Raw genomic sequence first — 72,089 nt, forward strand, 5'->3', positions numbered from 1 at the left:
TTAACAAGGAAATTCAATTAACCCCCATTTTGGCCGTTTTTAAAAATTCTAAAATAAACCATGGATGTCGTAGATATGCTTGATAGATTTCCTAGGAACTATTACATGCTGCGATTCAATAAGGATAGGCCACTTTATGACCTTTTTAGTGAATTAAAAAAGGTCAAAAACGAGTAAAATCCGTAAATTAACAAGGAAATTCACTTAACACTCATTTTGTCCATTTTTGAAAATGATAAAATCAACCTTGGAATTCGAATATATTCTTGTTAGATTTCATAGGAACTATTACATGCTTCGATTCGATAAGGCTAGGCCACTTTATGACCTTTTTAGTGAAAGAAAAAGGTCAAAAACGAGTAAAATCCATAAATTAACAAGGAAATTCACTTAACCCCCATTTTGGCCTTTTTAAAAAATTCTGAAATAAACCATGGATGTCGTAGATATGCTTGTTAGATTTCCTAAGAACTATTACATGCTTCGATTCGATAAGGCTAGGCCACTTTATGACCTTTTTAGTGAAAGAAAAAGGTCAAAAACGAGTAAAATCCATAAATTAACAAGGAAATTCACTTAATCCCCATTTTGGCCTTTTTAAAAAATTCTAAAATAAACCATGGATGTCGTAGATATGCTTGTTAGATTTCCTAGGAACTATTACATGCTTCGATTCGATAAGGCTAGGCCACTTTATGACCTTTTTAGTGAAAGAAAAAGGGTCAAAAACGAGTAAAATCCGTAAATTAACAAGGAAATTCACTTAACCCTCATTTTGTCCATTTTCGAAAATGATAAAATCAACCTTGGAATTCGAATATATGCTTGTTAGATTTCACAGGAACTATTACATGCTTCGATTCGATAAGGCTAGGCCACTTTATGACCTTTTTAGTGAAAGAAAAAGGTCAAAAACTAGTAAAATCCATAAATTAACAAGGAAATTCACTTAACCCCCATTTTGGCCTTTTTAAAAATTCTGAAATAAACCATGGATGTCGTAGATATGCTTGTTAGATTTCCTAAGAACTATTACATGCTTCGATTCGATAAGGCTAGGCCACTTTATGACCTTTTTAGTGAAAGAAAAAGGTCAAAAACGAGTAAAATCCATAAATTAACAAGGAAATTCACTTAACCCCCATTTTGGCCTTTTTAAAAAATTCTTAAATAAACCATGGATGTCGTAGATATGCTTGATAGATTTCCTAGGAACTATTACATGCTTCGATTCGATAAGGCTAGGCCACTTTATGACCTTTTTAGTGAAAGAAAAAGGTCAAAAACGAGTAAAATCCATAAATTAACAAGGAAATTCACTTAACCCCCATTTTGGCCTTTTTAAAAAATTCTAAAATAAACCATGGATGTCGTAGATATGCTTGTTAGCTTTCCTAAGAACTATTACATGCTTCGATTCGATAAGGCTAGGCCACTTTATGACCTTTTTAGTGAAAGAAAAAGGGTCAAAAACGAGTAAAATCCGTAAATTAACAAGGAAATTCACTTAACCCTTATTTTGTCCATTTTCGAAAATGATAAAATCAACCTTGGAATTCGAATATATGCTTGTTAGATTTCATAGGAACTATTACATGCTTCGATTCGATAAGGCTAAGCCACTTTATGACCTATTTAGTGAAAGAAAAAGGGTCAAAAACGAGTAAAATCCGTAAATTAACAAGGAAATTCAATTAACCCCCATTTTGGCCGTTTTTAAAAATTCTAAAATAAACCATGGATGTCGTAGATATGCTTGATAGATTTCCTAGGAACTATTACATGCTTCGATTCGATGAGGCTAGGCCACTTTATGACCTTTTTAGTGAATTAAAAAAGGTCAAAAACGAGTAAAATCCGTAAATTAACAAGGAAATTCACTTAACACTCATTTTGTCCATTTTTGAAAATGATAAAATCAACCTTGGAATTCGAATATATGCTTGTTAGATTTCATAGGAACTATTACATGCTTCGATTCGATAAGGCTAGGCCACTTTATGACCTTTTTAGTGAAAGAAAAAGGTTAAAAACGAGTAAAATCCATAAATTAACAAGGAAATTCACTTAACCCCCATTTTGGCCTTTTTAAAAAATTCTGAAATAAACCATGGATGTCGTAGATATGCTTGTTAGATTTCCTAAGAACTATTACATGCTTCGATTCGATAAGGCTAGGCCACTTTATGACCTTTTTAGTGAAAGAAAAAGGTCAAAAACGAGTAAAATCCATAAATTAACAAGGAAATTCACTTAACCCCCATTTTGGCCTTTTTAAAAAATGCTAAAATAAACCATGGATGTCGTAGATATGCTTGTTAGATTTCCTAGGAACTATTACATGCTTCGATTCGATAAGGCTAGACCACTTTATGACCTTTTTAGTGAAAGAAAAAGGGTCAAAAACGAGTAAAATCCGTAAATTAACAAGGAAATTCACTTAACCCTCATTTTGTCCATTTTCGAAAATGATAAAATCAACCATGGAATTCGAATATATGCTTGTTAGATTTCACAGGAACTATTACATGCTTCGATTCGATAAGGCTAGGCCACTTTATGACCTTTTTAGTGAAAGAAAAAGGTCAAAAACTAGTAAAATCCATAAATTAACAAGGAAATTCACTTAACCCCCATTTTGGCCTTTTTAAAAAATTCTGAAATAAACCATGGATGTCGTAGATATGCTTGTTAGATTTCCTAAGAACTATTACATGCTTCGATTCGATAAGGCTAGGCCACTTTTTGACCTTTTTAGTGAAAGAAAAAGGACAAAAACGAGTAAAATCCATAAATTAACAAGGAAATTCACTTAACCCCCATTTTGGCCTTTGTAAAAAATTCTAAAATAAATCATGGATGTCGTAGATATGCTTGTTAGATTTCCTAGGAACTATTACATGCTTCGATTTGATAAGGCTAGGCCACTTTATGACCTTTTTAGTGAAAGAAAAAGGGTCAAAAACGAGTAATATCCGTAAATTAACAAGGAAATTCACTTAACCCTTATTTTGTCCATTTTCGAAAATGATAAAATCAACCTTGGAATTCGAATATATGCTTGTTAGATTTCATAGGAACTATTACATGCTTCGATTCGATAAGGCTAGGCCACTTTATGATCTTTTTAGTGAAACAAAAAAGGTCAAAAATGAGTAAAATCCGTAAATTAACAAGAAAATTCACTTAACCCCCATTTTGGCCGTTTTTAAAAATTCTAAAATAAACCATGGATGTCGTAGATATGCTTTCTAGATTTCCTAGGAACTATTACATGCTTCGATTCGATAAGGCTAGGCCACTTTATGACCTTTTTAGTGAAAGAAAAAGGGTCAAAAACGAGTAAAATCCGTAAATTAACAAGGAAATTCACTTAACCCTCATTTTATCCATTTTCAAAAATGATAAAATCAACCTTGGAATTCGAATATATGCTTGTTAGATTTCATAGGAACTATTACATGCTTCGATTCGATAAGGCTAGGCCACTTTATGACCTTTTTAGTGAAAGAAAAAGGGTCAAAAATGAGTAAAATCCTTATATTAACAAGGAAATTCACTTAACCCGCATTTTGGCCTTTTTAAAAAATTCTAAAATAAACCATGGATGTCGTAGATATGTTTGTTAGATTTCCTAGGAACTATTACAAGTTTCGATTCGATAAGGCTAGGCCACTTTATGACCTTTTCAGTGAATGAAAAAGGGTCAAAAACGAGTAAAATCCGTAAATTAACAAGAAAATTCACTTAACCCCCATTTTGGCCGTTTTAAAAAATTCTAAAATAAACCATGGATGTCGTAGATATGCTTGTTAGATTTCCTAGGAACTATTACATGCTTCGATTCGATATGGCTAGGCCATTTTATGACCTTTTCAGTGAAAGAAAAAGGGTCAAAAACGAGTAAAATCCGTAAATTAACAAGGAAATTCACTTAACCCCCATTTTGGCCGTTTTTAAAAATTCTAAAATAAACCATGGATGTCGTAGATATGCTTGCTAGATTTCCTAGGAACTATTACATGCTTCGATTCGATAAGGCTAGGCCACTTTATGACCTTTTTAGTGAAAGAAAAAGGGTCAAAAACGAGTAAAATCCGTAAATTAACAAGGAAATTCACTTAACCCTCATTTTGTCCATTTTTGAAAATGATAAAATCAACCTTGGAATTCGAATATATGCTTGTTAGATTTCACAGGAACTATTACATGCTTCGATTCGATAAGGCTAGGCCACATTATGACCTTTTTAGTGAAAGAAAAAGGTCAAAAACTAGTAAAATCCATAAATTAACAAGGAAATTCACTTAACCCCCATTTTGGCCTTTTTAAAAAATTCTGAAATAAACCATGGATGTCGTAGATATGCTTGTTAGATTTCCTAAGAACTATTACATGCTTCGATTCGATAAGGCTAGGCCACTTTTTGACCTTTTTAGTGAAAGAAAAAGGTCAAAAACGAGTAAAATCCATAAATTAACAAGGAAATTCACTTAACCCCCATTTTGGCCTTTTTTAAAAATTCTAAAATAAATCATGGATGTCGTAGATATGCTTCTAAGATTTCCTAGGAACTATTACATGCTTCGATTTGATAAGGCTAGGCCACTTTATGACCTTTTTAGTGAAAGAAAAAGGGTCAAAAACGAGTAATATCCGTAAATTAACAAGGAAATTCACTTAACCCTTATTTTGTCCATTTTCGAAAATGATAAAATCAACCTTGGAATTCGAATATATGCTTGTTAGATTTCATAGGAACTATTACATGCTTCGATTCGATAAGGCTAGGCCACTTTATGATCTTTTTAGTGAAAGAAAAAAGGTCAAAAATGAGTAAAATCCGTAAATTAACAAGAAAATTCACTTAACCCCCATTTTGGCCGTTTTTAAAAATTCTAAAATAAACCATGGATGTCGTAGATATGCTTTCTAGATTTCCTAGGAACTATTACATGCTTCGATTCGATAAGGCTAGGCCACTTTATGACCTTTTTAGTGAAAGAAAAAGGGTCAAAAACGAGTAAAATCTGTAAATTAACAAGGAAATTCACTTAACCCTCATTTTATCCATTTTCAAAAATGATAAAATCAACCTTGGAATTCGAATATATGCTTGTTAGATTTCATAGGAACTATTACATGCTTCGATTCGATAAGGCTAGGCAACTTTATGACCTTTTTAGTGAAAGAAAAAGGGTCAAAAATGAGTAAAATCCTTATATTAACAAGGAAATTCACTTAACCCGCATTTTGGCCTTTTTAAAAAATTCTAAAATAAACCATGGATGTCGTAGATATGCTTGTTAGATTTCCTAGGAACTATTACAAGTTTCGATTCGATAAGGCTAGGCCACTTTATGACCTTTTCAGTGAATGAAAAAGGGTCAAAAACGAGTAAAATCCGTAAATTAACAAGAAAATTCACTTAACCCCCATTTTGGCCGTTTTAAAAAATTCTAAAATAAACCATGGATGTCGTAGATATGCTTGTTTGATTTCCTAGGAACTATTACATGCTTCGATTCGATAAGGCTAGGCCACTTTATGACCTTTTTAGTGAAAGAAAAAGGTCAAAAACTAGTAAAATCCATAAATTAACAAGGAAATTCACTTAACCCCCATCTTGGCCTTTTTAAAAAATTCTGAAATAAACCATGGATGTCGTAGATATGCTTGTTAGATTTCCTAAGAACTATTACATGCTTCGATTCGATAAGGCTAGGCCACTTTTTGACCTTTTTAGTGAAAGAAAAAGGTCAAAAACGAGTAAAATCCATAAATTAACAAGGAAATTCACTTAACCCCCATTTTGGCCTTTTTTAAAAATTCTAAAATAAATCATGGATGTCGTAGATATGCTTCTAAGATTTCCTAGGAACTATTACATGCTTCGATTTGATAAGGCTAGGCCACTTTATGACCTTTTTAGTGAAAGAAAAAGGGTCAAAAACGAGTAATATCCGTAAATTAACAAGGAAATTCACTTAACCCTTATTTTGTCCATTTTCGAAAATGATAAAATCAACCTTGGAATTCGAATATATGCTTGTTAGATTTCATAGGAACTATTACATGCTTCGATTCGATAAGGCTAGGCCACTTTATGATCTTTTTAGTGAAAGAAAAAAGGTCAAAAATGAGTAAAATCCGTAAATTAACAAGAAAATTCACTTAACCCCCATTTTGGCCGTTTTTAAAAATTCTAAAATAAACCATGGATGTCGTAGATATGCTTTCTAGATTTCCTAGGAACTATTACATGCTTCGATTCGATAAGGCTAGGCCACTTTATGACCTTTTTAGTGAAAGAAAAAGGGTCAAAAACGAGTAAAATCCGTAAATTAACAAGGAAATTCACTTAACCCTCATTTTATCCATTTTCAAAAATGATAAAATCAACCTTGGAATTCGAATATATGCTTGTTAGATTTCATAGGAACTATTACATGCTTCGATTCGATAAGGCTAGGCCACTTTATGACCTTTTTAGTGAAAGAAAAAGGGTCAAAAATGAGTAAAATCCTTATATTAACAAGGAAATTCACTTAACCCGCATTTTGGCCTTTTTAAAAAATTCTAAAATAAACCATGGATGTCGTAGATATGTTTGTTAGATTTCCTAGGAACTATTACAAGTTTCGATTCGATAAGGCTAGGCCACTTTATGACCTTTTCAGTGAATGAAAAAGGGTCAAAAACGAGTAAAATCCGTAAATTAACAAGAAAATTCACTTAACCCCCATTTTGGCCGTTTTAAAAAATTCTAAAATAAACCATGGATGTCGTAGATATGCTTGTTAGATTTCCTAGGAACTATTACATGCTTCGATTCGATATGGCTAGGCCATTTTATGACCTTTTCAGTGAAAGAAAAAGGGTCAAAAACGAGTAAAATCCGTAAATTAACAAGGAAATTCACTTAACCCCCATTTTGGCCGTTTTTAAAAATTCTAAAATAAACCATGGATGTCGTAGATATGCTTGCTAGATTTCCTAGGAACTATTACATGCTTCGATTCGATAAGGCTAGGCCACTTTATGACCTTTTTAGTGAAAGAAAAAGGGTCAAAAACGAGTAAAATCCGTAAATTAACAAGGAAATTCACTTAACCCTCATTTTGTCCATTTTTGAAAATGATAAAATCAACCTTGGAATTCGAATATATGCTTGTTAGATTTCACAGGAACTATTACATGCTTCGATTCGATAAGGCTAGGCCACATTATGACCTTTTTAGTGAAAGAAAAAGGTCAAAAACTAGTAAAATCCATAAATTAACAAGGAAATTCACTTAACCCCCATTTTGGCCTTTTTAAAAAATTCTGAAATAAACCATGGATGTCGTAGATATGCTTGTTAGATTTCCTAAGAACTATTACATGCTTCGATTCGATAAGGCTAGGCCACTTTTTGACCTTTTTAGTGAAAGAAAAAGGTCAAAAACGAGTAAAATCCATAAATTAACAAGGAAATTCACTTAACCCCCATTTTGGCCTTTTTTAAAAATTCTAAAATAAATCATGGATGTCGTAGATATGCTTCTAAGATTTCCTAGGAACTATTACATGCTTCGATTTGATAAGGCTAGGCCACTTTATGACCTTTTTAGTGAAAGAAAAAGGGTCAAAAACGAGTAATATCCGTAAATTAACAAGGAAATTCACTTAACCCTTATTTTGTCCATTTTCGAAAATGATAAAATCAACCTTGGAATTCGAATATATGCTTGTTAGATTTCATAGGAACTATTACATGCTTCGATTCGATAAGGCTAGGCCACTTTATGATCTTTTTAGTGAAAGAAAAAAGGTCAAAAATGAGTAAAATCCGTAAATTAACAAGAAAATTCACTTAACCCCCATTTTGGCCGTTTTTAAAAATTCTAAAATAAACCATGGATGTCGTAGATATGCTTTCTAGATTTCCTAGGAACTATTACATGCTTCGATTCGATAAGGCTAGGCCACTTTATGACCTTTTTAGTGAAAGAAAAAGGGTCAAAAACGAGTAAAATCTGTAAATTAACAAGGAAATTCACTTAACCCTCATTTTATCCATTTTCAAAAATGATAAAATCAACCTTGGAATTCGAATATATGCTTGTTAGATTTCATAGGAACTATTACATGCTTCGATTCGATAAGGCTAGGCAACTTTATGACCTTTTTAGTGAAAGAAAAAGGGTCAAAAATGAGTAAAATCCTTATATTAACAAGGAAATTCACTTAACCCGCATTTTGGCCTTTTTAAAAAATTCTAAAATAAACCATGGATGTCGTAGATATGCTTGTTAGATTTCCTAGGAACTATTACAAGTTTCGATTCGATAAGGCTAGGCCACTTTATGACCTTTTCAGTGAATGAAAAAGGGTCAAAAACGAGTAAAATCCGTAAATTAACAAGAAAATTCACTTAACCCCCATTTTGGCCGTTTTAAAAAATTCTAAAATAAACCATGGATGTCGTAGATATGCTTGTTTGATTTCCTAGGAACTATTACATGCTTCGATTCGATAAGGCTAGGCCACTTTATGACCTTTTTAGTGAAAGAAAAAGGTCAAAAACTAGTAAAATCCATAAATTAACAAGGAAATTCACTTAACCCCCATTTTGGCCTTTTTAAAAAATTCTGAAATAAACCATGGATGTCGTAGATATGCTTGTTAGATTTCCTAAGAACTATTACATGCTTCGATTCGATAAGGCTAGGCCACTTTTTGACCTTTTTAGTGAAAGAAAAAGGTCAAAAACGAGTAAAATCCATAAATTAACAAGGAAATTCACTTAACCCCCATTTTGGCCTTTTTTAAAAATTCTAAAATAAATCATGGATGTCGTAGATATGCTTCTAAGATTTCCTAGGAACTATTACATGCTTCGATTTGATAAGGCTAGGCCACTTTATGACCTTTTTAGTGAAAGAAAAAGGGTCAAAAACGAGTAATATCCGTAAATTAACAAGGAAATTCACTTAACCCTTATTTTGTCCATTTTCGAAAATGATAAAATCAACCTTGGAATTCGAATATATGCTTGTTAGATTTCATAGGAACTATTACATGCTTCGATTCGATAAGGCTAGGCCACTTTATGATCTTTTTAGTGAAAGAAAAAAGGTCAAAAATGAGTAAAATCCGTAAATTAACAAGAAAATTCACTTAACCCCCATTTTGGCCGTTTTTAAAAATTCTAAAATAAACCATGGATGTCGTAGATATGCTTTCTAGATTTCCTAGGAACTATTACATGCTTCGATTCGATAAGGCTAGGCCACTTTATGACCTTTTTAGTGAAAGAAAAAGGGTCAAAAACGAGTAAAATCCGTAAATTAACAAGGAAATTCACTTAACCCTCATTTTATCCATTTTCAAAAATGATAAAATCAACCTTGGAATTCGAATATATGCTTGTTAGATTTCATAGGAACTATTACATGCTTCGATTCGATAAGGCTAGGCCACTTTATGACCTTTTTAGTGAAAGAAAAAGGGTCAAAAATGAGTAAAATCCTTATATTAACAAGGAAATTCACTTAACCCGCATTTTGGCCTTTTTAAAAAATTCTAAAATAAACCATGGATGTCGTAGATATGTTTGTTAGATTTCCTAGGAACTATTACAAGTTTCGATTCGATAAGGCTAGGCCACTTTATGACCTTTTCAGTGAATGAAAAAGGGTCAAAAACGAGTAAAATCCGTAAATTAACAAGAAAATTCACTTAACCCCCATTTTGGCCGTTTTAAAAAATTCTAAAATAAACCATGGATGTCGTAGATATGCTTGTTAGATTTCCTAGGAACTATTACATGCTTCGATTCGATATGGCTAGGCCATTTTATGACCTTTTCAGTGAAAGAAAAAGGGTCAAAAACGAGTAAAATCCGTAAATTAACAAGGAAATTCACTTAACCCCCATTTTGGCCGTTTTTAAAAATTCTAAAATAAACCATGGATGTCGTAGATATGCTTGCTAGATTTCCTAGGAACTATTACATGCTTCGATTCGATAAGGCTAGGCCACTTTATGACCTTTTTAGTGAAAGAAAAAGGGTCAAAAACGAGTAAAATCCGTAAATTAACAAGGAAATTCACTTAACCCTCATTTTGTCCATTTTTGAAAATGATAAAATCAACCTTGGAATTCGAATATATGCTTGTTAGATTTCACAGGAACTATTACATGCTTCGATTCGATAAGGCTAGGCCACATTATGACCTTTTTAGTGAAAGAAAAAGGTCAAAAACTAGTAAAATCCATAAATTAACAAGGAAATTCACTTAACCCCCATTTTGGCCTTTTTAAAAAATTCTGAAATAAACCATGGATGTCGTAGATATGCTTGTTAGATTTCCTGAGAACTATTACATGCTTCGATTCGATAAGGCTAGGCCACTTTTTGACCTTTTTAGTGAAAGAAAAAGGTCAAAAACGAGTAAAATCCATAAATTAACAAGGAAATTCACTTAACCCCCATTTTGGCCTTTTTTAAAAATTCTAAAATAAATCATGGATGTCGTAGATATGCTTCTAAGATTTCCTAGGAACTATTACATGCTTCGATTTGATAAGGCTAGGCCACTTTATGACCTTTTTAGTGAAAGAAAAAGGGTCAAAAACGAGTAATATCCGTAAATTAACAAGGAAATTCACTTAACCCTTATTTTGTCCATTTTCGAAAATGATAAAATCAACCTTGGAATTCGAATATATGCTTGTTAGATTTCATAGGAACTATTACATGCTTCGATTCGATAAGGCTAGGCCACTTTATGATCTTTTTAGTGAAAGAAAAAAGGTCAAAAATGAGTAAAATCCGTAAATTAACAAGAAAATTCACTTAACCCCCATTTTGGCCGTTTTTAAAAATTCTAAAATAAACCATGGATGTCGTAGATATGCTTTCTAGATTTCCTAGGAACTATTACATGCTTCGATTCGATAAGGCTAGGCCACTTTATGACCTTTTTAGTGAAAGAAAAAGGGTCAAAAACGAGTAAAATCTGTAAATTAACAAGGAAATTCACTTAACCCTCATTTTATCCATTTTCAAAAATGATAAAATCAACCTTGGAATTCGAATATATGCTTGTTAGATTTCATAGGAACTATTACATGCTTCGATTCGATAAGGCTAGGCAACTTTATGACATTTTTAGTGAAAGAAAAAGGGTCAAAAATGAGTAAAATCCTTATATTAACAAGGAAATTCACTTAACCCGCATTTTGGCCTTTTTAAAAAATTCTAAAATAAACCATGGATGTCGTAGATATGCTTGTTAGATTTCCTAGGAACTATTACAAGTTTCGATTCGATAAGGCTAGGCCACTTTATGACCTTTTCAGTGAATGAAAAAGGGTCAAAAACGAGTAAAATCCGTAAATTAACAAGAAAATTCACTTAACCCCCATTTTGGCCGTTTTAAAAAATTCTAAAATAAACCATGGATGTCGTAGATATGCTTGTTTGATTTCCTAGGAACTATTACATGCTTCGATTCGATAAGGCTAGGCCACTTTATGACCTTTTTAGTGAAAGAAAAAGGTCAAAAACTAGTAAAATCCATAAATTAACAAGGAAATTCACTTAACCCCCATTTTGGCCTTTTTAAAAAATTCTGAAATAAACCATGGATGTCGTAGATATGCTTGTTAGATTTCCTAAGAACTATTACATGCTTCGATTCGATAAGGCTAGGCCACTTTTTGACCTTTTTAGTGAAAGAAAAAGGTCAAAAACGAGTAAAATCCATAAATTAACAAGGAAATTCACTTAACCCCCATTTTGGCCTTTTTTAAAAATTCTAAAATAAATCATGGATGTCGTAGATATGCTTCTAAGATTTCCTAGGAACTATTACATGCTTCGATTTGATAAGGCTAGGCCACTTTATGACCTTTTTAGTGAAAGAAAAAGGGTCAAAAACGAGTAATATCCGTAAATTAACAAGGAAATTCACTTAACCCTTATTTTGTCCATTTTCGAAAATGATAAAATCAACCTTGGAATTCGAATATATGCTTGTTAGATTTCATAGGAACTATTACATGCTTCGATTCGATAAGGCTAGGCCACTTTATGATCTTTTTAGTGAAAGAAAAAAGGTCAAAAATGAGTAAAATCCGTAAATTAACAAGAAAATTCACTTAACCCCCATTTTGGCCGTTTTTAAAAATTCTAAAATAAACCATGGATGTCGTAGATATGCTTTCTAGATTTCCTAGGAACTATTACATGCTTCGATTCGATAAGGCTAGGCCACTTTATGACCTTTTTAGTGAAAGAAAAAGGGTCAAAAACGAGTAAAATCCGTAAATTAACAAGGAAATTCACTTAACCCTCATTTTATCCATTTTCAAAAATGATAAAATCAACCTTGGAATTCGAATATATGCTTGTTAGATTTCATAGGAACTATTACATGCTTCGATTCGATAAGGCTAGGCAACTTTATGACCTTTTTAGTGAAAGAAAAAGGGTCAAAAATGAGTAAAATCCTTATATTAACAAGGAAATTCACTTAACCCGCATTTTGGCCTTTTTAAAAAATTCTAAAATAAACCATGGATGTCGTAGATATGCTTGTTAGATTTCCTAGGAACTATTACAAGTTTCGATTCGATAAGGCTAGGCCACTTTATGACCTTTTCAATGAATGAAAAAGGGTCAAAAACGAGTAAAATCCGTAAATTAACAAGAAAATTCATTTAACCCCCATTTTGGCCGTTTTAAAAAATTCTAAAATAAACCATGGATGTCGTAGATATGCTTGTTTGATTTCCTAGGAACTATTACATGCTTCGATTCGATAAGGCTAGGCCACTTTATGACCTTTTTAGTGAAAGAAAAAGGTCAAAAACTAGTAAAATCCATAAATTAACAAGGAAATTCACTTAACCCCCATTTTGGCCTTTTTAAAAAATTCTGAAATAAACCATGGATGTCGTAGATATGCTTGTTAGATTTCCTAAGAACTATTACATGCTTCGATTCGATAAGGCTAGGCCACTTTTTGACCTTTTTAGTGAAAGAAAAAGGTCAAAAACGAGTAAAATCCATAAATTAACAAGGAAATTCACTTAACCCCCATTTTGGCCTTTTTAAAAATTTCTAAAATAAATCATGGATGTCGTAGATATGCTTGTTAGATTTCCTAGGAACTATTACATGCTTCGATTTGATAAGGCAAGGCCACTTTATGACCTTTTTAGTGAAAGAAAAAGGGTCAAAAACGAGTAATATCCGTAAATTAACAAGGAAATTCACTTAACCCTTATTTTGTCCATTTTCGAAAATGATAAAATCAACCTTGGAATTCGAATATATGCTTGTTAGATTTCAAAGGAACTATTACATGCTTCGATTCGATAAGGCTAGGCCACTTTATGATCTTTTTAGTGAAAGAAAAAAGGTCAAAAATGAGTAAAATCCGTAAATTAACAAGAAAATTCACTTAACCCCCATTTTGGCCGTTTTTAAAAATTCTAAAATAAACCATGGATGTCGTAGATATGCTTTCTAGATTTCCTAGGAACTATTACATGCTTCGATTCGATAAGGCTAGGCCACTTTATGACCTTTTTAGTGAAAGAAAAAGGGTCAAAAACGAGTAAAATCCGTAAATTAACAAGGAAATTCACTTAACCCTCATTTTATCCATTTTCAAAAATGATAAAATCAACCTTGGAATTCGAATATATGCTTGTTAGATTTCATAGGAACTATTACATGCTTCGATTCGATAAGGCTAGGCCACTTTATGACCTTTTTAGTGAAAGAAAAAGGGTCAAAAATGAGTAAAATCCTTATATTAACAAGGAAATTCACTTAACCCGCATTTTGGCCTTTTTAAAAAATTCTAAAATAAACCATGGATGTCGTAGATATGCTTGTTAGATTTCCTAGGAACTATTACAAGTTTCGATTCGATAAGGCTAGGCCACTTTATGACCTTTTCAGTGAATGAAAAAGGGTCAAAAACGAGTAAAATCCGTAAATTAACAAGAAAATTCACTTAACCCCCATTTTGGCCGTTTTAAAAAATTCTAAAATAAACCATGGATGTCGTAGATATGCTTGTTTGATTTCCTAGGAACTATTACATGCTTCGATTCGATAAGGCTAGGCCACTTTATGACCTTTTCAGTGAAAGAAAAAGGGTCAAAAACGAGTAAAATCCGTAAATTAACAAGAAAATTCACTTAACCCCCATTTTGGCTGTTTTTAAAAATTCTAAAATAAACCATGGATGTCGTAGATATGCTTGTTAGATTTCCTAGGAACTATTACATGCTTCGATTCGATATGGCTAGGCCATTTTATGACCTTTTCAGTGAAAGAAAAAGGGTCAAAAACGAGTAAAATCCGTAAATTAACAAGGAAATTCACTTAACCCCCATTTTGGCCGTTTTTAAAAATTCTAAAATAAACCATGGATGTCGTAGATATGCTTGCTAGATTTCCTAGGAACTATTACATGCTTCGATTCGATAAGGCTAGGCCACTTTATGACCTTTTTAGTGAAAGAAAAAGGGTCAAAAACGAGTAAAATCCGTAAATTAACAAGAAAATTCACTTAACCCTCATTTTATCCATTTTCAAAAATGATAAAATCAACCTTGGAATTCGAATATATGCTTGTTAGATTTCATAGGAACTATTACATGCTTCGATTCGATAAGGCTAGGCCACTTTATGACCTTTTTAGTGAAAGAAAAAGGGTCAAAAATGAGTAAAATCCTTATATTAACAAGGAAATTCACTTAACCCGCATTTTGGCCTTTTTAAAAAATTCTAAAATAAACCATGGATGTCGTAGATATGCTTGTTAGATTTCCTAGGAACTATTATATGTTTCGATTCGATAAGGCTAGGCCACTTTATGACCTTTTCAGTGAATGAAAAAGGGTCAAAAACGAGTAAAATCCGTAAATTAACAAGAAAATTCACTTAACCCCCATTTTGGCCGTTTTAAAAAATTCTAAAATAAACCATGGATGTCGTAGATATGCTTGTTTGATTTCCTAGGAACTATTACATGCTTCGATTCGATAAGGCTAGGCCACTTTATGACCTTTTCAGTGAAAGAAAAAGGGTCAAAAACGAGTAAAATCCGTAAATTAACAAGGAAATTCACTTAACCCTCATTTTGTCCATTTTTGAAAATGATAAAATCAACCTTGGAATTCGAATATATGCTTGTTAGATTTCATAGGAACTATTACATGCTTCGATTCGATAAGGCTAGGCCACTTTATGACCCTTTTAGTGAATTAAAAAAGGTCAAAAACGAGTAAAATCCGTAAATTAACAAGGAAATTCACTTAACCCTCATTTTGTCCATTTTCGAAAATGATAAAATCAACCTTGGAATTCGAATATATGCTTGTTAGATTTCATAGGAACTATTACATGCTTCGATTTGATAAGGCTAGGCCACTTTATGACCTTTTTAGTGAAAGAAAAAGGGTCAAAAATGAGTAAAATATGTATATTAACAAGGAAATTCACTTAACCCCCATTTTGGCCTTTTTAAAAAATTCTAAAATAAACCATGGATGTCGTAGATATGCTTGTTAGATTTCCTAGGAACTATTACATGCTTCGATTCGATAAGGCTAGGCCACTTTATGACCTTTTCAGTGAAAGAAAAAGGGTCAAAAACGAGTAAAATCCGTAAATTAACAAGAAAATTCACTTAACCCCCATTTTGGCCGTTTTTAAAAATTCTAAAATAAACCATGGATGTCGTAGATATGCTTGTTAGATTTCCTAGGAACTATTACATGATTCGATTCGATATGGCTAGGCCATTTTATGACCTTTTCAGTGAAAGAAAAAGGGTCAAAAACGAGTAAAATCCGTAAATTAACAAGGAAATTCACTTAACCCTCATTTTGTCCATTTTCGAAAATGATAAAATCAACCTTGGAATTCGAATATATGCTTGTTAGATTTCATAGGAATTATTACATGCTTCGATTCGATATGGCTATGCCACTTTATGACCTTATAGTGAAAGAAAAAGGGTCAAAAATGAGTAAAATCCGTATATTAACAAGGAAATTCACTTAACCCCCATTTTGGCCTTTTTAAAAAATTCTAAAATAAACCATGGATGTCGTAGATATGCTTGTTAGATTTCCTAGGAACTATTACATGCTTCGATTCGATAAGGCTAGGCCACTTTATGACCCTTTTAGTGAATTAAAAAAGGTCAAAAACGAGTAAAATCCGTAAATTAACAAGGAAATTCACTTAACCCTCATTTTGTCCATTTTCGAAAATGATAAAATCAACCTTGGAATTCGAATATATGCTTGTTAGATTTCATAGGAACTATTACATGCTTCGATTTGATAAGGCTAGGCCACTTTATGACCTTTTTAGTGAAAGAAAAAGGGTCAAAAATGAGTAAAATCTGTATATTAACAAGGAAATTCACTTAACCCCCATTTTGGCCTTTTTAAAAAATTCTAAAATAAACCATGGATGTCGTAGATATGCTTGTTAGATTTCCTAGGAACTATTACATGCTTCGATTCGATAAGGCTAGGCCACTTTATGACCTTTTCAGTGAAAGAAAAAGGGTCAAAAACGAGTAAAATCCGTAAATTAACAAGAAAATTCACTTAACCCCCATTTTGGCCGTTTTTAAAAATTCTAAAATAAACCATGGATGTCGTAGATATGCTTGTTAGATTTCCTAGGAACTATTACATGATTCGATTCGATATGGCTAGGCCATTTTATGACCTTTTCAGTGAAAGAAAAAGGGTCAAAAACGAGTAAAATCCGTAAATTAACAAGGAAATTCACTTAACCCTCATTTTGTCCATTTTCGAAAATGATAAAATCAACCTTGGAATTCGAATATATGCTTGTTAGATTTCATAGGAATTATTACATGCTTCGATTCGATATGGCTATGCCACTTTATGACCTTATAGTGAAAGAAAAAGGGTCAAAAATGAGTAAAATCCGTATATTAACAAGGAAATTCACTTAACCCCCATTTTGGCCTTTTTAAAAAATTCTAAAATAAACCATGGATGTCGTAGATATGCTTGTTAGATTTCCTAGGAACTATTACATGCTTCGATTCGATAAGGCTAGGCCACTTTATGACCTTTTCAGTGAAAGAAAAAGGGTCAAAAACGAGTAAAATCCGTAAATTAACAAGAAAATTCACTTAACCCCCATTTTGGCCGTTTTAAAAAATTCTAAAATAAACCATGGATGTCGTAGATATGCTTGTTTGATTTCCTAGGAACTATTACATGCTTCGATTCGATAAGGCTAGGCCACTTTATGACCTTTTTAGTGAAAGAAAAAGGGTCAAAAATGAGTAAAATCCTTATATTAACAAGGAAATTCACTTAACCCGCATTTTGGCCTTTTTAAAAAATTCTAAAATAAACCATGGATGTCGTAGATATGCTTGTTAGATTTCCTAGGAACTATTATATGTTTCGATTCGATAAGGCTAGGCCACTTTATGACCTTTTCAGTGAATGAAAAAGGATCAAAAACGAGTAAAATCCGTAAATTAACAAGAAAATTCACTTAACCCCCATTTTGGCCGTTTTAAAAAATTCTAAAATAAACCATGGATGTCGTAGATATGCTTGTTTGATTTCCTAGGAACTATTACATGCTTCGATTCGATAAGGCTAGGCCACTTTATGACCTTTTCAGTGAAAGAAAAAGGGTCAAAAACGAGTAAAATCCGTAAATTAACAAGGAAATTCACTTAACCCTCATTTTGTCCATTTTTGAAAATGATAAAATCAACCTTGGAATTCAAATATATGCTTGTTAGATTTCATAGGAACTATTACATGCTTCGATTCGATAAGGCTAGGCCACTTTATGACCTTTTTAGTGAATTAAAAAAGGTCAAAAACGAGTAAAATCCGTAAATTAACAAGGAAATTCACTTAACCCTCATTTTGTCCATTTTCGAAAATGATAAAATCAACCTTGGAATTCGAATATATGCTTGTTAGATTTCATAGGAACTATTACATGCTTCGATTCGATAAGGCTAGGCCACTTTATGACCTTTTTAGTGAAAGAAAAAGGGTCAAAAATGAGTAAAATCTGTATATTAACAAGGAAATTCACTTAACCCCCATTTTGGCCTTTTTAAAAAATTCTAAAATAAACCATGGATGTCGTAGATATGCTTGTTAGATTTCCTAGGAACTATTACATGCTTCGATTCGATAAGGCTAGGCCACTTTATGACCTTTTCAGTGAAAGAAAAAGGGTCAAAAACGAGTAAAATCCGTAAATTAACAAGAAAATTCACTTAACCCCCATTTTGGCCGTTTTTAAAAATTCTAAAATAAACCATGGATGTCGTAGATATGCTTGTTAGATTTCCTAGGAACTATTACATGCTTCGATTCGATATGGCTAGGCCATTTTATGACCTTTTCAGTGAAAGAAAAAGGGTCAAAAACGAGTAAAATCCGTAAATTAACAAGGAAATTCACTTAACCCTCATTTTGTCCATTTTCGAAAATGATAAAATCAACCTTGGAATTCGAATATATGCTTGTTAGATTTCATAGGAACTATTACATGCTTCGATTCGATAAGGCTAGGCCACTTTATGACCTTTTTAGTGAAAGAAAAAGGGTCAAAAATGAGTAAAATCTGTATATTAACAAGGAAATTCACTTAACCCCCATTTTGGCCTTTTTAAAAAATTCTAAAATAAACCATGGATGTCGTAGATATGCTTGTTAGATTTCCTAGGAACTATTACATGCTTCGATTCGATAAGGCTAGGCCACTTTATGACCTTTTCAGTGAAAGAAAAAGGGTCAAAAACGAGTAAAATCCGTAAATTAACAAGAAAATTCACTTAACCCCCATTTTGGCCGTTTTAAAAAATTCTAAAATAAACCATGGATGTCGTAGATATGCTTGTTTGATTTCCTAGGAACTATTACATGCTTCGATTCGATAAGGCTAGGCCACTTTATGACCTTTTTAGTGAAAGAAAAAGGGTCAAAAATGAGTAAAATCCTTATATTAACAAGGAAATTCACTTAACCCGCATTTTGGCCTTTTTAAAAAATTCTAAAATAAACCATGGATGTCGTAGATATGCTTGTTAGATTTCCTAGGAACTATTATATGTTTCGATTCGATAAGGCTAGGCCACTTTATGACCTTTTCAGTGAATGAAAAAGGATCAAAAACGAGTAAAATCCGTAAATTAACAAGAAAATTCACTTAACCCCCATTTTGGCCGTTTTAAAAAATTCTAAAATAAACCATGGATGTCGTAGATATGCTTGTTTGATTTCCTAGGAACTATTACATGCTTCGATTCGATAAGGCTAGGCCACTTTATGACCTTTTCAGTGAAAGAAAAAGGGTCAAAAACGAGTAAAATCCGTAAATTAACAAGGAAATTCACTTAACCCTCATTTTGTCCATTTTTGAAAATGATAAAATCAACCTTGGAATTCAAATATATGCTTGTTAGATTTCATAGGAACTATTACATGCTTCGATTCGATAAGGCTAGGCCACTTTATGACCTTTTTAGTGAATTAAAAAAGGTCAAAAACGAGTAAAATCCGTAAATTAACAAGGAAATTCACTTAACCCTCATTTTGTCCATTTTCGAAAATGATAAAATCAACCTTGGAATTCGAATATATGCTTGTTAGATTTCATAGGAACTATTACATGCTTCGATTCGATAAGGCTAGGCCACTTTATGACCTTTTTAGTGAAAGAAAAAGGGTCAAAAATGAGTAAAATCTGTATATTAACAAGGAAATTCACTTAACCCCCATTTTGGCCTTTTTAAAAAATTCTAAAATAAACCATGGATGTCGTAGATATGCTTGTTAGATTTCCTAGGAACTATTACATGCTTCGATTCGATAAGGCTAGGCCACTTTATGACCTTTTCAGTGAAAGAAAAAGGGTCAAAAACGAGTAAAATCCGTAAATTAACAAGAAAATTCACTTAACCCCCATTTTGGCCGTTTTTAAAAATTCTAAAATAAATCATGGATGTCGTAGATATGCTTGTTAGATTTCCTAGGAACTATTACATGCTTCGATTCGATATGGCTAGGCCATTTTATGACCTTTTCAGTGAAAGAAAAAGGGTCAAAAACGAGTAAAATCCGTAAATTAACAAGGAAATTCACTTAACCCTCATTTTGTCCATTTTCGAAAATGATAAAATCAACCTTGGAATTCGAATATATGCTTGTTAGATTTCATAGGAACTATTACATGCTTCGATTCGATAAGGCTATGCCACTTTATGACCTTTTTAGTGAAAGAAAAAGGGTCAAAAAGGAGTAAAATCCGTATATTAACAAGGAAATTCACTTAACCCCCATTTTGGCCTTTTTAAAAAATTCTAAAATAAACCATGGATGTCGTAGATATGCTTGTTAGATTTCCTAGGAACTATTACATGCTTCGATTCGATAAGGCTAGGCCACTTTATGACCTTTTCAGTGAAAGAAAAAGGGTCAAAAACGAGTAAAATCCGTAAATTAACAAGAAAATTCACTTAACCCCCATTTTGGCCGTTTTAAAAAATTCTAAAATAAACCATGGATGTCGTAGATATGCTTGTTTGATTTCCTAGGAACTATTACATGCTTCGATTCGATAAGGCTAGGCCACTTTATGACCTTTTTAGTGAAAGAAAAAGGGTCAAAAATGAGTAAAATCCTTATATTAACAAGGAAATTCACTTAACCCGCATTTTGGCCTTTTTAAAAAATTCTAAAATAAACCATGGATGTCGTAGATATGCTTGTTAGATTTCCTAGGAACTATTATATGTTTCGATTAGATAAGGCTAGGCCACTTTATGACCTTTTCAGTGAATGAAAAAGGGTCAAAAACGAGTAAAATCCGTAAATTAACAAGAAAATTCACTTAACCCCCATTTTGGCCGTTTTAAAAAATTCTAAAATAAACCATGGATGTCGTAGATATGCTTGTTTGATTTCCTAGGAACTATTACATGCTTCGATTCGATATGGCTAGGCCATTTTATGACCTTTTCAGTGAAAGAAAAAGGGTCAAAAACGAGTAAAATCCGTAAATTAACAAGGAAATTCACTTAACCCTCATTTTGTCCATTTTCGAAAATGATAAAATCAACCTTGGAATTCGAATATATGCTTGTTAGATTTCATAGGAACTATTACATGCTTCGATTCGATAAGGCTATGCCACTTTATGACCTTTTTAGTGAAAGAAAAAGGGTCAAAAATGAGTAAAATCCGTATATTAACAAGGAAATTCACTTAACCCCCATTTTGGCCTTTTTAAAAAATTCTAAAATAAACCATGGATGTCGTAGATATGCTTGTTTGATTTCCTAGGAACTATTACATGCTTCGATTCGATAAGGCTAGGCCACTTTATGACCTTTTTAGTGAAAGAAAAAGGGTCAAAAATGAGTAAAATCCTTATATTAACAAGGAAATTCACTTAACCCGCATTTTGGCCTTTTTAAAAAATTCTAAAATAAACCATGGATGTCGTAGATATGCTTGTTAGATTTCCTAGGAACTATTATATGTTTCGATTCGATAAGGCTAGGCCACTTTATGACCTTTTCAGTGAATGAAAAAGGATCAAAAACGAGTAAAATCCGTAAATTAACAAGAAAATTCACTTAACCCCCATTTTGGCCGTTTTAAAAAATTCTAAAATAAACCATGGATGTCGTAGATATGCTTGTTTGATTTCCTAGGAACTATTACATGCTTCGATTCGATAAGGCTAGGCCACTTTATGACCTTTTCAGTGAAAGAAAAAGGGTCAAAAACGAGTAAAATCCGTAAATTAACAAGGAAATTCACTTAACCCTCATTTTGTCCATTTTTGAAAATGATAAAATCAACCTTGGAATTCAAATATATGCTTGTTAGATTTCATAGGAACTATTACATGCTTCGATTCGATAAGGCTAGGCCACTTTATGACCTTTTTAGTGAATTAAAAAAGGTCAAAAACGAGTAAAATCCGTAAATTAACAAGGAAATTCACTTAACCCTCATTTTGTCCATTTTCGAAAATGATAAAATCAACCTTGGAATTCGAATATATGCTTGTTAGATTTCATAGGAACTATTACATGCTTCGATTCGATAAGGCTAGGCCACTTTATGACCTTTTTAGTGAAAGAAAAAGGGTCAAAAATGAGTAAAATCTGTATATTAACAAGGAAATTCACTTAACCCCCATTTTGGCCTTTTTAAAAAATTCTAAAATAAACCATGGATGTCGTAGATATGCTTGTTAGATTTCCTAGGAACTATTACATGCTTCGATTCGATAAGGCTAGGCCACTTTATGACCTTTTCAGTGAAAGAAAAAGGGTCAAAAACGAGTAAAATCCGTAAATTAACAAGAAAATTCACTTAACCCCCATTTTGGCCGTTTTTAAAAATTCTAAAATAAACCATGGATGTCGTAGATATGCTTGTTAGATTTCCTAGGAACTATTACATGCTTCGATTCGATATGGCTAGGCCATTTTATGACCTTTTCAGTGAAAGAAAAAGGGTCAAAAACGAGTAAAATCCGTAAATTAACAAGGAAATTCACTTAACCCTCATTTTGTCCATTTTCGAAAATGATAAAATCAACCTTGGAATTCGAATATATGCTTGTTAGATTTCATAGGAACTATTACATGCTTCGATTCGATAAGGCTATGCCACTTTATGACCTTTTTAGTGAAAGAAAAAGGGTCAAAAAGGAGTAAAATCCGTATATTAACAAGGAAATTCACTTAACCCCCATTTTGGCCTTTTTAAAAAATTCTAAAATAAACCATGGATGTCGTAGATATGCTTGTTAGATTTCCTAGGAACTATTACATGCTTCGATTCGATAAGGCTAGGCCACTTTATGACCTTTTCAGTGAAAGAAAAAGGGTCAAAAACGAGTAAAATCCGTAAATTAACAAGAAAATTCACTTAACCCCCATTTTGGCCGTTTTAAAAAATTCTAAAATAAACCATGGATGTCGTAGATATGCTTGTTTGATTTCCTAGGAACTATTACATGCTTCGATTCGATAAGGCTAGGCCACTTTATGACCTTTTTAGTGAAAGAAAAAGGGTCAAAAATGAGTAAAATCCTTATATTAACAAGGAAATTCACTTAACCCGCATTTTGGCCTTTTTAAAAAATTCTAAAATAAACCATGGATGTCGTAGATATGCTTGTTAGATTTCCTAGGAACTATTATATGTTTCGATTCGATAAGGCTAGGCCACTTTATGACCTTTTCAGTGAATGAAAAAGGGTCAAAAACGAGTAAAATCCGTAAATTAACAAGAAAATTCACTTAACCCCCATTTTGGCCGTTTTAAAAAATTCTAAAATAAACCATGGATGTCGTAGATATGCTTGTTTGATTTCCTAGGAACTATTACATGCTTCGATTCGATATGGCTAGGCCATTTTATGACCTTTTCAGTGAAAGAAAAAGGGTCAAAAACGAGTAAAATCCGTAAATTAACAAGGAAATTCACTTAACCCTCATTTTGTCCATTTTCGAAAATGATAAAATCAACCTTGGAATTCGAATATATGCTTGTTAGATTTCATAGGAACTATTACATGCTTCGATTCGATAAGGCTATGCCACTTTATGACCTTTTTAGTGAAAGAAAAAGGGTCAAAAATGAGTAAAATCCGTATATTAACAAGGAAATTCACTTAACCCCCATTTTGGCCTTTTTAAAAAATTCTAAAATAAACCATGGATGTCGTAGATATGCTTGTTAGATTTCCTAGGAACTATTACATGCTTCGATTCGATAAGGCTAGGCCACTTTATGACCTTTTCAGTGAAAGAAAAAGGGTCAAAAACGAGTAAAATCCGTAAATTAACAAGAAAATTCACTTAACCCCCATTTTGGCCGTTTTAAAAAATTCTAAAATAAACCATGGATGTCGTAGATATGCTTGTTTGATTTCCTAGGAACTATTACATGCTTCGATTCGATAAGGCTAGGCCACTTTATGACCTTTTTAGTGAAAGAAAAAGGGTCAAAAATGAGTAAAATCCTTATATTAACAAGGAAATTCACTTAACCCGCATTTTGGCCTTTTTAAAAAATTCTAAAATAAACCATGGATGTCGTAGATATGCTTGTTAGATTTCCTAGGAACTATTATATGTTTCGATTCGATAAGGCTAGGCCACTTTATGACCTTTTCAGTGAATGAAAAAGGGTCAAAAACGAGTAAAATCCGTAAATTAACAAGAAAATTCACTTAACCCCCATTTTGGCCGTTTTAAAAAATTCTAAAATAAACCATGGATGTCGTAGATATGCTTGTTTGATTTCCTAGGAACTATTACATGCTTCGATTCGATATGGCTAGGCCATTTTATGACCTTTTCAGTGAAAGAAAAAGGGTCAAAAACGAGTAAAATCCGTAAATTAACAAGGAAATTCACTTAACCCTCATTTTGTCCATTTTCGAAAATGATAAAATCAACCTTGGAATTCGAATATATGCTTGTTAGATTTCATAGGAACTATTACATGCTTCGATTCGATAAGGCTATGCCACTTTATGACCTTTTTAGTGAAAGAAAAAGGGTCAAAAATGAGTAAAATCCGTATATTAACAAGGAAATTCACTTAACCCCCATTTTGGCCTTTTTAAAAAATTCTAAAATAAACCATGGATGTCGTAGATATGCTTGTTAGATTTCCTAGGAACTATTACATGCTTCGATTCGATAAGGCTAGGCCACTTTATGACCTTTTCAGTGAAAGAAAAAGGGTCAAAAACGAGTAAAATCCGTAAATTAACAAGAAAATTCACTTAACCCCCATTTTGGCCGTTTTAAAAAATTCTAAAATAAACCATGGATGTCGTAGATATGCTTGTTTGATTTCCTAGGAACTATTACATGCTTCGATTCGATAAGGCTAGGCCACTTTATGACCTTTTTAGTGAAAGAAAAAGGGTCAAAAATGAGTAAAATCCTTATATTAACAAGGAAATTCACTTAACCCGCATTTTGGCCTTTTTAAAAAATTCTAAAATAAACCATGGATGTCGTAGATATGCTTGTTAGATTTCCTAGGAACTATTATATGTTTCGATTCGATAAGGCTAGGCCACTTTATGACCTTTTCAGTGAATGAAAAAGGATCAAAAACGAGTAAAATCCGTAAATTAACAAGAAAATTCACTTAACCCCCATTTTGGCCGTTTTAAAAAATTCTAAAATAAACCATGGATGTCGTAGATATGCTTGTTTGATTTCCTAGGAACTATTACATGCTTCGATTCGATAAGGCTAGGCCACTTTATGACCTTTTCAGTGAAAGAAAAAGGGTCAAAAACGAGTAAAATCCGTAAATTAACAAGGAAATTCACTTAACCCTCATTTTGTCCATTTTTGAAAATGATAAAATCAACCTTGGAATTCAAATATATGCTTGTTAGATTTCATAGGAACTATTACATGCTTCGATTCGATAAGGCTAGGCCACTTTATGACCTTTTTAGTGAATTAAAAAAGGTCAAAAACGAGTAAAATCCGTAAATTAACAAGGAAATTCACTTAACCCTCATTTTGTCCATTTTCGAAAATGATAAAATCAACCTTGGAATTCGAATATATGCTTGTTAGATTTCATAGGAACTATTACATGCTTCGATTCGATAAGGCTAGGCCACTTTATGACCTTTTTAGTGAAAGAAAAAGGGTCAAAAATGAGTAAAATCTGTATATTAACAAGGAAATTCACTTAACCCCCATTTTGGCCTTTTTAAAAAATTCTAAAATAAACCATGGATGTCGTAGATATGCTTGTTAGATTTCCTAGGAACTATTACATGCTTCGATTCGATAAGGCTAGGCCACTTTATGACCTTTTCAGTGAAAGAAAAAGGGTCAAAAACGAGTAAAATCCGTAAATTAACAAGAAAATTCACTTAACCCCCATTTTGGCCGTTTTTAAAAATTCTAAAATAAACCATGGATGTCGTAGATATGCTTGTTAGATTTCCTAGGAACTATTACATGCTTCGATTCGATATGGCTAGGCCATTTTATGACCTTTTCAGTGAAAGAAAAAGGGTCAAAAACGAGTAAAATCCGTAAATTAACAAGGAAATTCACTTAACCCTCATTTTGTCCATTTTCGAAAATGATAAAATCAACCTTGGAATTCGAATATATGCTTGTTAGATTTCATAGGAACTATTACATGCTTCGATTCGATAAGGCTATGCCACTTTATGACCTTTTTAGTGAAAGAAAAAGGGTCAAAAAGGAGTAAAATCCGTATATTAACAAGGAAATTCACTTAACCCCCATTTTGGCCTTTTTAAAAAATTCTAAAATAAACCATGGATGTCGTAGATATGCTTGTTAGATTTCCTAGGAACTATTACATGCTTCGATTCGATAAGGCTAGGCCACTTTATGACCTTTTCAGTGAAAGAAAAAGGGTCAAAAACGAGTAAAATCCGTAAATTAACAAGAAAATTCACTTAACCCCCATTTTGGCCGTTTTAAAAAATTCTAAAATAAACCATGGATGTCGTAGATATGCTTGTTTGATTTCCTAGGAACTATTACATGCTTCGATTCGATAAGGCTAGGCCACTTTATGACCTTTTTAGTGAAAGAAAAAGGGTCAAAAATGAGTAAAATCCTTATATTAACAAGGAAATTTACTTAACCCGCATTTTGGCCTTTTTAAAAAATTCTAAAATAAACCATGGATGTCGTAGATATGCTTGTTAGATTTCCTAGGAACTATTATATGTTTCGATTCGATAAGGCTAGGCCACTTTATGACCTTTTCAGTGAATGAAAAAGGGTCAAAAACGAGTAAAATCCGTAAATTAACAAGAAAATTCACTTAACCCCCATTTTGGCCGTTTTAAAAAATTCTAAAATAAACCATGGATGTCGTAGATATGCTTGTTTGATTTCCTAGGAACTATTACATGCTTCGATTCGATATGGCTAGGCCATTTTATGACCTTTTCAGTGAAAGAAAAAGGGTCAAAAACGAGTAAAATCCGTAAATTAACAAGGAAATTCACTTAACCCTCATTTTGTCCATTTTCGAAAATGATAAAATCAACCTTGGAATTCGAATATATGCTTGTTAGATTTCATAGGAACTATTACATGCTTCGATTCGATAAGGCTATGCCACTTTATGACCTTTTTAGTGAAAGAAAAAGGGTCAAAAATGAGTAAAATCCGTATATTAACAAGGAAATTCACTTAACCCCCATTTTGGCCTTTTTAAAAAATTCTAAAATAAACCATGGATGTCGTAGATATGCTTGTTAGATTTCCTAGGAACTATTACATGCTTCGATTCGATAAGGCTAGGCCACTTTATGACCTTTTCAGTGAAAGAAAAAGGGTCAAAAACGAGTAAAATCCGTAAATTAACAAGAAAATTCACTTAACCCCCATTTTGGCCGTTTTAAAAAATTCTAAAATAAACCATGGATGTCGTAGATATGCTTGTTTGATTTCCTAGGAACTATTACATGCTTCGATTCGATAAGGCTAGGCCACTTTATGACCTTTTTAGTGAAAGAAAAAGGGTCAAAAATGAGTAAAATCCTTATATTAACAAGGAAATTCACTTAACCCGCATTTTGGCCTTTTTAAAAAATTCTAAAATAAACCATGGATGTCGTAGATATGCTTGTTAGATTTCCTAGGAACTATTATATGTTTCGATTCGATAAGGCTAGGCCACTTTATGACCTTTTCAGTGAATGAAAAAGGATCAAAAACGAGTAAAATCCGTAAATTAACAAGAAAATTCACTTAACCCCCATTTTGGCCGTTTTAAAAAATTCTAAAATAAACCATGGATGTCGTAGATATGCTTGTTTGATTTCCTAGGAACTATTACATGCTTCGATTCGATAAGGCTAGGCCACTTTATGACCTTTTCAGTGAAAGAAAAAGGGTCAAAAACGAGTAAAATCCGTAAATTAACAAGGAAATTCACTTAACCCTCATTTTGTCCATTTTTGAAAATGATAAAATCAACCTTGGAATTCAAATATATGCTTGTTAGATTTCATAGGAACTATTACATGCTTCGATTCGATAAGGCTAGGCCACTTTATGACCTTTTTAGTGAATTAAAAAAGGTCAAAAACGAGTAAAATCCGTAAATTAACAAGGAAATTCACTTAACCCTCATTTTGTCCATTTTCGAAAATGATAAAATCAACCTTGGAATTCGAATATATGCTTGTTAGATTTCATAGGAACTATTACATGCTTCGATTCGATAAGGCTAGGCCACTTTATGACCTTTTTAGTGAAAGAAAAAGGGTCAAAAATGAGTAAAATCTGTATATTAACAAGGAAATTCACTTAACCCCCATTTTGGCCTTTTTAAAAAATTTTAAAATAAACCATGGATGTCGTAGATATGCTTGTTAGATTTCCTAGGAACTATTACATGCTTCGATTCGATAAGGCTAGGCCACTTTATGACCTTTTCAGTGAAAGAAAAAGGGTCAAAAACGAGTAAAATCCGTAAATTAACAAGAAAATTCACTTAACCCCCATTTTGGCCGTTTTTAAAAATTCTAAAATAAACCATGGATGTCGTAGATATGCTTGTTAGATTTCCTAGGAACTATTACATGCTTCGATTCGATATGGCTAGGCCATTTTATGACCTTTCCAGTGAAAGAAAAAGGGTCAAAAACGAGTAAAATCCGTAAATTAACAAGGAAATTCACTTAACCCTCATTTTGTCCATTTTCGAAAATGATAAAATCAACCTTGGAATTCGAATATATGCTTGTTAGATTTCATAGGAACTATTACATGCTTCGATTCGATAAGGCTATGCCACTTTATGACCTTTTTAGTGAAAGAAAAAGGGTCAAAAAGGAGTAAAATCCGTATATTAACAAGGAAATTCACTTAACCCCCATTTTGGCCTTTTTAAAAAATTCTAAAATAAACCATGGATGTCGTAGATATGCTTGTTAGATTTCCTAGGAACTATTACATGCTTCGATTCGATAAGGCTAGGCCACTTTATGACCTTTTCAGTGAAAGAAAAAGGGTCAAAAACGAGTAAAATCCGTAAATTAACAAGAAAATTCACTTAACCCCCATTTTGGCCGTTTTAAAAAATTCTAAAATAAACCATGGATGTCGTAGATATGCTTGTTTGATTTCCTAGGAACTATTACATGCTTCGATTCGATATGGCTAGGCCATTTTATGACCTTTTCAGTGAAAGAAAAAGGGTCAAAAACGAGTAAAATCCGTAAATTAACAAGGAAATTCACTTAACCCTCATTTTGTCCATTTTCGAAAATGATAAAATCAACCTTGGAATTCGAATATATGCTTGTTAGATTTCATAGGAACTATTACATGCTTCGATTCGATAAGGCTATGCCACTTTATGACCTTTTTAGTGAAAGAAAAAGGGTCAAAAATGAGTAAAATCCGTATATTAACAAGGAAATTCACTTAACCCCCATTTTGGCCTTTTTAAAAAATTCTAAAATAAACCATGGATGTCGTAGATATGCTTGTTAGATTTCCTAGGAACTATTACATGCTTCGATTCGATAAGGCTAGGCCACTTTATGACCTTTTCAGTGAAAGAAAAAGGGTCAAAAACGAGTAAAATCCGTAAATTAACAAGAAAATTCACTTAACCCCCATTTTGGCCGTTTTAAAAAATTCTAAAATAAACCATGGATGTCGTAGATATGCTTGTTTGATTTCCTAGGAACTATTACATGCTTCGATTCGATAAGGCTAGGCCACTTTATGACCTTTTTAGTGAAAGAAAAAGGGTCAAAAATGAGTAAAATCCTTATATTAACAAGGAAATTCACTTAACCCGCATTTTGGCCTTTTTAAAAAATTCTAAAATAAACCATGGATGTCGTAGATATGCTTGTTAGATTTCCTAGGAACTATTATATGTTTCGATTCGATAAGGCTAGGCCACTTTATGACCTTTTCAGTGAATGAAAAAGGGTCAAAAACGAGTAAAATCCGTAAATTAACAAGAAAATTCACTTAACCCCCATTTTGGCCGTTTTAAAAAATTCTAAAATAAACCATGGATGTCGTAGATATGCTTGTTTGATTTCCTAGGAACTATTACATGCTTCGATTCGATAAGGCTAGGCCACTTTATGACCTTTTCAGTGAAAGAAAAAGGGTCAAAAACGAGTAAAATCCGTAAATTAACAAGGAAATTCACTTAACCCTCATTTTGTCCATTTTTGAAAATGATAAAATCAACCTTGGAATTCAAATATATGCTTGTTAGATTTCATAGGAACTATTACATGCTTCGATTCGATAAGGCTAGGCCACTTTATGACCTTTTTAGTGAATTAAAAAAGGTCAAAAACGAGTAAAATCCGTAAATTAACAAGGAAATTCACTTAACCCTCATTTTGTCCATTTTCGAAAATGATAAAATCAACCTTGGAATTCGAATATATGCTTGTTAGATTTCATAGGAACTATTACATGCTTCGATTCGATAAGGCTAGGCCACTTTATGACCTTTTTAGTGAAAGAAAAAGGGTCAAAAATGAGTAAAATCTGTATATTAACAAGGAAATTCACTTAACCCCCATTTTGGCCTTTTTAAAAAATTCTAAAATAAACCATGGATGTCGTAGATATGCTTGTTAGATTTCCTAGGAACTATTACATGCTTCGATTCGATAAGGCTAGGCCACTTTATGACCTTTTCAGTGAAAGAAAAAGGGTCAAAAACGAGTAAAATCTGTAAATTAACAAGAAAATTCACTTAACCCCCATTTTGGCCGTTTTTAAAAATTCTAAAATAAACCATGGATGTCGTAGATATGCTTGTTAGATTTCCTAGGAACTATTACATGCTTCGATTCGATATGGCTAGGCCATTTTATGACCTTTTCAGTGAAAGAAAAAGGGTCAAAAACGAGTAAAATCTGTAAATTAACAAGGAAATTCACTTAACCCTCATTTTGTCCATTTTCGAAAATGATAAAATCAACCTTGGAATTCGAATATATGCTTGTTAGATTTCATAGGAACTATTACATGCTTCGATTCGATAAGGCTATGCCACTTTATGACCTTTTTAGTGAAAGAAAAAGGGTCAAAAATGAGTAAAATCCGTATATTAACAAGGAAATTCACTTAACCCCCATTTTGGCCTTTTTAAAAAATTCTAAAATAAACCATGGATGTCGTAGATATGCTTGTTAGATTTCCTAGGAACTATTACATGCTTCGATTCGATAAGGCTAGGCCACTTTATGACCTTTTCAGTGAAAGAAAAAGGGTCAAAAACGAGTAAAATCCGTAAATTAACAAGAAAATTCACTTAACCCCCATTTTGGCCGTTTTAAAAAATTCTAAAATAAACCATGGATGTCGTAGATATGCTTGTTAGATTTCCTAGGAACTATTATATGTTTCGATTCGATAAGGCTAGGCCACTTTATGACCTTTTCAGTGAATGAAAAAGGGTCAAAAACGAGTAAAATCCGTAAATTAACAAGAAAATTCACTTAACCCCCATTTTGGCCGTTTTAAAAAATTCTAAAATAAACCATGGATGTCGTAGATATGCTTGTTTGATTTCCTAGGAACTATTACATGCTTCGATTCGATAAGGCTAGGCCACTTTATGACCTTTTCAGTGAAAGAAAAAGGGTCAAAAACGAGTAAAATCCGTAAATTAACAAGGAAATTCACTTAACCCTCATTTTGTCCATTTTTGAAAATGATAAAATCAACCTTGGAATTCAAATATATGCTTGTTAGATTTCATAGGAACTATTACATGCTTCGATTCGATAAGGCTAGGCCACTTTATGACCTTTTTAGTGAATTAAAAAAGGTCAAAAACGAGTAAAATCCGTAAATTAACAAGGAAATTCACTTAACCATCATTTTGTCCATTTTCGAAAATGATAAAATCAACCTTGGAATTCGAATATATGCTTGTTAGATTTCATAGGAACTATTACATGCTTCGATTCGATAAGGCTAGGCCACTTTATGACCTTTTTAGTGAAAGAAAAAGGGTCAAAAATGAGTAAAATCTGTATATTAACAAGAAAATTCACTTAACCCCCATTTTGGCCTTTTTAAAAAATTCTAAAATAAACCATGGATGTCGTAGATATGCTTGTTAGATTTCCTAGGAACTATTACATGCTTCGATTCGATATGGCTAGGCCATTTTATGACCTTTTCAGTGAAAGAAAAAGGGTCAAAAACGAGTAAAATCCGTAAATTAACAAGGAAATTCACTTAACCCTCATTTTGTCCATTTTCGAAAATGATAAAATCAACCTTGGAATTCGAATATATGCTTGTTAGATTTCATAGGAACTATTACATGCTTCGATTCGATAAGGCTAGGCCACTTTATGACCTTTTTAGTGAAAGAAAAAGGGTCAAAAATGAGTAAAATCCGTATATTAACAAGGAAATTCACTTAACCCCCATTTTGGCCTTTTTAAAAAATTCTAAAATAAACCATGGATGTCGTAGATATGCTTGTTAGATTTCCTAGGAACTATTACATGCTTCGATTCGATAAGGCTAGGCCACTTTATGACTTTTTCAGTGAAAGAAAAAGGGTCAAAAACGAGTAAAATCCGTAAATTAACAAGAAAATTCACTTAACCCCCATTTTGGCCGTTTTTAAAAATTCTAAAATAAACCATGGATGTCGTAGATATGCTTGTTAGATTTCCTAGGAACTATTACATGCTTCGATTCGATAAGGCTAGGCCACTTTATGACCTTTTTAGTGAAAGAAAAAGGGTCAAAAACGAGTAAAATCCGTAAATTAACAAGAAAATTCACTTAACCCCCATTTTGGCCGTTTTTAAAAATTCTAAAATAAACCATGGATGTCGTAGATATGCTTGTTAGATTTCCTAGGAACTATTACATGCTTCGATTCGATAAGGCTAGGCCACTTTATGACCTTTTTAGTGAAAGAAAAAGGGTCAAAAACGAGTAAAATCCGTAAATTAACAAGAAAATTCACTTAACCCCCATTTTGGCCGTTTTTAAAAATTCTAAAATAAACCATGGATGTCGTAGATATGCTTGTTAGATTTCCTAGGAACTATTACATGCTTCGATTCGATAAGGCTAGGCCACTTTATGACCTTTTCAGTGAAAGAAAAAGGGTCAAAAACGAGTAAAATCCGTAAATTAACAAGGAAATTCACTTAACCCTCATTTTGTCCATTTTTGAAAATGATAAAATCAACCTTGGAATTCTAATATATGCTTGTTAGATTTCATAGGAACTATTACATGCTTCGATTCGATAAGGCTAGGCCACTTTATGACCTTTTTAGTGAATTAAAAAAGGTCAAAAACGAGTAAAATCCGTAAATTAACAAGGAAATTCACTTAACCCTCATTTTGTCCATTTTCGAAAATGATAAAATCAACCTTGGAATTCGAATATATGCTTGTTAGATTTCATAGGAACTATTACATGCTTCGATTCGATAAGGCTAGGCCACTTTATGACCTTTTTAGTGAAAGAAAAAGGGTCAAAAATGAGTAAAATCTGTATATTAACAAGGAAATTCACTTAACCCCCATTTTGGCCTTTTTAAAAAATTCTAAAATAAACCATGGATGTCGTAGATATGCTTGTTAGATTTCCTAGGAACTATTACATGCTTCGATTCGATAAGGCTAGGCCACTTTATGACCTTTTCAGTGAAAGAAAAACGGTCAAAAACGAGTAAAATCCGTAAATTAACAAGAAAATTCACTTAACCCCCATTTTGGCCGTTTTTAAAAATTCTAAAATAAACCATGGATGTCGTAGATATGCTTGTTAGATTTCCTAGGAACTATTACATGCTTCGATTCGATATGGCTAGGCCATTTTATGACCTTTTCAGTGAAAGAAAAAGGGTCAAAAACGTGTAAAATCCGTAAATTAACAAGGAAATTCACTTAACCCTCATTTTGTCCATTTTCGAAAATGATAAAATCAACCTTGGAATTCGAATATATGCTTGTTAGATTTCATAGGAACTATTACATGCTTCGATTCGATAAGGCTATGCCACTTTATGACCTTTTTAGTGAAAGAAAAAGGGTCAAAAATGAGTAAAATCCGTATATTAACAAGGAAATTCACTTAACCCCCATTTTGGCCTTTTTAAAAAATTCTAAAATAAACCATGGATGTCGTAGATATACTTGTTAGATTTCCTAGGAACTATTACATGCTTCGATTCGATAAGGCTAGGCCACTTTATGACCTTTTCAGTGAAAGAAAAAGGGTCAAAAACGAGTAAAATCCGTAAATTAACAAGAAAATTCACTTAACCCCCATTTTGGCCGTTTTAAAAAATTCTAAAATAAACCATGGATGTCGTAGATATGCTTGTTTGATTTCCTAGGAACTATTACATGCTTCGATTCGATAAGGCTAGGTCACTTTATGACCTTTTTAGTGAAAGAAAAAGGGTCAAAAATGAGTAAAATCCTTATATTAACAAGGAAATTCACTTAACCCGCATTTTGGCCTTTTTAAAAAATTCTAAAATAAACCATGGATGTCGTAGATATGCTTGTTAGATTTCCTAGGAACTATTATATGTTACGATTCGATAAGGCTAGGCCACTTTATGACCTTTTCAGTGAATGAAAAAGGGTCAAAAACGAGTAAAATCCGTAAATTAACAAGAAAATTCACTTAACCCCCATTTTGGCCGTTTTAAAAAATTCTAAAATAAACCATGGATGTCGTAGATATGCTTGTTTGATTTCCTAGGAACTATTACATGCTTCGATTCGATAAGGCTAGGCCACTTTATGACCTTTTCAGTGAAAGAAAAAGGGTCAAAAACGAGTAAAATCCGTAAATTAACAAGGAAATTCACTTAACCCTCATTTTGTCCATTTTTGAAAATGATAAAATCAACCTTGGAATTCAAATATATGCTTGTTAGATTTCATAGGAACTATTACATGCTTCGATTCGATAAGGCTAGGCCACTTTATGACCTTTTTAGTGAATTAAAAAAGGTCAAAAACGAGTAAAATCCGTAAATTAACAAGGAAATTCACTTAACCCTCATTTTGTCCATTTTCGAAAATGATAAAATCAACCTTGGAATTCGAATATATGCTTGTTAGATTTCATAGGAACTATTACATGCTTCGATTCGATAAGGCTAGGCCACTTTATGACCTTTTTAGTGAAAGAAAAAGGGTCAAAAATGAGTAAAATCTGTATATTAACAAGGAAATTCACTTAACCCCCATTTTGGCCTTTTTAAAAAATTCTAAAATAAACCATGGATGTCGTAGATATGCTTGTTAGATTTCCTAGGAACTATTACATGCTTCGATTCGATAAGGCTAGGCCACTTTATGACCTTTTCAGTGAAAGAAAAAGGGTCAAAAACGAGTAAAATCTGTAAATTAACAAGAAAATTCACTTAACCCCCATTTTGGCCGTTTTTAAAAATTCTAAAATAAACCATGGATGTCGTAGATATGCTTGTTAGATTTCCTAGGAACTATTACATGCTTCGATTCGATATGGCTAGGCCATTTTATGACCTTTTCAGTGAAAGAAAAAGGGTCAAAAACGAGTAAAATCCGTAAATTAACAAGGAAATTCACTTAACCCTCATTTTGTCCATTTTCGAAAATGATAAAATCAACCTTGGAATTCGAATATATGCTTGTTAGATTTCATAGGAACTATTACATGCTTCGATTCGATAAGGCTAGGCCACTTTATGACCTTTTTAGTGAAAGAAAAAGGGTCAAAAATGAGTAAAATCCGTATATTAACAAGGAAATTCACTTAACCCCCATTTTGGCCTTTTTAAAAAATTCTAAAATAAACCATGGATGTCGTAGATATGCTTGTTAGATTTCCTAGGAACTATTACATGCTTCGATTCGATAAGGCTAGGCCACTTTATGACCTTTTCAGTGAAAGAAAAAGGGTCAAAAACGAGTAAAATCCGTAAATTAACAAGAAAATTCACTTAACCCCCATTTTGGCCGTTTTAAAAAATTCTAAAATAAACCATGGATGTCGTAGATATGCTTGTTTGATTTCCTAGGAACTATTACATGCTTCGATTCGATAAGGCTAGGCCACTTTATGACCTTTTCAGTGAATGAAAAAGGGTCAAAAACGAGTAAAATCCGTAAATTAACAAGAAAATTCACTTAACCCCCATTTTGGCCGTTTTAAAAAATTCTAAAATAAACCATGGATGTCGTAGATATGCTTGTTTGATTTCCTAGGAACTATTACATGCTTCGATTCGATAAGGCTAGGCCACTTTATGACCTTTTCAGTGAAAGAAAAAGGGTCAAAAACGAGTAAAATCCGTAAATTAACAAGGAAATTCACTTAACCCTCATTTTGTCCATTTTTGAAAATGATAAAATCAACCTTGGAATTCAAATATATGCTTGTTAGATTTCATAGGAACTATTACATGCTTCGATTCGATAAGGCTAGGCCACTTTATGACCTTTTTAGTGAATTAAAAAAGGTCAAAAACGAGTAAAATCCGTAAATTAACAAGGAAATTCACTTAACCCTCATTTTGTCCATTTTCGAAAATGATAAAATCAACCTTGGAATTCGAATATATGCTTGTTAGATTTCATAGGAACTATTACATGCTTCGATTCGATAAGGCTAGGCCACTTTATGACCTTTTTAGTGAAAGAAAAAGGGTCAAAAATGAGTAAAATCTGTATATTAACAAGGAAATTCACTTAACCCCCATTTTGACCTTTTTAAAAAATTCTAAAATAAACCATGGATGTCGTAGATATGCTTGTTAGATTTCCTAGGAACTATTACATGCTTCGATTCGATAAGGCTAGGCCACTTTATGACCTTTTCAGTGAAAGAAAAAGGGTCAAAAACGAGTAAAATCCGTAAATTAACAAGAAAATTCACTTAACCCCCATTTTGGCCGTTTTTAAAAATTCTAAAATAAACCATGGATGTCGTAGATATGCTTGTTAGATTTCCTAGGAACTATTACATGCTTCGATTCGATAAGGCTAGGCCACTTTATGACCTTTTCAGTGAAAGAAAAAGGGTCAAAAACGAGTAAAATCCGTAAATTAACAAGGAAATTCACTTAACCCTCATTTTGTCCATTTTTGAAAATGATAAAATCAACCTTGGAATTCTAATATATGCTTGTTAGATTTCATAGGAACTATTACATGCTTCGATTCGATAAGGCTAGGCCACTTTATGACCTTTTTAGTGAATTAAAAAAGGTCAAAAACGAGTAAAATCCGTAAATTAACAAGGAAATTCACTTAACCCTCATTTTGTCCATTTTCGAAAATGATAAAATCAACCTTGGAATTCGAATATATGCTTGTTAGATTTCATAGGAACTATTACATGCTTCGATTCGATAAGGCTAGGCCACTTTATGACCTTTTTAGTGAAAGAAAAAGGGTCAAAAATGAGTAAAATCTGTATATTAACAAGGAAATTCACTTAACCCCCATTTTGGCCTTTTTAAAAAATTCTAAAATAAACCATGGATGTCGTAGATATGCTTGTTAGATTTCCTAGGAACTATTACATGCTTCGATTCGATAAGGCTAGGCCACTTTATGACCTTTTCAGTGAAAGAAAAAGGGTCAAAAACGAGTAAAATCCGTAAATTAACAAGAAAATTCACTTAACCCCCATTTTGGCCGTTTTTAAAAATTCTAAAATAAACCATGGATGTCGTAGATATGCTTGTTAGATTTCCTAGGAACTATTACATGCTTCGATTCGATATGGCTAGGCCATTTTATGACCTTTTCAGTGAAAGAAAAAGGGTCAAAAACGAGTAAAATCCGTAAATTAACAAGGAAATTCACTTAACCCTCATTTTGTCCATTTTCGAAAATGATAAAATCAACCTTGGAATTCGAATATATGCTTGTTAGATTTCATAGGAACTATTACATGCTTCGATTCGATAAGGCTATGCCACTTTATGACCTTTTTAGTGAAAGAAAAAGGGTCAAAAATGAGTAAAATCCGTATATTAACAAGGAAATTCACTTAACCCCCATTTTGGCCTTTTTAAAAAATTCTAAAATAAACCATGGATGTCGTAGATATGCTTGTTAGATTTCCTAGGAACTATTACATGCTTCGATTCGATAAGGCTAGGCCACTTTATGACCTTTTCAGTGAAAGAAAAAGGGTCAAAAACGAGTAAAATCCGTAAATTAACAAGAAAATTCACTTAACCCCCATTTTGGCCGTTTTAAAAAATTCTAAAATAAACCATGGATGTCGTAGATATGCTTGTTTGATTTCCTAGGAACTATTACATGCTTCGATTCGATAAGGCTAGGCCACTTTATGACCTTTTTAGTGAAAGAAAAAGGGTCAAAAATGAGTAAAATCCTTATATTAACAAGGAAATTCACTTAACCCGCATTTTGGCCTTTTTAAAAAATTCTAAAATAAACCATGGATGTCGTAGATATGCTTGTTAGATTTCCTAGGAACTATTATATGTTTCGATTCGATAAGGCTAGGCCACTTTATGACCTTTTCAGTGAATGAAAAAGGGTCAAAAACGAGTAAAATCCGTAAATTAACAAGAAAATTCACTTAACCCCCATTTTGGCCGTTTTAAAAAATTCTAAAATAAACCATGGATGTCGTAGATATGCTTGTTTGATTTCCTAGGAACTATTACATGCTTCGATTCGATAAGGCTAGGCCACTTTATGACCTTTTCAGTGAAAGAAAAAGGGTCAAAAACGAGTAAAATCCGTAAATTAACAAGGAAATTCACTTAACCCTCATTTTGTCCATTTTCGAAAATGATAAAATCAACCTTGGAATTCGAATATATGCTTGTTAGATTTCATAGGAACTATTACATGCTTCGATTCGATAAGGCTAGGCCACTTTATGACCTTTTTAGTGAAAGAAAAAGGGTCAAAAATGAGTAAAATCCGTATATTAACAAGGAAATTCACTTAACCCCCATTTTGGCCTTTTTAAAAAATTCTAAAATAAACCATGGATGTCGTAGATATGCTTGTTAGATTTCCTAGGAACTATTACATGCTTCGATTCGATAAGGCTAGGCCACTTTATGACCTTTTTAGTGAAAGAAAAAGGGTCAAAAATGAGTAAAATCCGTATATTAACAAGGAAATTCACTTAACCCCCATTTTGGCCTTTTTAAAAAATTCTAAAATAAACCATGGATGTCGTAGATATGCTTGTTAGATTTCCTAGGAACTATTACATGCTTCGATTCGATAAGGCTAGGCCACTTTATGACCTTTTCAGTGAAAGAAAAAGGGTCAAAAACGAGTAAAATCCGTAAATTAACAAGAAAATTCACTTAACCCCCATTTTGGCCGTTTTAAAAAATTCTAAAATAAACCATGGATGTCGTAGATATGCTTGTTTGATTTCCTAGGAACTATTACATGCTTCGATTCGATAAGGCTAGGCCACTTTATGACCTTTTTAGTGAAAGAAAAAGGGTCAAAAATGAGTAAAATCCTTATATTAACAAGGAAATTCACTTAACCCGCATTTTGGCCTTTTTAAAAAATTCTAAAATAAACCATGGATGTCGTAGATATGCTTGTTAGATTTCCTAGGAACTATTATATGTTTCGATTCGATAAGGCTAGGCCACTTTATGACCTTTTCAGTGAATGAAAAAGGGTCAAAAACGAGTAAAATCCGTAAATTAACAAGAAAATTCACTTAACCCCCATTTTGGCCGTTTTAAAAAATTCTAAAATAAACCATGGATGTCGTAGATATGCTTGTTTGATTTCCTAGGAACTATTACATGCTTCGATTCGATAAGGCTAGGCCACTTTATGACCTTTTCAGTGAAAGAAAAAGGGTCAAAAACGAGTAAAATCCGTAAATTAACAAGGAAATTCACTTAACCCTCATTTTGTCCATTTTTGAAAATGATAAAATCAACCTTGGAATTCAAATATATGCTTGTTAGATTTCATAGGAACTATTACATGCTTCGATTCGATAAGGCTAGGCCACTTTATGACCTTTTTAGTGAATTAAAAAAGGTCAAAAACGAGTAAAATCCGTAAATTAACAAGGAAATTCACTTAACCCTCATTTTGTCCATTTTCGAAAATGATAAAATCAACCTTGGAATTCGAATATATGCTTGTTAGATTTCATAGGAACTATTACATGCTTCGATTCGATAAGGCTAGGCCACTTTATGACCTTTTTAGTGAAAGAAAAAGGGTCAAAAATGAGTAAACTCTGTATATTAACAAGGAAATTCACTTAACCCCCATTTTGGCCTTTTTAAAAAATTCTAAAATAAACCATGGATGTCGTAGATATGCTTGTTAGATTTCCTAGGAACTATTACATGCTTCGATTCGATAAGGCTAGGCCACTTTATGACCTTTTCAGTGAAAGAAAAAGGGTCAAAAACGAGTAAAATCCGTAAATTAACAAGAAAATTCACTTAACCCCCATTTTGGCCGTTTTTAAAAATTCTAAAATAAACCATGGATGTCGTAGATATGCTTGTTAGATTTCCTAGGAACTATTACATGCTTCGATTCGATAAGGCTAGGCCACTTTATGACCTTTTCAGTGAAAGAAAAAGGGTCAAAAACGAGTAAAATCCGTAAATTAACAAGGAAATTCACTTAACCCTCATTTTGTCCATTTTTGAAAATGATAAAATCAACCTTGGAATTCTAATATATGCTTGTTAGATTTCATAGGAACTATTACATGCTTCGATTCGATAAGGCTAGGCCACTTTATGACCTTTTTAGTGAATTAAAAAAGGTCAAAAACGAGTAAAATCCGTAAATTAACAAGGAAATTCACTTAACCCTCATTTTGTCCATTTTCGAAAATGATAAAATCAACCTTGGAATTCGAATATATGCTTGTTAGATTTCATAGGAACTATTACATGCTTCGATTCGATAAGGCTAGGCCACTTTATGACCTTTTTAGTGAAAGAAAAAGGGTCAAAAATGAGTAAAATCTGTATATTAACAAGGAAATTCACTTAACCCCCATTTTGGCCTTTTTAAAAAATTCTAAAATAAACCATGGATGTCGTAGATATGCTTGTTAGATTTCCTAGGAACTATTACATGCTTCGATTCGGTAAGGCTAGGCCACTTTATGACCTTTTCAGTGAAAGAAAAAGGGTCAAAAACGAGTAAAATCCGTAAATTAACAAGAAAATTCACTTAACCCCCATTTTGGCCGTTTTTAAAAATTCTAAAATAAACCATGGATGTCGTAGATATGCTTGTTAGATTTCCTAGGAACTATTACATGCTTCGATTCGATATGGCTAGGCCATTTTATGACCTTTTCAGTGAAAGAAAAAGGGTCAAAAACGAGTAAAATCCGTAAATTAACAAGGAAATTCACTTAACCCTCATTTTGTCCATTTTCGAAAATGATAAAATCAACCTTGGAATTCGAATATATGCTTGTTAGATTTCATAGGAACTATTACATGCTTCGATTCGATAAGGCTATGCCACTTTATGACCTTTTTAGTGAAAGAAAAAGGGTCAAAAATGAGTAAAATCCGTATATTAACAAGGAAATTCACTTAACCCCCATTTTGGCCTTTTTAAAAAATTCTAAAATAAACCATGGATGTCGTAGATATGCTTGTTAGATTTCCTAGGAACTATTACATGCTTCGATTCGATAAGGCTAGGCCACTTTATGACCTTTTCAGTGAAAGAAAAAGGGTCAAAAACGAGTAAAATCCGTAAATTAACAAGAAAATTCACTTAACCCCCATTTTGGCCGTTTTAAAAAATTCTAAAATAAACCATGGATGTCGTAGATATGCTTGTTTGATTTCCTAGGAACTATTACATGCTTCGATTCGATAAGGCTAGGCCACTTTATGACCTTTTTAGTGAAAGAAAAAGGGTCAAAAATGAGTAAAATCCTTATATTAACAAGGAAATTCACTTAACCCGCATTTTGGCCTTTTTAAAAAATTCTAAAATAAACCATGGATGTCGTAGATATGCTTGTTAGATTTCCTAGGAACTATTATATGTTTCGATTCGATAAGGCTAGGCCACTTTATGACCTTTTCAGTGAATGAAAAAGGGTCAAAAACGAGTAAAATCCGTAAATTAACAAGAAAATTCACTTAACCCCCATTTTGGCCGTTTTAAAAAATTCTAAAATAAACCATGGATGTCGTAGATATGCTTGTTTGATTTCCTAGGAACTATTACATGCTTCGATTCGATAAGGCTAGGCCACTTTATGACCTTTTCAGTGAAAGAAAAAGGGTCAAAAACGAGTAAAATCCGTAAATTAACAAGGAAATTCACTTAACCCTCATTTTGTCCATTTTCGAAAATGATAAAATCAACCTTGGAATTCGAATATATGCTTGTTAGATTTCATAGGAACTATTACATGCTTCGATTCGATAAGGCTAGGCCACTTTATGACCTTTTTAGTGAAAGAAAAAGGGTCAAAAATGAGTAAAATCCGTATATTAACAAGGAAATTCACTTAACCCCCATTTTGGCCTTTTTAAAAAATTCTAAAATAAACCATGGATGTCGTAGATATGCTTGTTAGATTTCCTAGGAACTATTACATGCTTCGATTCGATAAGGCTAGGCCACTTTATGACCTTTTCAGTGAAAGAAAAAGGGTCAAAAACGAGTAAAATCCGTAAATTAACAAGAAAATTCACTTAACCCCCATTTTGGCCGTTTTAAAAAATTCTAAAATAAACCATGGATGTCGTAGATATGCTTGTTTGATTTCCTAGGAACTATTACATGCTTCGATTCGATAAGGCTAGGCCACTTTATGACCTTTTTAGTGAAAGAAAAAGGGTCAAAAATGAGTAAAATCCTTATATTAACAAGGAAATTCACTTAACCCGCATTTTGGCCTTTTTAAAAAATTCTAAAATAAACCATGGATGTCGTAGATATGCTTGTTAGATTTCCTAGGAACTATTATATGTTTCGATTCGATAAGGCTAGGCCACTTTATGACCTTTTCAGTGAATGAAAAAGGGTCAAAAACGAGTAAAATCCGTAAATTAACAAGAAAATTCACTTAACCCCCATTTTGGCCGTTTTAAAAAATTCTAAAATAAACCATGGATGTCGTAGATATGCTTGTTTGATTTCCTAGGAACTATTACATGCTTCGATTCGATAAGGCTAGGCCACTTTATGACCTTTTCAGTGAAAGAAAAAGGGTCAAAAACGAGTAAAATCCGTAAATTAACAAGGAAATTCACTTAACCCTCATTTTGTCCATTTTTGAAAATGATAAAATCAACCTTGGAATTCAAATATATGCTTGTTAGATTTCATAGGAACTATTACATGCTTCGATTCGATAAGGCTAGGCCACTTTATGACCTTTTTAGTGAATTAAAAAAGGTCAAAAACGAGTAAAATCCGTAAATTAACAAGGAAATTCACTTAACCCTCATTTTGTCCATTTTCGAAAATGATAAAATCAACCTTGGAATTCGAATATATGCTTGTTAGATTTCATAGGAACTATTACATGCTTCGATTCGATAAGGCTAGGCCACTTTATGACCTTTTTAGTGAAAGAAAAAGGGTCAAAAATGAGTAAACTCTGTATATTAACAAGGAAATTCACTTAACCCCCATTTTGGCCTTTTTAAAAAATTCTAAAATAAACCATGGATGTCGTAGATATGCTTGTTAGATTTCCTAGGAACTATTACATGCTTCGATTCGATAAGGCTAGGCCACTTTATGACCTTTTCAGTGAAAGAAAAAGGGTCAAAAACGAGTAAAATCCGTAAATTAACAAGAAAATTCACTTAACCCCCATTTTGGCCGTTTTTAAAAATTCTAAAATAAACCATGGATGTCGTAGATATGCTTGTTAGATTTCCTAGGAACTATTACATGCTTCGATTCGATAAGGCTAGGCCACTTTATGACCTTTTCAGTGAAAGAAAAAGGGTCAAAAACGAGTAAAATCCGTAAATTAACAAGGAAATTCACTTAACCCTCATTTTGTCCATTTTTGAAAATGATAAAATCAACCTTGGAATTCTAATATATGCTTGTTAGATTTCATAGGAACTATTACATGCTTCGATTCGATAAGGCTAGGCCACTTTATGACCTTTTTAGTGAATTAAAAAAGGTCAAAAACGAGTAAAATCCGTAAATTAACAAGGAAATTCACTTAACCCTCATTTTGTCCATTTTCGAAAATGATAAAATCAACCTTGGAATTCGAATATATGCTTGTTAGATTTCATAGGAACTATTACATGCTTCGATTCGATAAGGCTAGGCCACTTTATGACCTTTTTAGTGAAAGAAAAAGGGTCAAAAATGAGTAAAATCTGTATATTAACAAGGAAATTCACTTAACCCCCATTTTGGCCTTTTTAAAAAATTCTAAAATAAACCATGGATGTCGTAGATATGCTTGTTAGATTTCCTAGGAACTATTACATGCTTCGATTCGATAAGGCTAGGCCACTTTATGACCTTTTCAGTGAAAGAAAAAGGGTCAAAAACGAGTAAAATCCGTAAATTAACAAGAAAATTCACTTAACCCCCATTTTGGCCGTTTTAAAAAATTCTAAAATAAACCATGGATGTCGTAGATATGCTTGTTTGATTTCCTAGGAACTATTACATGCTTCGATTCGATAAGGCTAGGCCACTTTATGACCTTTTTAGTGAAAGAAAAAGGGTCAAAAATGAGTAAAATCCTTATATTAACAAGGAAATTCACTTAACCCGCATTTTGGCCTTTTTAAAAAATTCTAAAATAAACCATGGATGTCGTAGATATGCTTGTTAGATTTCCTAGGAACTATTATATGTTTCGATTCGATAAGGCTAGGCCACTTTATGACCTTTTCAGTGAATGAAAAAGGGTCAAAAACGAGTAAAATCCGTAAATTAACAAGAAAATTCACTTAACCCCCATTTTGGCCGTTTTAAAAAATTCTAAAATAAACCATGGATGTCGTAGATATGCTTGTTTGATTTCCTAGGAACTATTACATGCTTCGATTCGATAAGGCTAGGCCACTTTATGACCTTTTCAGTGAAAGAAAAAGGGTCAAAAACGAGTAAAATCCGTAAATTAACAAGGAAATTCACTTAACCCTCATTTTGTCCATTTTTGAAAATGATAAAATCAACCTTGGAATTCAAATATATGCTTGTTAGATTTCATAGGAACTATTACATGCTTCGATTCGATAAGGCTAGGCCACTTTATGACCTTTTTAGTGAATTAAAAAAGGTCAAAAACGAGTAAAATCCGTAAATTAACAAGGAAATTCACTTAACCCTCATTTTGTCCATTTTCGAAAATGATAAAATCAACCTTGGAATTCGAATATATGCTTGTTAGATTTCATAGGAACTATTACATGCTTCGATTCGATAAGGCTAGGCCACTTTATGACCTTTTTAGTGAAAGAAAAAGGGTCAAAAATGAGTAAACTCTGTATATTAACAAGGAAATTCACTTAACCCCCATTTTGGCCTTTTTAAAAAATTCTAAAATAAACCATGGATGTCGTAGATATGCTTGTTAGATTTCCTAGGAACTATTACATGCTTCGATTCGATAAGGCTAGGCCACTTTATGACCTTTTCAGTGAAAGAAAAAGGGTCAAAAACGAGTAAAATCCGTAAATTAACAAGAAAATTCACTTAACCCCCATTTTGGCCGTTTTTAAAAATTCTAAAATAAACCATGGATGTCGTAGATATGCTTGTTAGATTTCCTAGGAACTATTACATGCTTCGATTCGATAAGGCTAGGCCACTTTATGACCTTTTCAGTGAAAGAAAAAGGGTCAAAAACGAGTAAAATCCGTAAATTAACAAGGAAATTCACTTAACCCTCATTTTGTCCATTTTTGAAAATGATAAAATCAACCTTGGAATTCTAATATATGCTTGTTAGATTTCATAGGAACTATTACATGCTTCGATTCGATAAGGCTAGGCCACTTTATGACCTTTTTAGTGAATTAAAAAAGGTCAAAAACGAGTAAAATCCGTAAATTAACAAGGAAATTCACTTAACCCTCATTTTGTCCATTTTCGAAAATGATAAAATCAACCTTGGAATTCGAATATATGCTTGTTAGATTTCATAGGAACTATTACATGCTTCGATTCGATAAGGCTAGGCCACTTTATGACCTTTTTAGTGAAAGAAAAAGGGTCAAAAATGAGTAAAATCTGTATATTAACAAGGAAATTCACTTAACCCCCATTTTGGCCTTTTTAAAAAATTCTAAAATAAACCATGGATGTCGTAGATATGCTTGTTAGATTTCCTAGGAACTATTACATGCTTCGATTCGATAAGGCTAGGCCACTTTATGACCTTTTCAGTGAAAGAAAAAGGGTCAAAAACGAGTAAAATCCGTAAATTAACAAGAAAATTCACTTAACCCCCATTTTGGCCGTTTTTAAAAATTCTAAAATAAACCATGGATGTCGTAGATATGCTTGTTAGATTTCCTAGGAACTATTACATGCTTCGATTCGATATGGCTAGGCCATTTTATGACCTTTTCAGTGAAAGAAAAAGGGTCAAAAACGAGTAAAATCCGTAAATTAACAAGGAAATTCACTTAACCCTCATTTTGTCCATTTTCGAAAATGATAAAATCAACCTTGGAATTCGAATATATGCTTGTTAGATTTCATAGGAACTATTACATGCTTCGATTCGATAAGGCTATGCCACTTTATGACCTTTTTAGTGAAAGAAAAAGGGTCAAAAATGAGTAAAATCCGTATATTAACAAGGAAATTCACTTAACCCCCATTTTGGCCTTTTTAAAAAATTCTAAAATAAACCATGGATGTCGTAGATATGCTTGTTAGATTTCCTAGGAACTATTACATGCTTCGATTCGATAAGGCTAGGCCACTTTATGACCTTTTCAGTGAAAGAAAAAGGGTCAAAAACGAGTAAAATCCGTAAATTAACAAGAAAATTCACTTAACCCCCATTTTGGCCGTTTTAAAAAATTCTAAAATAAACCATGGATGTCGTAGATATGCTTGTTTGATTTCCTAGGAACTATTACATGCTTCGATTCGATAAGGCTAGGCCACTTTATGACCTTTTTAGTGAAAGAAAAAGGGTCAAAAATGAGTAAAATCCTTATATTAACAAGGAAATTCACTTAACCCGCATTTTGGCCTTTTTAAAAAATTCTAAAATAAACCATGGATGTCGTAGATATGCTTGTTAGATTTCCTAGGAACTATTATATGTTTCGATTCGATAAGGCTAGGCCACTTTATGACCTTTTCAGTGAATGAAAAAGGGTCAAAAACGAGTAAAATCCGTAAATTAACAAGAAAATTCACTTAACCCCCATTTTGGCCGTTTTAAAAAATTCTAAAATAAACCATGGATGTCGTAGATATGCTTGTTTGATTTCCTAGGAACTATTACATGCTTCGATTCGATAAGGCTAGGCCACTTTATGACCTTTTTAGTGAATTAAAAAAGGTCAAAAACGAGTAAAATCCGTAAATTAACAAGGAAATTCACTTAACCCTCATTTTGTCCATTTTCGAAAATGATAAAATCAACCTTGGAATTCGAATATATGCTTGTTAGATTTCATAGGAACTATTACATGCTTCGATTCGATAAGGCTAGGCCACTTTATGACCTTTTTAGTGAAAGAAAAAGGGTCAAAAATGAGTAAAATCTGTATATTAACAAGGAAATTCACTTAACCCCCATTTTGGCCTTTTTAAAAAATTCTAAAATAAAGCATGGATGTCGTAGATATGCTTGTTAGATTTCCTAGGAACTATTACATGCTTCGATTCGATAAGGCTAGGCCACTTTATGACCTTTTCAGTGAAAGAAAAAGGGTCAAAAACGAGTAAAATCCGTAAATTAACAAGAAAATTCACTTAACCCCCATTTTGGCCGTTTTTAAAAATTCTAAAATAAACCATGGATGTCGTAGATATGCTTGTTAGATTTCCTAGGAACTATTACATGCTTCGATTCGATATGGCTAGGCCATTTTATGACCTTTTCAGTGAAAGAAAAAGGGTCAAAAACGAGTAAAATCCGTAAATTAACAAGGAAATTCACTTAACCCTCATTTTGTCCATTTTCGAAAATGATAAAATCAACCTTGGAATTCGAATATATGCTTGTTAGATTTCATAGGAACTATTACATGCTTCGATTCGATAAGGCTATGCCACTTTATGACCTTTTTAGTGAAAGAAAAAGGGTCAAAAATGAGTAAAATCCGTATATTAACAAGGAAATTCACTTAACCCCCATTTTGGCCTTTTTAAAAAATTCTAAAATAAACCATGGATGTCGTAGATATGCTTGTTAGATTTCCTAGGAACTATTACATGCTTCGATTCGATAAGGCTAGGCCACTTTATGACCTTTTCAGTGAAAGAAAAAGGGTCAAAAACGAGTAAAATCCGTAAATTAACAAGAAAATTCACTTAACCCCCATTTTGGCCGTTTTAAAAAATTCTAAAATAAACCATGGATGTCGTAGATATGCTTGTTTGATTTCCTAGGAACTATTACATGCTTCGATTCGATAAGGCTAGGCCACTTTATGACCTTTTTAGTGAAAGAAAAAGGGTCAAAAATGAGTAAAATCCTTATATTAACAAGGAAATTCACTTAACCCGCATTTTGGCCTTTTTAAAAAATTCTAAAATAAACCATGGATGTCGTAGATATGCTTGTTAGATTTCCTAGGAACTATTATATGTTTCGATTCGATAAGGCTAGGCCACTTTATGACCTTTTCAGTGAATGAAAAAGGGTCAAAAACGAGTAAAATCCGTAAATTAACAAGAAAATTCACTTAACCCCCATTTTGGCCGTTTTAAAAAATTCTAAAATAAACCATGGATGTCGTAGATATGCTTGTTTGATTTCCTAGGAACTATTACATGCTTCGATTCGATAAGGCTAGGCCACTTTATGACCTTTTCAGTGAAAGAAAAAGGGTCAAAAACGAGTAAAATCCGTAAATTAACAAGGAAATTCACTTAACCCTCATTTTGTCCATTTTCGAAAATGATAAAATCAACCTTGGAATTCGAATATATGCTTGTTAGATTTCATAGGAACTATTACATGCTTCGATTCGATAAGGCTAGGCCACTTTATGACCTTTTTAGTGAAAGAAAAAGGGTCAAAAATGAGTAAAATCCGTATATTAACAAGGAAATTCACTTAACCCCCATTTTGGCCTTTTTAAAAAATTCTAAAATAAACCATGGATGTCGTAGATATGCTTGTTAGATTTCCTAGGAACTATTACATGCTTCGATTCGATAAGGCTAGGCCACTTTATGACCTTTTCAGTGAAAGAAAAAGGGTCAAAAACGAGTAAAATCCGTAAATTAACAAGGAAATTCACTTAACCCTCATTTTGTCCATTTTTGAAAATGATAAAATCAACCTTGGAATTCTAATATATGCTTGTTAGATTTCATAGGAACTATTACATGCTTCGATTCGATAAGGCTAGGCCACTTTATGACCTTTTTAGTGAATTAAAAAAGGTCAAAAACGAGTAAAATCCGTAAATTAACAAGGAAATTCACTTAACCCTCATTTTGTCCATTTTCGAAAATGATAAAATCAACCTTGGAATTCGAATATATGCTTGTTAGATTTCATAGGAACTATTACATGCTTCGATTCGATAAGGCTAGGCCACTTTATGACCTTTTTAGTGAAAGAAAAAGGGTCAAAAATGAGTAAAATCTGTATATTAACAAGGAAATTCACTTAACCCCCATTTTGGCCTTTTTAAAAAATTCTAAAATAAACCATGGATGTCGTAGATATGCTTGTTAGATTTCCTAGGAACTATTACATGCTTCGATTCGATAAGGCTAGGCCACTTTATGACCTTTTCAGTGAAAGAAAAAGGGTCAAAAACGAGTAAAATCCGTAAATTAACAAGAAAATTCACTTAACCCCCATTTTGGCCGTTTTTAAAAATTCTAAAATAAACCATGGATGTCGTAGATATGCTTGTTAGATTTCCTAGGAACTATTACATGCTTCGATTCGATATGGCTAGGCCATTTTATGACCTTTTCAGTGAAAGAAAAAGGGTCAAAAACGAGTAAAATCCGTAAATTAACAAGGAAATTCACTTAACCCTCATTTTGTCCATTTTCGAAAATGATAAAATCAACCTTGGAATTCGAATATATGCTTGTTAGATTTCATAGGAACTATTACATGCTTCGATTCGATAAGGCTATGCCACTTTATGACCTTTTTAGTGAAAGAAAAAGGGTCAAAAATGAGTAAAATCCGTATATTAACAAGGAAATTCACTTAACCCCCATTTTGGCCTTTTTAAAAAATTCTAAAATAAACCATGGATGTCGTAGATATGCTTGTTAGATTTCCTAGGAACTATTACATGCTTCGATTCGATAAGGCTAGGCCACTTTATGACCTTTTCAGTGAAAGAAAATGGGTCAAAAACGAGTAAAATCCGTAAATTAACAAGAAAATTCACTTAACCCCCATTTTGGCCGTTTTAAAAAATTCTAAAATAAACCATGGATGTCGTAGATATGCTTGTTTGATTTCCTAGGAACTATTACATGCTTCGATTCGATAAGGCTAGGCCACTTTATGACCTTTTTAGTGAAAGAAAAAGGGTCAAAAATGAGTAAAATCCTTATATTAACAAGGAAATTCACTTAACCCGCATTTTGGCCTTTTTAAAAAATTCTAAAATAAACCATGGATGTCGTAGATATGCTTGTTAGATTTCCTAGGAACTATTATATGTTTCGATTCGATAAGGCTAGGCCACTTTATGACCTTTTCAGTGAATGAAAAAGGGTCAAAAACGAGTAAAATCCGTAAATTAACAAGAAAATTCACTTAACCCCCATTTTGGCCGTTTTAAAAAATTCTAAAATAAACCATGGATGTCGTAGATATGCTTGTTTGATTTCCTAGGAACTATTACATGCTTCGATTCGATAAGGCTAGGCCACTTTATGACCTTTTCAGTGAAAGAAAAAGGGTCAAAAACGAGTAAAATCCGTAAATTAACAAGGAAATTCACTTAACCCTCATTTTGTCCATTTTCGAAAATGATAAAATCAACCTTGGAATTCGAATATATGCTTGTTAGATTTCATAGGAACTATTACATGCTTCGATTCGATAAGGCTAGGCCACTTTATGACCTTTTTAGTGAAAGAAAAAGGGTCAAAAATGAGTAAAATCCGTATATTAACAAGGAAATTCACTTAACCCCCATTTTGGCCTTTTTAAAAAATTCTAAAATAAACCATGGATGTCGTAGATATGCTTGTTAGATTTCCTAGGAACTATTACATGCTTCGATTCGATAAGGCTAGGCCACTTTATGACCTTTTCAGTGAAAGAAAAAGGGTCAAAAACGAGTAAAATCCGTAAATTAACAAGAAAATTCACTTAACCCCCATTTTGGCCGTTTTAAAAAATTCTAAAATAAACCATGGATGTCGTAGATATGCTTGTTTGATTTCCTAGGAACTATTACATGCTTCGATTCGATAAGGCTAGGCCACTTTATGACCTTTTTAGTGAAAGAAAAAGGGTCAAAAATGAGTAAAATCCGTATATTAACAAGGAAATTCACTTAACCCCCATTTTGGCCTTTTTAAAAAATTCTAAAATAAACCATGGATGTCGTAGATATGCTTGTTAGATTTCCTAGGAACTATTACATGCTTCGATTCGATAAGGCTAGGCCACTTTATGACCTTTTCAGTGAAAGAAAAAGGGTCAAAAACGAGTAAAATCCGTAAATTAACAAGAAAATTCACTTAACCCCCATTTTGGCCGTTTTTAAAAATTCTAAAATAAACCATGGATGTCGTAGATATGCTTGTTAGATTTCCTAGGAACTATTACATGCTTCGATTCGATATGGCTAGGCCATTTTATGACCTTTTCAGTGAAAGAAAAAGGGTCAAAAACGAGTAAAATCCGTAAATTAACAAGGAAATTCACTTAACCCTCATTTTGTCCATTTTCGAAAATGATAAAATCAACCTTGGAATTCGAATATATGCTTGTTAGATTTCATAGGAACTATTACATGCTTCGATTCGATAAGGCTATGCCACTTTATGACCTTTTTAGTGAAAGAAAAAGGGTCAAAAATGAGTAAAATCCGTATATTAACAAGGAAATTCACTTAACCCCCATTTTGGCCTTTTTAAAAAATTCTAAAATAAACCATGGATGTCGTAGATATGCTTGTTAGATTTCCTAGGAACTATTACATGCTTCGATTCGATAAGGCTAGGCCACTTTATGACCTTTTCAGTGAAAGAAAATGGGTCAAAAACGAGTAAAATCCGTAAATTAACAAGAAAATTCACTTAACCCCCATTTTGGCCGTTTTAAAAAATTCTAAAATAAACCATGGATGTCGTAGATATGCTTGTTTGATTTCCTAGGAACTATTACATGCTTCGATTCGATAAGGCTAGGCCACTTTATGACCTTTTTAGTGAAAGAAAAAGGGTCAAAAATGAGTAAAATCCTTATATTAACAAGGAAATTCACTTAACCCGCATTTTGGCCTTTTTAAAAAATTCTAAAATAAACCATGGATGTCGTAGATATGCTTGTTAGATTTCCTAGGAACTATTATATGTTTCGATTCGATAAGGCTAGGCCACTTTATGACCTTTTCAGTGAATGAAAAAGGGTCAAAAACGAGTAAAATCCGTAAATTAACAAGAAAATTCACTTAACCCCCATTTTGGCCGTTTTAAAAAATTCTAAAATAAACCATGGATGTCGTAGATATGCTTGTTTGATTTCCTAGGAACTATTACATGCTTCGATTCGATAAGGCTAGGCCACTTTATGACCTTTTCAGTGAAAGAAAAAGGGTCAAAAACGAGTAAAATCCGTAAATTAACAAGGAAATTCACTTAACCCTCATTTTGTCCATTTTCGAAAATGATAAAATCAACCTTGGAATTCGAATATATGCTTGTTAGATTTCATAGGAACTATTACATGCTTCGATTCGATAAGGCTAGGCCACTTTATGACCTTTTTAGTGAAAGAAAAAGGGTCAAAAATGAGTAAAATCCGTATATTAACAAGGAAATTCACTTAACCCCCATTTTGGCCTTTTTAAAAAATTCTAAAATAAACCATGGATGTCGTAGATATGCTTGTTAGATTTCCTAGGAACTATTACATGCTTCGATTCGATAAGGCTAGGCCACTTTATGACCTTTTCAGTGAAAGAAAAAGGGTCAAAAACGAGTAAAATCCGTAAATTAACAAGAAAATTCACTTAACCCCCATTTTGGCCGTTTTAAAAAATTCTAAAATAAACCATGGATGTCGTAGATATGCTTGTTTGATTTCCTAGGAACTATTACATGCTTCGATTCGATAAGGCTAGGCCACTTTATGACCTTTTTAGTGAAAGAAAAAGGGTCAAAAATGAGTAAAATCCTTATATTAACAAGGAAATTCACTTAACCCGCATTTTGGCCTTTTTAAAAAATTCTAAAATAAACCATGGATGTCGTAGATATGCTTGTTAGATTTCCTAGGAACTATTATATGTTTCGATTCGATAAGGCTAGGCCACTTTATGACCTTTTCAGTGAATGAAAAAGGGTCAAAAACGAGTAAAATCCGTAAATTAACAAGAAAATTCACTTAACCCCCATTTTGGCCGTTTTAAAAAATTCTAAAATAAACCATGGATGTCGTAGATATGCTTGTTTGATTTCCTAGGAACTATTACATGCTTCGATTCGATAAGGCTAGGCCACTTTATGACCTTTTCAGTGAAAGAAAAAGGGTCAAAAACGAGTAAAATCCGTAAATTAACAAGGAAATTCACTTAACCCTCATTTTGTCCATTTTTGAAAATGATAAAATCAACCTTGGAATTCAAATATATGCTTGTTAGATTTCATAGGAACTATTACATGCTTCGATTCGATAAGGCTAGGCCACTTTATGACCTTTTTAGTGAATTAAAAAAGGTCAAAAACGAGTAAAATCCGTAAATTAACAAGGAAATTCACTTAACCCTCATTTTGTCCATTTTCGAAAATGATAAAATCAACCTTGGAATTCGAATATATGCTTGTTAGATTTCATAGGAACTATTACATGCTTCGATTCGATAAGGCTAGGCCACTTTATGACCTTTTTAGTGAAAGAAAAAGGGTCAAAAATGAGTAAAATCTGTATATTAACAAGGAAATTCACTTAACCCCCATTTTGGCCTTTTTAAAAAATTCTAAAATAAACCATGGATGTCGTAGATATGCTTGTTAGATTTCCTAGGAACTATTACATGCTTCGATTCGATAAGGCTAGGCCACTTTATGACCTTTTCAGTGAAAGAAAAAGGGTCAAAAACGAGTAAAATCCGTAAATTAACAAGAAAATTCACTTAACCCCCATTTTGGCCGTTTTTAAAAATTCTAAAATAAACCATGGATGTCGTAGATATGCTTGTTAGATTTCCTAGGAACTATTACATGCTTCGATTCGATAAGGCTAGGCCACTTTATGACCTTTTCAGTGAAAGAAAAAGGGTCAAAAACGAGTAAAATCCGTAAATTAACAAGGAAATTCACTTAACCCTCATTTTGTCCATTTTTGAAAATGATAAAATCAACCTTGGAATTCTAATATATGCTTGTTAGATTTCATAGGAACTATTACATGCTTCGATTCGATAAGGCTAGGCCACTTTATGACCTTTTTAGTGAATTAAAAAAGGTCAAAAACGAGTAAAATCCGTAAATTAACAAGAAAATTCACTTAACCCCCATTTTGGCCGTTTTAAAAAATTCTAAAATCAACCTTGGAATTCGAATATATGCTTGTTAGATTTCATAGGAACTATTACATGCTTCGATTCGATAAGGCTAGGCCACTTTATGACCTTTTTAGTGAAAGAAAAAGGGTCAAAAATGAGTAAAATCCTTATATTAACAAGGAAATTCACTTAACCCGCATTTTGGCCTTTTTAAAAAATTCTAAAATAAACCATGGATGTCGTAGATATGCTTGTTAGATTTCCTAGGAACTATTATATGTTTCGATTCGATAAGGCTAGGCCACTTTATGACCTTTTCAGTGAATGAAAAAGGGTCAAAAACAAGTAAAATCCGTAAATTAACAAGAAAATTCACTTAACCCCCATTTTGGCCGTTTTAAAAAATTCTAAAATAAACCATGGATGTCGTAGATATGCTTGTTTGATTTCCTAGGAACTATTACATGCTTCGATTCGATAAGGCTAGGCCACTTTATGACCTTTTCAGTGAAAGAAAAAGGGTCAAAAACGAGTAAAATCCGTAAATTAACAAGGAAATTCACTTAACCCTCATTTTGTCCATTTTTGAAAATGATAAAATCAACCTTGGAATTCAAATATATGCTTGTTAGATTTCATAGGAACTATTACATGCTTCGATTCGATAAGGCTAGGCCACTTTATGACCTTTTTAGTGAATTAAAAAAGGTCAAAAACGAGTAAAATCCGTAAATTAACAAGGAAATTCACTTAACCCTCATTTTGTCCATTTTCGAAAATGATAAAATCAACCTTGGAATTCGAATATATGCTTGTTAGATTTCATAGGAACTATTACATGCTTCGATTCGATAAGGCTAGGCCACTTTATGACCTTTTTAGTGAAAGAAAAAGGGTCAAAAATGAGTAAAATCTGTATATTAACAAGGAAATTCACTTAACCCCCATTTTGGCCTTTTTAAAAAATTCTAAAATAAACCATGGATGTCGTAGATATGCTTGTTAGATTTCCTAGGAACTATTACATGCTTCGATTCGATAAGGCTAGGCCACTTTATGACCTTTTCAGTGAAAGAAAAAGGGTCAAAAACGAGTAAAATCCGTAAATTAACAAGAAAATTCACTTAACCCCCATTTTGGCCGTTTTTAAAAATTCTAAAATAAACCATGGATGTCGTAGATATGCTTGTTAGATTTCCTAGGAACTATTACATGCTTCGATTCGATAAGGCTAGGCCACTTTATGACCTTTTCAGTGAAAGAAAAAGGGTCAAAAACGAGTAAAATCCGTAAATTAACAAGGAAATTCACTTAACCCTCATTTTGTCCATTTTTGAAAATGATAAAATCAACCTTGGAATTCTAATATATGCTTGTTAGATTTCATAGGAACTATTACATGCTTCGATTCGATAAGGCTAGGCCACTTTATGACCTTTTTAGTGAATTAAAAAAGGTCAAAAACGAGTAAAATCCGTAAATTAACAAGGAAATTCACTTAACCCTCATTTTGTCCATTTTCGAAAATGATAAAATCAACCTTGGAATTCGAATATATGCTTGTTAGATTTCATAGGAACTATTACATGCTTCGATTCGATAAGGCTAGGCCACTTTATGACCTTTTTAGTGAAAGAAAAAGGGTCAAAAATGAGTAAAATCTGTATATTAACAAGGAAATTCACTTAACCCCCATTTTGGCCTTTTTAAAAAATTCTAAAATAAACCATGGATGTCGTAGATATGCTTGTTAGATTTCCTAGGAACTATTACATGCTTCGATTCGATAAGGCTAGGCCACTTTATGACCTTTTCAGTGAAAGAAAAAGGGTCAAAAACGAGTAAAATCCGTAAATTAACAAGAAAATTCACTTAACCCCCATTTTGGCCGTTTTTAAAAATTCTAAAATAAACCATGGATGTCGTAGATATGCTTGTTAGATTTCCTAGGAACTATTACATGCTTCGATTCGATAAGGCTAGGCCACTTTATGACCTTTTCAGTGAAAGAAAAAGGGTCAAAAACGAGTAAAATCCGTAAATTAACAAGGAAATTCACTTAACCCTCATTTTGTCCATTTTTGAAAATGATAAAATCAACCTTGGAATTCTAATATATGCTTGTTAGATTTCATAGGAACTATTACATGCTTCGATTCGATAAGGCTAGGCCACTTTATGACCTTTTTAGTGAATTAAAAAAGGTCAAAAACGAGTAAAATCCGTAAATTAACAAGGAAATTCACTTAACCCTCATTTTGTCCATTTTCGAAAATGATAAAATCAACCTTGGAATTCGAATATATGCTTGTTAGATTTCATAGGAACTATTACATGCTTCGATTCGATAAGGCTAGGCCACTTTATGACCTCTTTAGTGAAAGAAAAAGGGTCAAAAATGAGTAAAATCTGTATATTAACAAGGAAATTCACTTAACCCCCATTTTGGCCTTTTTAAAAAATTCTAAAATAAACCATGGATGTCGTAGATATGCTTGTTAGATTTCCTAGGAACTATTACATGCTTCGATTCGATAAGGCTAGGCCACTTTATGACCTTTTCAGTGAAAGAAAAAGGGTCAAAAACGAGTAAAATCCGTAAATTAACAAGAAAATTCACTTAACCCCCATTTTGGCCGTTTTTAAAAATTCTAAAATAAACCATGGATGTCGTAGATATGCTTGTTAGATTTCCTAGGAACTATTACATGCTTCGATTCGATATGGCTAGGCCATTTTATGACCTTTTCAGTGAAAGAAAAAGGGTCAAAAACGAGTAAAATCCGTAAATTAACAAGGAAATTCACTTAACCCTCATTTTGTCCATTTTCGAAAATGATAAAATCAACCTTGGAATTCGAATATATGCTTGTTAGATTTCATAGGAACTATTACATGCTTCGATTCGATAAGGCTATGCCACTTTATGACCTTTTTAGTGAAAGAAAAAGGGTCAAAAATGAGTAAAATCCGTATATTAACAAGGAAATTCACTTAACCCCCATTTTGGCCTTTTTAAAAAATTCTAAAATAAACCATGGATGTCGTAGATATGCTTGTTAGATTTCCTAGGAACTATTACATGCTTCGATTCGATAAGGCTAGGCCACTTTATGACCTTTTCAGTGAAAGAAAAAGGGTCAAAAACGAGTAAAATCCGTAAATTAACAAGAAAATTCACTTAACCCCCATTTTGGCCGTTTTAAAAAATTCTAAAATAAACCATGGATGTCGTAGATATGCTTGTTTGATTTCCTAGGAACTATTACATGCTTCGATTCGATAAGGCTAGGCCACTTTATGACCTTTTTAGTGAAAGAAAAAGGGTCAAAAATGAGTAAAATCCTTATATTAACAAGGAAATTCACTTAACCCGCATTTTGGCCTTTTTAAAAAATTCTAAAATAAACCATGGATGTCGTAGATATGCTTGTTAGATTTCCTAGGAACTATTATATGTTTCGATTCGATAAGGCTAGGCCACTTTATGACCTTTTCAGTGAATGAAAAAGGGTCAAAAACGAGTAAAATCCATAAATTAACAAGAAAATTCACTTAACCCCCATTTTGGCCGTTTTAAAAAATTCTAAAATAAACCATGGATGTCGTAGATATGCTTGTTTGATTTCCTAGGAACTATTACATGCTTCGATTCGATAAGGCTAGGCCACTTTATGACCTTTTCAGTGAAAGAAAAAGGGTCAAAAACGAGTAAAATCCGTAAATTAACAAGGAAATTCACTTAACCCTCATTTTGTCCATTTTTGAAAATGATAAAATCAACCTTGGAATTCAAATATATGCTTGTTAGATTTCATAGGAACTATTACATGCTTCGATTCGATAAGGCTAGGCCACTTTATGACCTTTTTAGTGAATTAAAAAAGGTCAAAAACGAGTAAAATCCGTAAATTAACAAGGAAATTCACTTAACCCTCATTTTGTCCATTTTCGAAAATGATAAAATCAACCTTGGAATTCGAATATATGCTTGTTAGATTTCATAGGAACTATTACATGCTTCGATTCGATAAGGCTAGGCCACTTTATGACCTTTTTAGTGAAAGAAAAAGGGTCAAAAATGAGTAAAATCTGTATATTAACAAGGAAATTCACTTAACCCCCATTTTGGCCTTTTTAAAAAATTCTAAAATAAACCATGGATGTCGTAGATATGCTTGTTAGATTTCCTAGGAACTATTACATGCTTCGATTCGATAAGGCTAGGCCACTTTATGACCTTTTCAGTGAAAGAAAAAGGGTCAAAAACGAGTAAAATCTGTAAATTAACAAGAAAATTCACTTAACCCCCATTTTGGCCGTTTTTAAAAATTCTAAAATAAACCATGGATGTCGTAGATATGCTTGTTAGATTTCCTAGGAACTATTACATGCTTCGATTCGATATGGCTAGGCCATTTTATGACCTTTTCAGTGAAAGAAAAAGGGTCAAAAACGAGTAAAATCCGTAAATTAACAAGGAAATTCACTTAACCCTCATTTTGTCCATTTTCGAAAATGATAAAATCAACCTTGGAATTCGAATATATGCTTGTTAGATTTCATAGGAACTATTACATGCTTCGATTCGATAAGGCTAGGCCACTTTATGACCTTTTTAGTGAAAGAAAAAGGGTCAAAAATGAGTAAAATCCGTATATTAACAAGGAAATTCACTTAACCCCCATTTTGGCCTTTTTAAAAAATTCTAAAATAAACCATGGATGTCGTAGATATGCTTGTTAGATTTCCTAGGAACTATTACATGCTTCGATTCGATAAGGCTAGGCCACTTTATGACCTTTTCAGTGAAAGAAAAAGGGTCAAAAACGAGTAAAATCCGTAAATTAACAAGAAAATTCACTTAACCCCCATTTTGGCCGTTTTAAAAAATTCTAAAATAAACCATGGATGTCGTAGATATGCTTGTTTGATTTCCTAGGAACTATTACATGCTTCGATTCGATAAGGCTAGGCCACTTTATGACCTTTTTAGTGAAAGAAAAAGGGTCAAAAATGAGTAAAATCCTTATATTAACAAGGAAATTCACTTAACCCGCATTTTGGCCTTTTTAAAAAATTCTAAAATAAACCATGGATGTCGTAGATATGCTTGTTAGATTTCCTAGGAACTATTATATGTTTCGATTCGATAAGGCTAGGCCACTTTATGACCTTTTCAGTGAATGAAAAAGGGTCAAAAACGAGTAAAATCCGTAAATTAACAAGAAAATTCACTTAACCCCCATTTTGGCCGTTTTAAAAAATTCTAAAATAAACCATGGATGTCGTAGATATGCTTGTTTGATTTCCTAGGAACTATTACATGCTTCGATTCGATAAGGCTAGGCCACTTTATGACCTTTTCAGTGAAAGAAAAAGGGTCAAAAACGAGTAAAATCCGTAAATTAACAAGGAAATTCACTTAACCCTCATTTTGTCCATTTTTGAAAATGATAAAATCAACCTTGGAATTCAAATATATGCTTGTTAGATTTCATAGGAACTATTACATGCTTCGATTCGATAAGGCTAGGCCACTTTATGACCTTTTTAGTGAATTAAAAAAGGTCAAAAACGAGTAAAATCCGTAAATTAACAAGGAAATTCACTTAACCCTCATTTTGTCCATTTTCGAAAATGATAAAATCAACCTTGGAATTCGAATATATGCTTGTTAGATTTCATAGGAACTATTACATGCTTCGATTCGATAAGGCTAGGCCACTTTATGACCTTTTTAGTGAAAGAAAAAGGGTCAAAAATGAGTAAAATCTGTATATTAACAAGGAAATTCACTTAACCCCCATTTTGGCCTTTTTAAAAAATTCTAAAATAAACCATGGATGTCGTAGATATGCTTGTTAGATTTCCTAGGAACTATTACATGCTTCGATTCGATAAGGCTAGGCCACTTTATGACCTTTTCAGTGAAAGAAAAAGGGTCAAAAACGTGTAAAATCTGTAAATTAACAAGAAAATTCACTTAACCCCCATTTTGGCCGTTTTTAAAAATTCTAAAATAAACCATGGATGTCGTAGATATGCTTGTTAGATTTCCTAGGAACTATTACATGCTTCGATTCGATATGGCTAGGCCATTTTATGACCTTTTCAGTGAAAGAAAAAGGGTCAAAAACGAGTAAAATCCGTAAATTAACAAGGAAATTCACTTAACCCTCATTTTGTCCATTTTCGAAAATGATAAAATCAACCTTGGAATTCGAATATATGCTTGTTAGATTTCATAGGAACTATTACATGCTTCGATTCGATAAGGCTAGGCCACTTTATGACCTTTTTAGTGAAAGAAAAAGGGTCAAAAATGAGTAAAATCCGTATATTAACAAGGAAATTCACTTAACCCCCATTTTGGCCTTTTTAAAAAATTCTAAAATAAACCATGGATGTCGTAGATATGCTTGTTAGATTTCCTAGGAACTATTACATGCTTCGATTCGATAAGGCTAGGCCACTTTATGACCTTTTCAGTGAAAGAAAAAGGGTCAAAAACGAGTAAAATCCGTAAATTAACAAGAAAATTCACTTAACCCCCATTTTGGCCGTTTTAAAAAATTCTAAAATAAACCATGGATGTCGTAGATATGCTTGTTTGATTTCCTAGGAACTATTACATGCTTCGATTCGATAAGGCTAGGCCACTTTATGACCTTTTTAGTGAAAGAAAAAGGGTCAAAAATGAGTAAAATCCTTATATTAACAAGGAAATTCACTTAACCCGCATTTTGGCCTTTTTAAAAAATTCTAAAATAAACCATGGATGTCGTAGATATGCTTGTTAGATTTCCTAGGAACTATTATATGTTTCGATTCGATAAGGCTAGGCCACTTTATGACCTTTTCAGTGAATGAAAAAGGGTCAAAAACGAGTAAAATCCGTAAATTAACAAGAAAATTCACTTAACCCCCATTTTGGCCGTTTTAAAAAATTCTAAAATAAACCATGGATGTCGTAGATATGCTTGTTTGATTTCCTAGGAACTATTACATGCTTCGATTCGATAAGGCTAGGCCACTTTATGACCTTTTCAGTGAAAGAAAAAGGGTCAAAAACGAGTAAAATCCGTAAATTAACAAGGAAATTCACTTAACCCTCATTTTGTCCATTTTTGAAAATGATAAAATCAACCTTGGAATTCAAATATATGCTTGTTAGATTTCATAGGAACTATTACATGCTTCGATTCGATAAGGCTAGGCCACTTTATGACCTTTTTAGTGAATTAAAAAAGGTCAAAAACGAGTAAAATCCGTAAATTAACAAGGAAATTCACTTAACCCTCATTTTGTCCATTTTCGAAAATGATAAAATCAACCTTGGAATTCGAATATATGCTTGTTAGATTTCATAGGAACTATTACATGCTTCGATTCGATAAGGCTAGGCCACTTTATGACCTTTTTAGTGAAAGAAAAAGGGTCAAAAATGAGTAAAATCTGTATATTAACAAGGAAATTCACTTAACCCCCATTTTGGCCTTTTTAAAAAATTCTAAAATAAACCATGGATGTCGTAGATATGCTTGTTAGATTTCCTAGGAACTATTACATGCTTCGATTCGATAAGGCTAGGCCACTTTATGACCTTTTCAGTGAAAGAAAAAGGGTCAAAAACGAGTAAAATCTGTAAATTAACAAGAAAATTCACTTAACCCCCATTTTGGCCGTTTTTAAAAATTCTAAAATAAACCATGGATGTCGTAGATATGCTTGTTAGATTTCCTAGGAACTATTATATGTTTCGATTCGATAAGGCTAGGCCACTTTATGACCTTTTCAGTGAATGAAAAAGGGTCAAAAACGAGTAAAATCCGTAAATTAACAAGAAAATTCACTTAACCCCCATTTTGGCCGTTTTAAAAAATTCTAAAATAAACCATGGATGTCGTAGATATGCTTGTTTGATTTCCTAGGAACTATTACATGCTTCGATTCGATAAGGCTAGGCCACTTTATGACCTTTTCAGTGAAAGAAAAAGGGTCAAAAACGAGTAAAATCCGTAAATTAACAAGGAAATTCACTTAACCCTCATTTTGTCCATTTTTGAAAATGATAAAATCAACCTTGGAATTCAAATATATGCTTGTTAGATTTCATAGGAACTATTACATGCTTCGATTCGATAAGGCTAGGCCACTTTATGACCTTTTTAGTGAATTAAAAAAGGTCAAAAACGAGTAAAATCCGTAAATTAACAAGGAAATTCACTTAACCCTCATTTTGTCCATTTTCGAAAATGATAAAATCAACCTTGGAATTCGAATATATGCTTGTTAGATTTCATAGGAACTATTACATGCTTCGATTCGATAAGGCTAGGCCACTTTATGACCTTTTTAGTGAAAGAAAAAGGGTCAAAAATGAGTAAAATCTGTATATTAACAAGGAAATTCACTTAACCCCCATTTTGGCCTTTTTAAAAAATTCTAAAATAAACCATGGATGTCGTAGATATGCTTGTTAGATTTCCTAGGAACTATTACATGCTTCGATTCGATAAGGCTAGGCCACTTTATGACCTTTTCAGTGAAAGAAAAAGGGTCAAAAACGTGTAAAATCTGTAAATTAACAAGAAAATTCACTTAACCCCCATTTTGGCCGTTTTTAAAAATTCTAAAATAAACCATGGATGTCGTAGATATGCTTGTTAGATTTCCTAGGAACTATTACATGCTTCGATTCGATATGGCTAGGCCATTTTATGACCTTTTCAGTGAAAGAAAAAGGGTCAAAAACGAGTAAAATCCGTAAATTAACAAGGAAATTCACTTAACCCTCATTTTGTCCATTTTCGAAAATGATAAAATCAACCTTGGAATTCGAATATATGCTTGTTAGATTTCATAGGAACTATTACATGCTTCGATTCGATAAGGCTAGGCCACTTTATGACCTTTTTAGTGAAAGAAAAAGGGTCAAAAATGAGTAAAATCCGTATATTAACAAGGAAATTCACTTAACCCCCATTTTGGCCTTTTTAAAAAATTCTAAAATAAACCATGGATGTCGTAGATATGCTTGTTAGATTTCCTAGGAACTATTACATGCTTCGATTCGATAAGGCTAGGCCACTTTATGACCTTTTCAGTGAAAGAAAAAGGGTCAAAAACGAGTAAAATCCGTAAATTAACAAGAAAATTCACTTAACCCCCATTTTGGCCGTTTTAAAAAATTCTAAAATAAACCATGGATGTCGTAGATATGCTTGTTTGATTTCCTAGGAACTATTACATGCTTCGATTCGATAAGGCTAGGCCACTTTATGACCTTTTTAGTGAAAGAAAAAGGGTCAAAAATGAGTAAAATCCTTATATTAACAAGGAAATTCACTTAACCCGCATTTTGGCCTTTTTAAAAAATTCTAAAATAAACCATGGATGTCGTAGATATGCTTGTTAGATTTCCTAGGAACTATTATATGTTTCGATTCGATAAGGCTAGGCCACTTTATGACCTTTTCAGTGAATGAAAAAGGGTCAAAAACGAGTAAAATCCGTAAATTAACAAGAAAATTCACTTAACCCCCATTTTGGCCGTTTTAAAAAATTCTAAAATAAACCATGGATGTCGTAGATATGCTTGTTTGATTTCCTAGGAACTATTACATGCTTCGATTCGATAAGGCTAGGCCACTTTATGACCTTTTCAGTGAAAGAAAAAGGGTCAAAAACGAGTAAAATCCGTAAATTAACAAGGAAATTCACTTAACCCTCATTTTGTCCATTTTTGAAAATGATAAAATCAACCTTGGAATTCAAATATATGCTTGTTAGATTTCATAGGAACTATTACATGCTTCGATTCGATAAGGCTAGGCCACTTTATGACCTTTTTAGTGAATTAAAAAAGGTCAAAAACGAGTAAAATCCGTAAATTAACAAGGAAATTCACTTAACCCTCATTTTGTCCATTTTCGAAAATGATAAAATCAACCTTGGAATTCGAATATATGCTTGTTAGATTTCATAGGAACTATTACATGCTTCGATTCGATAAGGCTAGGCCACTTTATGACCTTTTTAGTGAAAGAAAAAGGGTCAAAAATGAGTAAAATCTGTATATTAACAAGGAAATTCACTTAACCCCCATTTTGGCCTTTTTAAAAAATTCTAAAATAAACCATGGATGTCGTAGATATGCTTGTTAGATTTCCTAGGAACTATTACATGCTTCGATTCGATAAGGCTAGGCCACTTTATGACCTTTTCAGTGAAAGAAAAAGGGTCAAAAACGAGTAAAATCTGTAAATTAACAAGAAAATTCACTTAACCCCCATTTTGGCCGTTTTTAAAAATTCTAAAATAAACCATGGATGTCGTAGATATGCTTGTTAGATTTCCTAGGAACTATTACATGCTTCGATTCGATATGGCTAGGCCATTTTATGACCTTTTCAGTGAAAGAAAAAGGGTCAAAAACGAGTAAAATCCGTAAATTAACAAGGAAATTCACTTAACCCTCATTTTGTCCATTTTCGAAAATGATAAAATCAACCTTGGAATTCGAATATATGCTTGTTAGATTTCATAGGAACTATTACATGCTTCGATTCGATAAGGCTAGGCCACTTTATGACCTTTTTAGTGAAAGAAAAAGGGTCAAAAATGAGTAAAATCCGTATATTAACAAGGAAATTCACTTAACCCCCATTTTGGCCTTTTTAAAAAATTCTAAAATAAACCATGGATGTCGTAGATATGCTTGTTAGATTTCCTAGGAACTATTACATGCTTCGATTCGATAAGGCTAGGCCACTTTATGACTTTTTCAGTGAAAGAAAAAGGGTCAAAAACGAGTAAAATCCGTAAATTAACAAGAAAATTCACTTAACCCCCATTTTGGCCGTTTTTAAAAATTCTAAAATAAACCATGGATGTCGTAGATATGCTTGTTAGATTTCCTAGGAACTATTACATGCTTCGATTCGATAAGGCTAGGCCACTTTATGACCTTTTTAGTGAAAGAAAAAGGGTCAAAAACGAGTAAAATCCGTAAATTAACAAGAAAATTCACTTAACCCCCATTTTGGCCGTTTTTAAAAATTCTAAAATAAACCATGGATGTCGTAGATATGCTTGTTAGATTTCCTAGGAACTATTACATGCTTCGATTCGATAAGGCTAGGCCACTTTATGACCTTTTTAGTGAAAGAAAAAGGGTCAAAAACGAGTAAAATCCGTAAATTAACAAGGAAATTCACTTAACCCCCATTTTGGCCGTTTTTAAAAATTCTAAAATAAACCATGGATGTCGTAGATATGCTTGCTAGATTTCCTAGGAACTATTACATGCTTCGATTCGATAAGGCTAGGCCACTTTATGACCTTTTTAGTGAAAGAAAAAGGGTCAAAAACGGGTAAAATCTGTAAATTAAGAAGGAAATTCAATTAACCCCCATTTTGGCCGTTTTTAAAAATTCTAAAATAAACCATGGATGTCGTAGATATGCTTGATAGATTTCCTAGGAACTATTACATGCTTCGATTCGATAAGGCTAGGCCACTTTATGACCTTTTTAGTGAATTAAAAAAAGGTCAAAAACGAGTAAAATCCGTAAATTAACAAGGAAATTCACTTAACCCTCATTTTGTCCATTTTCGAAAATGATAAAATCAACCTTGGAATTCGAATATATGCTTGTTAGATTTCATAGGAACTATTACATGCTTCGATTCGATAAGGCTAGGCCACTTTATGACCTTTTTAGTGAAAGAAAAAGGGTCAAAAATGAGTAAAATCCGTATATTAACAAGGAAATTCACTTAACCCCCATTTTGGCCTTTTTAAAAAATTCTAAAATAAACCATGGATGTCGTAGATATGCTTGTTAGATTTCCTAGGAACTATTACATGCTTCGATTCGATAAGGCTAGGCCACTTTATGACCTTTTCAGTGAAAGAAAAAGGGTCAAAAACGAGTAAAATCCGTAAATTAACAAGAAAATTCACTTAACCCCCATTTTGGCCGTTTTTAAAAATCCTAAAATAAACCATGGATGTCGTAGATATGCTTGTTAGATTTCCTAGGAACTATTACATGCTTCGATTCGATAAGGCTAGGTCACTTTATGACCTTTTTAGTGAAAGAAAAAGGGTCAAAAACGAGTAAAATCCGTAAATTAACAAGAAAATTCACTTAACCCCCATTTTGGCCGTTTTTAAAAATTCTAAAATAAACCATGGATGTCGTAGATATGCTTGCTAGATTTCCTAGGAACTATTACATGCTTCGATTCGATAAGGCTAGGCCACTTTATGACCTTTTTAGTGAAAGAAAAAGGGTCAAAAACGAGTAAAATCCGTAAATTAACAAGGAAATTCACTTAACCCTCATTTTATCCATTTTCAAAAATGATAAAATCAACCTTGGAATTCGAATATATGCTTGTTAGATTTCCTAGGAACTATTACATGCTTCGATTCGATAAGGCTAGGCCACTTTATGACCTTTTTAGTGAATTAAAATAAGGTCAAAAACAAGTAAAATCCGTAAATTAACAAGGAAATTCACTTAACCCTCATTTTGTCCATTTTCGAAAATGATAAAATCAACCTTGGAATTCGAATATATGCTTGTTAGATTTCATAGGAACTATTACATGCTTCGATTCGATAAGGCTAGGCCACTTTATGACCTTTTTAGTGAAAGAAAAAGGGTCAAAAATGAGTAAAATCCGTATATTAACAAGGAAATTCACTTAACCCCCATTTTGGCCTTTTTAAAAAAATTCTAAAATAAACCATGGATGTCGTAGATATGCTTGTTAGATTTCCTAGGAACTATTACATGCTTCGATTCGATAAGGCTAGGCCACTTTATGACCTTTTCAGTGAAAGAAAAAGGGTCAAAAACGAGTAAAATCCGTAAATTAACAAGAAAATTCACTTAACCCCCATTTTGGCCGTTTTTAAAAATTCTAAAATAAACCATGGATGTCGTAGATATGCTTGTTAGATTTCCTAGGAACTATTACATGCTTCGATTCGATAAAGGCTAGGCCACTTTATGACCTTTTTAGTGAAAGAAAAAGGGTCAAAAACGAGTAAAATCCGTAAATTAACAAGAAAATTCACTTAACCCCCATTTTGGCCGTTTTTAAAAATTCTAAAATAAACCATGGATGTCGTAGATATGCTTGTTAGATTTCCTAGGAACTATTACATGCTTCGATTCGATAAGGCTAGGCCACTTTATGACCTTTTTAGTGAAAGAAAAAGGGTCAAAAACGAGTAAAATCCGTAAATTAACAAGGAAATTCACTTAACCCCCATTTTGGCCGTTTTTAAAAATTCTAAAATAAACCATGGATGTCGTAGATATGCTTGCTAGATTTCCTAGGAACTATTACATGCTTCGATTCGATAAGGCTAGGCCACTTTATGACCTTTTTAGTGAAAGAAAAAGGGTCAAAAACGAGTAAAATCCGTAAATTAACAAGGAAATTCACTTAACCCTCATTTTATCCATTTTCAAAAATGATAAAATCAACCTTGGAATTCGAATATATGCTTGTTAGATTTCATAGGAACTATTACATGCTTCGATTCGATAAGGCTAGGCCACTTTATGACCTTTTTAGTGAAAGAAAAAGGGTCAAAAATGAGTAAAATCCGTATATTAACAAGGAAATTCACTTAACCCCCATTTTGGCCTTTTTAAAAAATTCTAAAATAAACCATGGATGTCGTAGATATGCTTGTTAGATTTCCTTGGAACTATTACATGCTTCGATTCGATAAGGCTAGGCCATTTTATGACCTTTTCAGTGAAAGAAAAAGGGTCAAAAACGAGTAAAATCCGTAAATTAACAAGAAAATTCACTTAACCCCCATTTTGGCCGTTTTTAAAAATTCAAAAATAAAGCATGGATGTCGTAGATATGCTTGTTAGATTTCCTAGGAACTATTACATGCTTCGATTCGATAAGGCTAGGCCACTTTATGACCTTTTCAGTGAAAGAAAAAGGGTCAAAAACGAGTAAAATCCGTAAATTAACAAGAAAATTCACTTAACCCCCATTTTGGCCGTTTTTAAAAATTCTAAAATAAACCATGGATGTCGTAGATATGCTTGTTAGATTTCCTAGGAACTATTACATGCTTCGATTCGATAAGGCTAGGCCACTTTATGACCTTTTTAGTGAAAGAAAAAGGGTCAAAAACGAGTAAAATCCGTAAATTAACAAGAAAATTCACTTAACCCCCATTTTGGCCGTTTTTAAAAATTCTAAAATAAACCATGGATGTCGTAGATATGCTTGCTAGATTTCCTAGGAACTATTACATGCTTCGATTCGATAAGGCTAGGCCACTTTATGACCTTTTTAGTGAAAGAAAAAGGGTCAAAAACGGGTAAAATCTGTAAATTAAGAAGGAAATTCAATTAACCCCCATTTTGGCCGTTTTTAAAAATTCTAAAATAAACCATGGATGTCGTAGATATGCTTGATAGATTTCCTAGGAACTATTACATGCTTCGATTCGATAAGGCTAGGCCACTTTATGACCTTTTTAGTGAATTAAAAAAAGGTCAAAAACGAGTAAAATCCGTAAATTAACAAGGAAATTCACTTAACCCTCATTTTGTCCATTTTTGAAAATGATAAAATCAACCTTGGAATTCGAATATATGCTTGTTAGATTTCATAGGAACTATTACATGCTTCGATTCGATAAGGCTAGGCCACTTTATGACCTTTTTAGTGAAAGAAAAAGGGTCAAAAATGAGTAAAATCCGTATATTAACAAGGAAATTCACTTAACCCCCATTTTGGCCTTTTTAAAAAATTCTAAAATAAACCATGGATGTCGTAGATATGCTTGTTAGATTTCCTAGGAACTATTACATGCTTCGATTCGATAAGGCTAGGCCACTTTATGACCTTTTCAGTGAAAGAAAAAGGGTCAAAAACGAGTAAAATCCGTAAATTAACAAGAAAATTCACTTAACCCCCATTTTGGCCGTTTTTAAAAATCCTAAAATAAACCATGGATGTCGTAGATATGCTTGTTAGATTTCCTAGGAACTATTACATGCTTCGATTCGATAAGGCTAGGCCACTTTATGACCTTTTTAGTGAAAGAAAAAGGGTCAAAAACGAGTAAAATCCGTAAATTAACAAGAAAATTCACTTAACCCCCATTTTGGCCGTTTTTAAAAATTCTAAAATAAACCATGGATGTCGTAGATATGCTTGTTAGATTTCCTAGGAACTATTACATGCTTCGATTCGATAAGGCTAGGCCACTTTATGACCTTTTTAGTGAAAGAAAAAGGGTCAAAAACGAGTAAAATCCGTAAATTAACAAGGAAATTCACTTAACCCTCATTTTATCCATTTTCAAAAATGATAAAATCAACCTTGGAATTCGAATATATGCTTGTTAGATTTCCTAGGAACTATTACATGCTTCGATTCGATAAGGCTAGGCCACTTTATGACCTTTTTAGTGAATTAAAAAAAGGTCAAAAACGAGTAAAATCCGTAAATTAACAAGGAAATTCACTTAACCCTCATTTTGTCCATTTTCGAAAATGATAAAATCAACCTTGGAATTCGAATATATGCTTGTTAGATTTCATAGGAACTATTACATGCTTCGATTCGATAAGGCTAGGCCACTTTATGACCTTTTTAGTGAAAGAAAAAGGGTCAAAAATGAGTAAAATCCGTATATTAACAAGGAAATTCACTTAACCCCCATTTTGGCCTTTTTAAAAAATTCTAAAATAAACCATGGATGTCGTAGATATGCTTGTTAGATTTCCTAGGAACTATTACATGCTTCGATTCGATAAGGCTAGGCCACTTTATGACCTTTTCAGTGAAAGAAAAAGGGTCAAAAACGAGTAAAATCCGTAAATTAACAAGAAAATTCACTTAACCCCCATTTTGGCCGTTTTTAAAAATTCTAAAATAAACCATGGATGTCGTAGATATGCTTGTTAGATTTCCTAGGAACTATTACATGCTTCGATTCGATAAAGGCTAGGCCACTTTATGACCTTTTTAGTGAAAAAAAAAGGGTCAAAAACGAGTAAAATCCGTAAATTAACAAGGAAATTCACTTAACCCTCATTTTGTCCATTTTTGAAAATGATAAAATCAACCTTGGAATTCGAATATATGCTTGTTAGATTTCATAGGAACTATTACATGCTTCGATTCGATAAGGCTAGGCCACTTTATGACCTTTTTAGTGAAAGAAAAAGGGTCAAAAATGAGTAAAATCCGTATATTAACAAGGAAATTCACTTAACCCCCATTTTGGCCTTTTTAAAAAATTCTAAAATAAACCATGGATGTCGTAGATATGCTTGTTAGATTTCCTAGGAACTATTACATGCTTCGATTCGATAAGGCTAGGCCACTTTATGACCTTTTTAGTGAATTAAAAAAAGGTCAAAAACGAGTAAAATCCGTAAATTAACAAGGAAATTCACTTAACCCTCATTTTGTCCATTTTTGAAAATGATAAAATCAACCTTGGAATTCGAATATATGCTTGTTAGATTTCATAGGAACTATTACATGCTTCGATTCGATAAGGCTAGGCCACTTTATGACCTTTTTAGTGAAAGAAAAAGGGTCAAAAATGAGTAAAATCCGTATATTAACAAGGAAATTCACTTAACCCCCATTTTGGCCTTTTTAAAAAACTCTAAAATAAACCATGGATGTCGTAGATATGCTTGTTAGATTTCCTAGGAACTATTACATGCTTCGATTCGATAAGGCTAGGCCACTTTATGACCTTTTCAGTGAAAGAAAAAGGGTCAAAAACGAGTAAAATCCGTAAATTAACAAGAAAATTCACTTAACCCCCATTTTGGCCGTTTTTAAAAATCCTAAAATAAACCATGGATGTCGTAGATATGCTTGTTAGATTTCCTAGGAACTATTACATGCTTCGATTCGATAAGGCTAGGCCACTTTATGACCTTTTTAGTGAAAGAAAAAGGGTCAAAAACGAGTAAAATCCGTAAATTAACAAGAAAATTCACTTAACCCCCATTTTGGCCGTTTTTAAAAATTCTAAAATAAACCATGGATGTCGTAGATATGCTTGTTAGATTTCCTAGGAACTATTACATGCTTC

This window comes from Medicago sativa, chromosome 7 (assembly GCF_051527215.1).
Source record: "Medicago sativa cultivar Bolivia chromosome 7, Bolivia_mono, whole genome shotgun sequence".
NCBI classification, from domain to species: domain Eukaryota; kingdom Viridiplantae; phylum Streptophyta; class Magnoliopsida; order Fabales; family Fabaceae; genus Medicago; species Medicago sativa.